This window comes from Schistocerca gregaria, chromosome 7, assembly GCF_023897955.1.
Source record: "Schistocerca gregaria isolate iqSchGreg1 chromosome 7, iqSchGreg1.2, whole genome shotgun sequence".
In the NCBI taxonomy this organism is placed as follows: domain Eukaryota; kingdom Metazoa; phylum Arthropoda; class Insecta; order Orthoptera; family Acrididae; genus Schistocerca; species Schistocerca gregaria.
In genome coordinates, this window is record NC_064926.1 from 104,333,176 (window position 1) to 104,405,264 (window position 72,089).

The window sequence follows — 72,089 nt, forward strand, 5'->3', positions numbered from 1 at the left end:
AGAGACGTATTACAAAAGTGTAGAGTTCAATTATACTGACACGGTGGTATTATGTATCCTCTACCGCGATAAAATAGACTCACTGTTACATATAATTCCTGAGCACGTTTGAGACGAGGGTTCAGAGGAATAAGTTTGCAATTCGGATATTATATGCGGGCAGTTGTTTTATTTGCTTTTAGCTTTGACTGATAATTGGCTGTGCTATGGATTCATGATTCACGCTGTTTGTGGGTCCATACGGCGGAATTTAAAAAAGGTTAGTCAGAAAGTACATCAAGGAATCATTATATTAGTATTATAGGGAATGTTGTTGTTGTTGCGGTCTTCAGTTCTGAGACTGGTTTGATGCAGCTCTCCATGCTACTCTATCCTGTGCAAGCTTCTTCTTATCCTAGTACTTACTGCAACCTACATCCGTCTGAATCTGCTTAACGTATTCATCTCTTGGTCACCCTCTATGATTTTTACCCTCCACGCTGCCCTCCAATGCTAAATTAGTGATCCATTGATGCCTCAGAACATGTCCTACCAACGAGTCCCTTCTTCTTCTCAAGTTGTGCCACAAACTCCTCTTCTCCCCAATTCTATTCAATACCTCCTCATTAGTTATGTGATTACCCATCTAATCTTCAGCATTCCTTTGTAGCACCACATACAACATCTCATATTCTCTTCTTGTCCATACTATTTACCGCCCATGTTTCAATTCCATACATGGCTACACTCCATACAAATACTTTCAGAAATTACTTCCTCACTCTTAAATCTATGCTCAATGTTAACAAATTTCTCTTTTTCAGGAACGCTTTCCTTGCCATTGCCAGTCTACAATTTATATCCTCTCTACTTCGACCATCATCATTTATTTTACTCCCTAAATAGCAAAACTCCTTTACTACTTTAAGTGTCTCATTTCCTACTCTAATTCCCTCAGCATCACCCGACTTAATTCGGCCACATTCTATTATCCTCGTTTTGCTTTTGTGAATGTTCATCTTATACCCTCCTTTTATGACACTGTCCATTCCGTTCAACTGCTCTTCCAAGACCTTTGCTGTCTCTGACAGAATTACAATGTCATCCGTGAACCTCAAACGTTTTATTTCAGGGAATAGTGGGGAGTAAAAATCTTAGGGGGAGACCAAGAGATGAGCACAGCAAGGATGTTCAAGTGGATTTAGTCGCAGTAATTATTCGGAGATGAAGAGATTTGCACAGGATAGAGTAACGTGCGGAGCTGCAAAGTAGTCTTCGAACTGAAGACCACAAGAGCGACGGCCGTTGAGGCCGAGCGGTTGTAGGCGCTTCAGTCCGAGACCGCGCTGCTGCTATGGTCGCAGGTTCGAATCCTGCCTCGGCCATGGATGTGTTTGAAGTCCTTAGGTTAGTGATCAAAGTCAGAAAGAACTTGCAATCCGCGTTTTTAATTTACACAACAACAGTTCAGAATTTGCAATCACATGATTTGCAAACCAGTCCCTCTACTTTCCAATGCACTTGGTCCACCTTTGCTCAGGTTTTACAGTACCCTATGAAAAAAGTTTTCGACAGCCTCTTAAAACATGTTTAAGTGGACTGAGCAAATGGAAATCGGGTGGGGCGAGATAGGACTGTATGCATGGTGCTTCAACATAGAAAAAAACATATTCCGAAGTGTTTCGACGGTGAGTGTGGCAGTATGTGAACGTGCTTGTCATACGAAGAAAAGAAAAAGACAAAATACGCCGAGCTGTAGCGTAACCGCCTCGTAGCGTTTGATTATAAAGTTGCAAGGAAACGTACACTATGAAAGGTGCCTGTTGACTCAACCACCCTTGGTTTTGAACGCATATTTTTCGTATCTAAAACGCTGGACCTGTTTGTTGTTATTATCTGATGTTACGTTGTTCGATTTCAACATTTATCTCTGCTATATGGGAAGTACTTTACTTCTGAACTTTGGAGTGGGCAGCCCGGCCAGTGAATGGCTAGCACGCGGTGAGGCCACGTGAGAAGACACAATTTAAGAAGCGGGAGGAGAGGCAGGTGCCTTGAGTCAGACAGCCTGTTGTGGACAGACGTGGGCAGTCCTGAGTAGTCTCGCCACGTTAATGCCGTGCACTTTATTTTGTGCTAGTCGGCGCAGGGAAGTATTGCGTGTGCAGTGCCTGTTATTGTGAGTTTGTGAGGGCAGGCAGCGCTTAGCCGGAAATGGACGTTCGAAAGTTGTTTGTCCCAGACAAGCTGTAGTCTGATGTTTTTCTGTTGCCATTCAGTTGAACTGGCTCAAATGACTCTGAGCACTATGGGACTTAACTGCTGTGGTCATCAGTCTCCTAGAACTTAGAACTACTTAAACCTAACTAACCTAATGACATCAGACACACCAATGCCTGAGGCAGGATTCGAACCTGCGACCGTAGCGGTCGCGCGGTTCCAGACAGTAGCGCCTAGAACCGCTTGGCCACTTCGGCCGGCTACTCAGTTGACAAGGAATGCATAATATAGGAATTGGTGCTGAAAGTAACTAAACTGTTATGTTTTGAGAGGACGAGTTGCATTTTCTGAATTGATGGAGACAAGCGCATGTCGCTCCTCTCTTTTTATTCCGCTTAGTTATATAAGGTAAGGTATTGTTTTCCCCGCGGTTTTGGTGTGTTACGTAGAGACAGTTCAAATGGTTCAAATGCCTCTGAGCACTATGGGACTTAACATCTGAGATCATCAGTCCCTAGAACTTAGAACTACTTAAACCTAACTAACTTAAGGACAGCACACACGTCCATGCGCGAGGCAGGATTCGAACCTGCGACCGTAGCAGCATCGCGGTTCCGGACTGAAGCGCCTAGAACCGCTAGGCCACCGCGGCCGGCGTAGAGACAGACGAACCGTATATCAGAGTAACGGTTAGACATATACAGCGATTCGATGATGTCCGAGTCCCGCGTTTAACTCGCGATCTGGAGTTGGCAACTCGTCGTTTCATTCACCAAACAGGCTGGTAATATTTCAGAATTCTTTTTAATATTGCCGATTTAAGAATCGAGCATAATGTGGCTGTATTAAGTGTAGCAGATGGTTTGTATTCTATTGTTCTGTGAGGGTTTGCCATAGTAATTATTCTGATAAATCATAAGTTTATTTGAAGTTTACATTTTTATTACCTTAGTCAGACATTGGCTCACATCTCACGCCTTTCTCTTTCTGAAGTAATAAAAATTAGCATTTTGTGATTAATGATAGTCCGGATTTTTAATTATTTCTGCCTAGGTGAGATGTCTGTGAGGAGTCACTGTTGTATAGTTGTATCAATTTTATAAATATACGGTAACTCACGCTGCAGAGCGATAAACTGTCCCTGCCGATCTCTTATGTTGCTCTTCTCAGGGAGTGTGACATGTCAGTCCCCATTTGAATAAACCTACCTAAAATATCGTTTCTTTATTTCATATACTGTGTAAGTGTAGGAATTGGCCGTTACTAACATATAGAGCTTGTTTGTTGGTTGAGCCACCCAAGAATATATTCATAGCCATAATGGACGATACCGCTGCGCGATATATGTATCTTTGTTTGTTTAAAAGAGTCTGGTTATAGTCAGACGAAATTTGACACGATTACTAGACGAGTGTACTTGACATTGCACAACCAGTGCATAAGTTTGCAAATGGTGCCACTTTTACTGTTATGGGATTAGATCCATCAAAAGGAATGGTCAAGTTATTTAATAAGTACTTCTTGTTATGGATACTAGAACATAAGTAAACAATTTTGAGCATCAGCGGGAACTAAAAGTATCTAATTCTCGATTTCGACAGATTAATTGACATGCAGAGCAGTTCTTCTCCTATCGCAAAACAAAATGTAAATTGTATTAAAAAGTCCTAGACAATGCTTGATTCCACGAATTAAAGCGAAACGAATGGCAAAATCCGGATGAGACCGTTATCCAGTAAGGTATGTGCAGTGACTAGTGATAATGGACGTGATGATGATTCCAATCTGTGTTGAGGTTTTTTCGAGGCCCACATGTTACTTGACAGGTTCTTGGATTTTCTTTTCTCCTCCTTGTGCTGGTATTATCAAGGTGACAGTTTTTATCTGGTAGCTACCTGTAACGTAACTGACTTACACACAGTGGCTTTTCGATATTTCTTTCTGCCTTGAATACAACTTCATTTAATTTAAATACTGATTTTGTCATGGACATGATTCTCAGCTTTTCTTATATCCTTTAAAAATGTAGATGTTCATAGCGATGTCAATAAATCTTTTTCACTGTCTTAATGATTTCAATTATTTTCATTATTTTAATCTAATAGGTTCAATAAATCATTGTGTACCAAAATTTGATACAATGAACTAATAAACCTTAAACTCTGCATGATAGACTTTTAATTCAGCTACTATAAAATGGGTTCAATTATTACAAAACTCACTTGTTATTGCCTACACTACTGTTTCAGGCTAGTGGTCCGCAGATCCTGGATAGGGCCCTGTGTTATTTAGAACTAGAGACGAAACAGTGGAGAAGTTGCGGAAGTGCACACTAAGATACCTCAGGACTAGGCAGTTTCGGACTGGAGAGAACGGACATTTACGACGAATATCTGCATAGCGAATGAATCTCTGTTTATCAATTTGATTTTATGGCTAGGTCACGAAAAAAATTCTATGAACTTCGCATTAAAAATTCTATATTAATTAATGCTGTACATTATTTTTCTTGGATGTGGCACTTGTAAGAAATTCGATTCAAATAAAAATGAAGAACGCAATTTTAACGCTGTAAAGGTTATGGCAGAAGAGATCCTGTTTTTATTTTGTTACGTAAAAACAATTTTCGAGCACGTTTGTTGCTCCATCTACTGTCTGATCAATAGCCGGAATATTTCTAGCGTCGGTAGGTCTTGAATGAGGAATTTATAATATGTACTTTGTAAGCTCAATTTGTTTCATAGCAAACAATTATTTGTTGTATCTTTTGTGGCCTTAGACTATGGTCTGTGCTTATTGGCACTATCTCAAAAAATAATACACAGTCTCCTATGATGTCCCTGCGATGGCGTTCTGTGCATAGGGGCATTATCACAAAAAAGGATATACAGTCGCCTGTGATGTTCCTGCGGTGAAGTTTATCTCAATGTTACCTGCATCTACATCATTACTCTGCAGTTCTATTTCTCTGCTGTTCCCCTCTCGAATAGCACGTGCGAAATATGAGCGCCTATATCTCTCTGTGCGATGGCTGATTTCTCTCAGTTTATGATGGTGATCGTTACTCCCTATGTAGGTGAGAATCAACAAAATATTTTATCTTTCTGAGGAGAAAGAGTGTGATTGTAATTTCGAGTCAAGATCTCGTCGAAACAAAAAACGTCTTTTTTAAATTATTACTCCCCCAACTCGTTTATCTCTTCCCCGTATCGCGATAGTACAAAACGAGCTTCCCTTCTTTATACATTTTCAATGTCTTCCGTAAGTCCTGTCTGGTAACTACCACTTACCCCACAGCTACACTCCAGAATGGGGCATACAAAGGCCATGTAGGCAGTCTCTTTAGTACACTTGTAGCGCCTCTAAATAATCTGCCAATAAAACACAATCTTTGGTTCGCCTTCCCACAACATTTTCTCTGTGACGGCTCCAATTCAAGTTGTTTGGATTTATAATATTTAGGTATTTTAGCTGAATCGACAGCCTTTACGTTAATGTGTTCTGTCGAGTAACCGATTTTTAAGGGACCTTTTTACAATATTGGTGCAGAGAACCTCAGACGTTCCATTGGTAAGCGTCAATTGCCATTTCTCGCACCTGGCTACCAGTTACGTAGTATTTCTCGTTACAGGAACTTGGAGCCATGCGTTTAACGTACAGTGCGGCACGGTGCAGTTCCCGAAAAGCTGAATACATGACGAGGAGAAGTTTCGTAGCATGTAACTGGAAGAAATTTACCGACTTGCATAGAAACTCGAGGGGAAACTGGGCCGTTCAAAACAGAGATCCAACCGATCAAAAGTCTCCAGAAAGAATCATTCACACAGTAGAACCGGATGAGATGGTATTGGCTCATATAGACGAAGATTCAGCAATTAGCTCCAGTCAAATCGAACGCTGCCGTAGTAGCGTGTGCAAGGAATAGAGCCAACAGATTATGCTGTGATGCTTGGTCTGGTGCTGGCAGTCTTCATTTTGAACTATTCTTACGAGTTTGACACCGGAACGTGTTATTTATTTGCGTCGATAAATAAATAACACTCATTTCGTAACATTAGCTCTTTATCCTAAAGTACTCGACATCTGTCTTCTGCCACATGTGTATTTTTGCGCCTAAAGGATTAGAACACTGTGACAGACTTCAGAAGATTTAAATTAGTGGGCATCCGTGACATTCAAAGTCCAAAGTTTGCAACGTTGTTTCGACGACTAATGTCTGCAAGCAGACACCACAGTTCTCTGCGGAGGCAGAAAATTAAAAAGGTTGTCTATCTTCCACAGAAACACGTAAAAGATACACAGATAGTCGAGGGATCAGGACCTGGGAGGGGCACTCACGTTGATGTTAAATGAGAACAGGAAATTACATCAAGTGAAGAGCATATATTTCAACATACGGACCATATGGGGTGCTCCTAGGCGAAACTCATGAGGTGTAGGCCAGTCTATAAGATCGAACAAGCTAAAGAAGTGGGCAACATCAGAGGTGGCAGTTCATGTTAAATTCTGCTGCTGCCTGGACATGTAGCAGAACTAGAGACTCTGTCTCCCAGGAAACACATCTGCTTTAGTTGAGGCCTGGACCACAAGAGAGTGAAGCGACTGTGTCCTGATCTCCAGAATGCTCCAGTGTCTACACACGTGACCCGCCTCCATCGTTCGCCTTTGGATAAACCGATGGTTTGAATTCTACAGCAACTTCACTGGAGGGCTGGAGGCGTCTCTTGTCAGCAGCTTTAATCCGACAGAACTCCGTCAGTTTTGAAAGGCAGGCAGCCTCGATCACTTAGCACGGCCGAAGTCACTTTGAGAGAAAAATTGTAAAGACTTGACTAGAGCCTTTGAAATGAATTTTGTTAAACCAATTCCATCAAATATTTCTTGAGAAGCTGCCCCCTTGTACGAAGATCTGAAATTCACGTGCAGTGTAGATCTATACTGATCAGCCAGAACATTATGACCACCTATCTGATAGGCAGCATGTCCATCTTTGGCACGATTAGATAACACACATGTATGCCCGAGGCAGGATTCGAACCTGCGACCGTAGCGGTCGCGCGGTTCCAGACTGAAGCTCTTAGAACTGCTCGGCCACTGCGGCTGGCCCAGACACGTTCCAACTCACTGGCAGCCCGAACTCGTGAACCGAACTCGCTTATGACAGACAACGACCGGGAAGTAATAGGAGCAAAGATACTACCATAGGGGGTATACTGATATGCGCTGCTAGCGCCACTCACGGTCAGGCAAAGCAGCAGCTCAGTGACACCAGTAATTTAAATTAACGTTAAAAACAGGGTGTAGAATACATGATGGCGGGAACATGAGCCACGCACGGCTCGTTTGTGATGCGGCAAACACCCCACTGGCAATAAATTTTTTCCCGTACTCGTTGCCTCCTTGCGTCATGGCATGGAAGCAAGGAGGCCTTGGTAGGTCTCTGGAATCACATTAGCCCACACAAGTCACCTAATTCCCCTAAATTCCGGGGAGCTGGGCGCTGATCTCTGACGGCGCGTTCTATCACATCCCAGATGTGTTTGATCGGCTTCATATCTGCCGAGCTGAGGACCAGAACGTTAATTAAAACTCGCCACTGTGTTCCTCGAATCACTCCCTCGCACTCCTGGCCTTGCGAGATGGCGCATTATCTTCTTGAAACATGCCACTGCCACCCGTCATGAAAGGGTGTACGTGGTCTGCAACCATTGTAGGATACTCCTTCGACGTCATGGTGCCTTGGACGAGCCCCACTGGACCAATGGATGCCCACGTGAATGTTCCCCAGAGCATAATGGAGCTTGTCTTCGTACTGCACTAAAAGTGTCAAGTAGCTGTTCCCCTGGAAGACGGGAGATTCACGCCCTCCCTTCGGTATGACAAAGAAGGTATTGGGGTTCACCAGACCGTGCAACGCTCTGCCACTGCGCCAACGTCCAGCGTCCAGTGCCGATGGTCACGAGCCATTTTTCGTTGTACTTGCCGATGTCATGGTGTTAACCTCGGCACATGCATAGGTCGTCGGCTGCGGAGGCCCAACATTAGGAGTATGCGATGTACTGTGTGTTGAGACACAGCTTTAAAATCTGATGTTAGTTATGTCACAGTTCGCCCCCCTTCCTGTTTTACCAGTCTGTCCAGCCTTTGACGTCCGACATATGTAATGAGGGGTAACCGCCCAACCCCACGACGTCTGGACACGCTTTTACCTTGTTTTCGTCTATTGTACACCTCTCCTCGAACATCCGACGAGTCGTGCAGTTTCCAAAACGCTCCAAGCGTGTCAAAAATATATTGTGGATTTCATTTAGGGCCAGAGTTGTATCTTCTTTTTTTTATGAGTAAAATTTTGACGTCCTGGAAAAAGCTTCAGGCTTATCACGTGGTACCTCGGAAACTTTATAGCTCACTGAAATACTTGTTTGTTATTTGATTTCCAAAATACCTCGTTCGGTAACTGATCTTCCCAAAGTTTTGAAACGCTTTGTGTTTTATATGCATACATGTTCGAAAACGGAGTTTTTTTCCAATTTTGTCAACATTTAATTCATACCAATTATGAACTTTAAAGGAAACAAAAGAAAAATTCGGAGTAGGTATTAAAATCCATGGAGAAAAAATAAAAACTTTGAGGTTCGCCGATGACATTGTAATTCTGTCAGAGACAGCAAAGGACTTGGAAGAGCAGTTGAACGGAATGGATAGCGTCTTGAAAAGAGGATATAAGATGAACATCAACAAAAGCAAAACGAGGATAATGGAATGTAGTCGAATTCAGTCGAGTGATGCTGAGGGAATTAGATTAGGAAATGAGACACTTAAAGTAGTAAAGGAGTTTTGCTATTTGAGGAGTAAAATAACTGATGGTGGTCGAAGTAGAGAGGATATAAAATGTAGATTGGTAATGGCAAGGAAAGCGTTTCTGAATAAGAGAAATTTGTTAACATCGATTATTGATTTAAGTGTCAGGAAGTCGTTTCTGAAAGTATTTGTATGGTGTGTAGCCATGTATGGAAGTGAAACATGGACGATAAATAGTTTGCACAAGAAGAGAATAAAAGCTTCCGAAATGTGGTGGTACAGAAGAATGCTTAAGATTAGATGGGTAGATCGCATAACTAATGAGGAGGTATTGAATAGAATTGGGGAGAGAGGAGTTTGTGGCACATCTTGACAAGAAGAAGGGACCGGTTGGTAGGACATGTTCTGATTCATCAAGGGATCACAAATTTAGCATAGGAGGGCAGCGTGGAGGTTAAATTTTCTTAGAGATGAATACACTAAGCAGATTCAAAAGGATGTAGGTTGCAGTAAGTACTTGCACAGGATAGAGTAGCATGGAGAGCTGCATCAAACCAGTCTCAGGACTAGAGACAACAACAACAACAACAACAACAACAACAACAAAGATTCCTTAGCCATGCCACTGAAAGAACGTCCTTGACACTTCACACACGTGAAAACATATTGTATGGAGGGGACAGAATACCGAGACATGAAATTCGTAAACGTTGTTATAATGATGGCGTAGCGTTACCACACCTGCAACTCGAGGTCACACGTGTTACTCTACTGTCTGTGTGGCTGCGAAGCGTTTGTCGTGTCCTGGTCGTTTGTCACGGCTCACGGACTACTGATTCAGTAGGTGTTAACGGTACAGTGAAAAGCGTTGTGTCGTTAATATCAGATATCTGTGAACGTATGGTTTCTTCATCAAGCCACAGGAAAAGAGGTAGTGGCCCCATCTTACAAAGTGAATGTCGTGAGATCGTGTATAATGTGCGAGGGTGTATTGAAAAGCTATGCAACCATTTTTTTGTGAAAACTCTTAGATATTTTTAAATAGAACAAATGTTATTAACATTCTACATCTTTATTCTTCATGTCGACATATCTGTAGCCCTCTGCCGCTAGAGGGCTCCAAATTGTAGCATATAACACGGCGATGTGTAACGTAACTATGTCGGTGCGTGAGGAACGGCGTGCTGTTATCGAATGCCGAAGAGTTTGTCCGCACACGGAGCACGCTCCCCTCCAACGTGAAAACCGTGGTTCAACAACAAAGTTAGGAAACTACTGCAATAGCAAAGAGAGCTTCACTCCAAGTTTAAACGCAGCCAAAACCTCTCAGACAAACAGAACCTAAACGATGTCAAAGTTAGCGTAAGGAGGGCTATGCGTTGAGCGTTCAGTGAATTCGGAAGTAAAATTCTATGTACCGACTTGACAGAAAATCATAGGAAGTTCTGGTCCTACGTTAAATCAGTAAGTGGCTCGAAACAGCATATCCTGACCCTCCGGGATGCTGATGGCATTGAAACAGAGGATGACACGCGTAAAGCTGAAATACTAAACACGTTTTTCCAAAGCTGTTTCACAGAGGAAGACCGCACTGCAGTTCCTTCTCTAAATCCTCGCACAAACGAAAAAATGCCTGACATCGAAATAAGTGTCCAAGGAATAGAAAAGCAACTGGAATCACTCAACAAACGAAAGTCCACTGGACCTGACGGGATACCAATTCGTTTCTACACAGAGTACGCGAAAGAACTTTCCCCCCTTCTAACAGCCGTGTACCGCAAGTCTATAGAGGAACGGAAGGTTCCAAATGATTGGAAAAGAGCACAGGTAGTCCCAGTCTTCAAGAAGGGTCGTCGAGCAGATGCGCAAAACTATAGACCTATATCTCTGACGTCGATCTGTTGTAGAATTTTAGAACATGTTTTTTGCTCGAGTATCATGTCGTTTTTGGAAACCCAGAATCTACTCTGTAGGAATCAACATGGATTCCGGAAACAGCGATCGTGTGAGACCCAACTCGCTTTATTTGTTCATGAGACCCAGAAAATATTAGATACAGGCTCCCAGGTAGATGCTATTTTCCTTGACTTCCGGAAGGCGTTAGACACAGTTCCGCACTGTCGCCTGATAAACAAAGTAAGAGACTAAGGAATATCAGACCCGCTGTGTGGCTGGATTGAAGAGTTTTTAGCAAACAGAACACAGCATGTTATCAATGGAGAGGCGTCTACAGACGTTAAAGTAACCTCTGGCGTGCTACAGGGGAGTGTTATGGGACCATTGCTTTTCACAATATATATAAATGACCTAGTAGATAGTGTCGGAAGTTCCATGCGGCTTTTCGCGGATGATGCTGTAGTATACAGAGAAATTGCAGCATTAGAAAATTGTAGCGAAATGCAGGAAGATCTGCAGCGGATAGGCACTTGGTGCAGGGAGTGGCAACTGACACTTAACATAGACAAATGTAATGTATTGCGAATACATAGAAAGAAGGATCCTTTATTGTATGATTATATTATAGTGGAACAAACACTGGTAGCAGTTACTTCTGTAAAATATCTGGGAGTATGTGTGCGGAACGATTTGAAGTGGAAAGATAATATAAAATTAATTGTTGGTAAGGCGGGTACCAGGTTGAGATTCATTGGGAGAGTCCTTATAAAATGTAGTCCATCAGCAAAGGAGGTGGCTTACAAAACACTCGTTCGACCTATACTTGAGTATTGCTCATTAGTGTGGGGTCCGCACCAGGTCGGGTTGACAGAGGAGATAGAGAATATCCACAGAAGAGCGGCGCGTTTCGTTACGGGGTTATTTGGTAACCATGATAGCGTTACGGAGATGTTTAGCAAACTCAAGTGACAGACTCTGCAAGAGAGGCGCTCTGCATCACGGTGTAGCTTGCTCGCCAGGTTTCGCGAGGGTGCGTATCTGGATGAGGTATCGAATATATTGCATCCCCCTACTTATACCTCCCGAGGAGATCACGAGTGTAAAATTAGAGAGATTCGAGCGCGCACGGAGGCTTTCAGACAGTCGTTCTTCCCGCGAACCATGCGCGACTGGAACAGAAAAGGGAGGTAGTGACAGTGGCACGTAAAGAGCCCTCCGCGGAGTATAAATGTAGATGTAGAAAACGCCAAACCACACACGAGCCCCGCGACATCTGGAGAAATCAGACGCTCTGGAGTCACTGTCACCGATCATCCTACGGACACTTCAGACTTCACATCGTTCCAATTTTCAGCTGTTTCCAAAACTTAAAGAACACTTTCGACGACTTCACTTTGATAGCGTAAGCAGAGGTGAGGCTCTGGCTCCGTCAATAAAGTCAAAGATTCTACAGTGACGGTATCAACAAACTGGTCTCTCGTTGGGAGTATTGTGTTCGTCGCCAGGAGGAGTAAGTTGAGGAATAAATAAGTAGACCTGAAGGATAGAGATGCCGAACGTTAAGTTTTTTTTATTTAAAAATCTTCAAGAATTCTTACATAATAAATTCGGAGACATTACTTTTCAGCGTGCACTCTTACGATGCTACCTGGAGGAAGAAAGGGGTAGCGGCGGCTCTCTTATACCTTTGTCGAAAGTGAAAGAACGAGTAGCTGCAGCTCTAAAAATTTGTTCGACCTCTATGAAGAAAACGACGAGAGAGAAATGTCCTGGACATCTACAGGAACAAACTGCTGCTCTTTCGACTCCAGCAAAAACCAGAGTGCGTGTTAGAACGACGGAACTCGATTATTTCCAAATGGATGCCACTGAGCGACATATATATGACTATTACGCACGGAAAGAATACCCCACCTTAAACAAGCTGCTTCTCTCATTCCGAGGTAGTGAGTTGTTTTCGGAGGGAAAACAACCTTTCACTAATACGATAGAAGATATGATTGCGATGTAAGACTGTTTCTATGTGTAGAGTTCCGCTTGAACGGCATGGAGTCGTGCCTAGAAATGTGGTTTTCTGAGGAAATACGTAAGGGCAAAGCTCACGAAATCGTTTGGTTGGGCAAAACTTCTTTGAATACTGGTTATTCCAGACTGACTGCCTGCAATGATCCCACTGCACGAGGAACAGTGAACCTCTAGTAGGGGAAGACAGTCGGCTCACGCTTTTAGGTGCCGAACCAGTCTGGGTGAGGGGGGGGGGGGGGGGTTGTTCCAAATGCTTTGTTGTTGTTCACAACGAGGAAATCTGGTGACAGCAACGAAATCTAAAGAGCTGTTCGTACGCCCCTTGATTGCAAACACAGAAAATAACTCTACTAAAACAATCGATTACGCACCATCTCACTCCGTTCAGTGAAGCAAAGTCCCTACACGCAGCAGCAGCAAAACTGCCATAGTGCAAGCCCTACAGAAAAATTAAATACATTCGTTTGATAGGGAATTGAAGAAGGCAGAACGGATGAAAACACTAAAACAGCAGAAATCACGAAATACCATTCACGACGTAGAGCAAATTGCAGGAGAAAACTGTCAGTGTTGTGCCTTCCATACAATACGACTACTACGGAGTCGACAGAAATCATATGTTGCAAATAGAAATGATTTTTTTTTTAAGTTAAAAGACGTCCACTTTGGACTGCATGACACACTGGGCAATATCACTCACACAAAATGGAACAATATTGCCCACCAAATGTCGCACATCTTGGTACAGACATAGCATCGAGAAGCTACACTGGAACAAAGTGTGGAAGAGTCAATAATTAGATTAGAGGATGAGAGCAGCAGTAGTGGATATAGTGACAAGTGAAATAGGAGATGTAGATGGTGACATTTTCTTTGAAGACTATGAATTCTAAGATGCAGGTAAGAGACGCATCTATGATTTAAAATACCTGTTAAAGTACTGAAATACCTTAATCTCTGGGCTGTCGTCGCCACCTTCGTCGACTACAGCCGGCGCACCGCTACGTGGCAGAAACACGGCACCTTTGTATCTCTTGCCGGCACGAAGCGCGCTCCCGTCCTCCCCTTTCTCCATGCAGACACGCCTCCAGGGGACGCAAATCCACTTGACTTATGAACAGTAGTATGAAAGACTGCAGTGAGGAACATTCCATCGAAGTAGCAGGCTGCTACTAAGTACCATTAATATTCAGAGACTTACACACATACTTAAATCAACATTTAAGACTATTCGTTACAATCAAGAACATTACTATCATTTGTATATAACACAGCTTCACAGAAGTGCCTACGGCTTACAGAGCTATGTGTAACTCTAGTATTTAAGCGCGCATAGTGTAAATAATCGTGTTGATGTGTAATCCCACCGGAGATGTCTACTTGTATTTACTGGCCAATACAACAATCTTTACTTTATCTACATCTACATCTACATGACTACTCTGCAATTCACATTTCAGTGCTTGGCAGATGGTTCATCGAACCCCATCATACTATCTCTCTACTATTCCACTCCCGAACAGCGAGCGGGAAAAACGAACACCTAAACCTTTCTGTTCGAGCTCTGATTTCTCTTATTTTATTTTGATGATCATTCCTACCTATGTAGGTTGGGCTCAACAAATATTTTCGCATTCGGAAGAGAAAGTTGGTGACTGAAATTTCGTAAAAAGGTATCGCCGCGACGAAAAACGTCTATGCTGTAATGACATCCATCCCAACTCGAGTATCATATCTGCCACACTCTCTCCCCTATAACGCGATAATACAAAACGAGCTGCCCTTTTTTGCACCCTTTCGATGTCCTCCGTCAATCCCACCTGGTAAGGATCCCACACCGCGCAGCAATATTCTAACAGAGGACGAACGAGTGTAGTGTAAGCTGTCTCTTTAGTGGACTTGTTGCATCTTCTAAGTGTCCTGCCAATGAAACGCAACCTTTGGCTCGCCTTCCCGACAATATTATCTATGTGGTCCTTCCAACTGAAGTTGTTTGTAATTTTAACACCCAGGTACTTAGTTGAATTGACAGCCTTGAGAATTGTACTATTTATCGAGTAATCGAATTCCAACGGATTTCTTTTGGAACTCATGTGGATCATCTCACACTTTTCGTTATTTAGCGTCAACTGCCACCTACCACACCATACAGCAATCTTTTTCTAAACCGCTTTGCAGCTGTTACTGGTCTTCGGATGACCTTACTAGACGGTAAATTACATCATCATCTGCGAACAGTCTAAGAGAACTGCTCAGATTGTCACCCAGGTCATTTATATAGATCAGGAACAGTAGAGGTCCCAGGACGCTTCCCTGGGGAACACCTGATATCACTTCAGTTTTACTCGATGATTTGCCGTCTATTACTACGAACTGCGACCTTCCTGACAGGAAATCACGAATCCAGTCGCACAACTGAGACGATACCCCATAGCTCCGCAGCTTGATTAGAAGTCGCTTGTGAGGAACGGTGTCAAAAGCTTTCCGGAAATCTAGAAATACGGAATCAACTTGAGATCCCCTGTCGATAGCTGCCATTACTTCGTGCGAATAAAGAGCTAGCTGCGTTGCACAAGAGCGATGTTTTCTGAAGCCATGCTGATTACGTGTCAATAGATCGTTCCCTTCGAGGTGATTCATAATGTTTGAATACAGTATATGCTCCAAAACCTTACTGCAAACCGACGTCAATGATATAGGTCTGTAGTTAAATGGATTACTCCTACTACCCTTCTTGAACACTGGTGCGACCTGCGCAATTTTCCAATCTGTAGGTACAGATCTATCGGTGAGCGAGCGGTTATATATGAGTGCTAATTAGGGAGCTATAGTATCAGCGTAATCTGAAAGGAACCTAATCGGTATACAATCTGGACCTGAAGACTTGCCCGTATCAAGCGATTTGAGTTGCTTCGCAACCCCTAAGGTATCTACTTCTAAGAAACTCATGCTAGCAGATGTTCGTGTTTCAAATTCTGGAATATTCCATTCGTCTTCCCTGGTGAAGGAATTTCGGAAAACTGCGTTCAATAACTCCGCTTTAGCGGCACAGTCGTCGGTAACAGTACCATCGGCACTGCGCAGCGAAGGTATTGACTGCGTCTTGCCGCTTGTGTACTTTACATACGACCAGAATTTCTTCGGATTTTCTACCAAATTTCGAGACAATGTTTCGTTGTGGAACCTATTAAAGGCATCTCGCATCGAAGTACGTGCCAAATTTCGCGCGTCTGTAAATTTTAGCCCATCTTCGGGATTTCGCGTTCTTCTGAACTTCGCATGCTTTTTCCGTTGCCTCTGCAACAGCGTTCGGACCTTTCTTGTGTACCACGGGGGATCCGTTCCATCTCTTACCAATTTATGAGGTATGAATATCTCAATTGCTGTTGCTACTATATCTTTGAATTTGAGCCACATCTCTTCTACATTCGCATAGTCAGTTCGGAAGGAATGGAAATTGTCTTTTAGGAAGGCTTCTAGTGGCACTTTATCCGCTTTTTTAAATAAAATTATTTTGCGTTTGTTTCTGATGGATTTGGAAGAAATGGTATTGAGCCTAGCTATAATGACCTTGTGATCACTAATCCCTGTATCAGTAATGATGCTCTCTATCAGCTCTGGATTGTTTGTGGCCAAGAAATCAAGTGTGTTTTCGCAACCATTTACAATTCACGTGGGTTCGTGGACTAACTGCTCGAAATAATTTTCGGAGAATGCATTTAGGACAATCTCGGAAGACGTTTTCTGTCTACCACCGGTTTTGAACAAGTATTTTTGCCAACATACCGAGGGTAGGTTGAAGTCCCCACCAACTATAACCGTATGAGTGGGGTATTTATTTGTTACGAGACTCAAACTTTCTCTGAACTGTTCCGCAACTATATCATCGGAGTCTGGGGGTCGGTAGAAGGAGCCAATTATTAACTTAATTCGGCTGTTAAGTATAACCTCCACCCACACCAATTCGCACGGAGTATCTACTTCGACTACACTACAAGATAAACCACTATTGACAGACACAAACACTCCACCACCAATTCTGCCTAATCTATCTTTCCTGAACACCGTCTGAGACTTCGTAAAAATTTCTGCAGAACTTATTTCAGGCTTTAGCCAGCTTTCTGTACCTATAACGATATCAGCTTCTGTGCTTTCTATTAGCGCTTGAAGCTCAGGGACTTTTCCAGCGCAACTACAACAATTTACAACTATAATTCCGACTGTTCCTTGATCCAAGCACGTCCTGTAATTGCCAAGCACCCTTTGACATTGCAGCCCATCCCGTACTTTCCCGAAGCCTTCTAACCTAAAAAACCGCCCAGTCCACGCCACACAGCCTCCGCTACCCGTGTAGCCGCCAGCTGAGTGTAGTGAACTCCTGACCTATTCAGCGGAACCCGAAACCCCACCACCCTATGGCGCAAGTCAAGGAATCTGCAGCCAATACGGTCGCAAAACCGTCTGAGCCTCCGATTCAGACCCTCCACCCGGCTCTGCACCAAAGGTCCGCAGTCGGTTCTGTCAACGATGCTGCAGATGGTGAGCTCTGCCTTCATCTCGTAAGCAAGACCGGCAGCCTTCACCAAATCAGATAGCCGCTGGAATCCAGAGAGAATTTCCTCAGATCCAAAGCGACACACGTCATTAGTGCCGACATGTGCCACTACCTGCAGCTGGCTGCACCCTGTGCTCTTCATGGCATCCGGAAGGACCCTTTCCACATCAGGAATGACTCCTCCCGGAATGCACACGGAGTGCACACTGGATTTCTTCCCCTCCTTAGCCGCCGTATCCCTAAGGGGCCCCATTACGCGCCTAACATTGGAGCTCCCAACTACCAGTAAGCCCACCCTCTGCGATTGCCCGGACCTTGAAGGCTGAGAATGATCCTCTGAAACAGGGCAGGCAGCTGCATCTGGCTCAGCCAGAGACAGTGCCTGAAACCGGTTTGTCAGACGCACCGGGGGGGCTTTCTTATCAGCCTCCGGGGACGCCTTTCGCTGCCTGCCACGCCTTGGAACGACATGTATTTCCAAACGTCTTCTTCTTAATTACGAAGAGAGTGTGATTCGATCCCGCGAGTTTATTTGCACTTTCTCTCACTTCTGTGGTGCTGCATGGCAACGGCTCTTCAGTTTTCTGGTGAGATATTCGTTGCCGGGCGACTGACATCGTGTAACAATAAAGAGCCATGTAGTGATATTGGCAACATAGCCACGAACTGTCACAGGCTTTCTTTTAGCTCCATGACTATAATGTACAAAAATAAAGTAAAATTTCTTAAATTCATGAATGGTATTTATCTATATCGTGTGTCGCTAATGCCATTACTTCGACAACTGCCATCGCTCATGGTAAGGCAAGCGAAACTAAAGGCTACATCCGTTCTCTAATGCCTCGGCTCACTGAGAAGAGACAGGTATGAAGCTTTGCACAGTGGAAGAGGCTACACAGGGGGACCCAACAGTGCCTGCACGGCTCCCACTGTTGTACAGGTGGAGCGAGCAGACCAGCTCGCTAGCTGACGAATGACAGCTTGTTCGAATCGGACTGGGCATACAGATTACCACTTAGGATCGATTGACCCTAGGCTGTACCTTGAACGAAATCTTCCACAGAAAACTTGCTGACAATGAATCCACAGAAATTAATTTTTGAGCAACATTTGAATTAGCAGCAGATAGCAGCATTTAACGTTTATTTTTTAATCATATAAAATACTACTATAAATTTTCCGATTTAATGAATTGATGACGTTAAAAGCTGTTCTCCTTTTTGTCGATATTAATTTGTATTTTGTTGTGATTCATAATAGTTTACCATACCTTTAAATACATATAAAAAACTCTTATTACAGTAACAGCTATACTCTGCTTCTACGTTGTCGCATTTCACCTACAACAGCCACCACGGCAGTTGTCTATACGATATTGCGGTATGATAGCAGGTACAAACGACGCGTTGGAGTTGTTTTCCATTGGTAGCGGCATAGTCAATATGACAAAGAAAACTATTTTTAGAAAAATACATATTTACGTTCTTAAATACATCTGTTTATTTAACTTTTGAATTTCTGGTATGACTTCACGAGTCATTAAGCTTTGGGTCGGATGATACGGGTCTTAAGACATTGTAGTGTCAGTTGCCCAACTACCCTGACAGTACATTTTTAATATTTTCTTACCCAATTCCTACTAAGAAAATACGAATCGATCTTTTATCTGTCTTAATCCAGAGTGTCTTATCTACATTAATGAAGCTTTTGCATCTTTCGACTTTTCTTTTATCATCAGCGTCAGTTTGTTTTTAGCTTCAGCTAGACAGTAGTCTATAATATCTCTCTCTCTGTCTTGGTAGCGTTGCTTGAAGTTAGATTTATGGTCGAAATGATTAGCTCTCATTGTTGTAATATTAACATTGTCACTGCTGTTACTGCTGAATCGATATGATGTGAAATTATTGTTATTGTATATAAGTCAATTTATGTTTGGATAAAATTAGGTAAACTGCCGACTTCCTGTTTTCATTTGGAATCATAGAACCGCCATTGATCACACTACTAATGTGTTTAAATAAAATAAATTCTGGCATCCCATGCAGACGGGGAGCACTTGCAGTGAGTAAGTCTGATATGGTCCACCAACAGTAAGAAAAAATACAACAGTTATACAATTAAATCCTGATATATTTAAAAATTTATATCTTTTCCATTTATTTTGAATAAAAAATGTTTTTAATTACGAAATATTAGAGTGGCGACCAATGTTCATGACATTGATGTAGTTACAAATGAATTAGGCACAAACAGCGATACAAAAATATTTTTCTGCAAGTGTCGTATTTTTATTTCAAGTAAATGTAGAAACGAGTGTTACACAAATACTAGCTTTCAATGGAAACGGCAAGCCAAGAGTAATGTTAAAATTAAGAAATGCTGGATGTGAGCAGAAATGACGTATCTCGCTGGACACTAAAACAAGTCGGAGATTTTCTCTTTTCCCTCAGTACGTTGGTTTCTGCACAGAGCTGATTACTTTCAGTTAATTCCTTTCCAGATTTATCCACATTCAGTAACTAGTTACATTTATGAGACAACATTTCAATTAAGCAGCAATGATTTTATTAAAGCATCTAATGGCGGACGAAATGCGTATCAAGCTCTTCAAAGCAGAATGCTTTTAAACAGTTTTCATTCAAGCAAGCAGCCATCACAGTTACAGCCAAAATGGCTTAGTGTTCTTGAAATTAACTGTTTAACCTATCCCAGTATTTTAATTATTTTTGTGTGAATTTTTTCATGTAGTAACTGAACGAACCTGACACTCACCAGTCAGAATTTACTGTTGTTGATCATGTCAAAGAAATATTTTCCAAATTAGACACTTTAATTTTTGCTATGTCGATGGTATCGAACTGCATAAATCAGATTTCGAATGTGCGATAACGATTAACAACTTCTCAAGCCTATGCTGATGCTGAGCTTGCAACTAAAATGGAAAGAACAACTCAACACCATCAAAAACTAGAAGATGAGATGGCATAGTAGTCTGAACAAATTATCAACATCGTGAAGGGAAAATTTACGTAGTTCAGGGAGGAGACTGACAAATGCCTTGGTAAAATAATTAACAGAAGATAAACCAACATTGAAAAGGACCAGGACGTCAAAATGGGCAACCAGAATGAAAAGATAGTTGAAGTCAAAAATTCCGTCACGTCAGAAACCAAAGAGGGGTGGGATTTAACACACTGAGAGATTACAATGGTAACGTAACACATAACCAAAATTATGCAGGAAACCGAAACAGAGAGCTCATATGCAAGCTTCAAATTAAGTAATATGTACTACAACCAGGATCTAGCTCACAGTCAAGCCCCAGCCTTGTGTGGTGTGGCCGCTGTTCCTGTGCTGGCCAACACATTTATGGAGGAAAACTTTATCGTACATAGACAATTTGGTCTAGTTATATTTGATAAGAAAACTGCCCACCCTCTCACGTTTATCTGCTCCTACACTGGAATACTGCTTCACTCTTGGAGCAACGTGCAAGAAAATTAGATTTGTCAGCGGATTTATGCAAGGTGGCGCTACACTTTGGGCCATAAAGGCAGCTGAACTATGGGCAACATATGAGGAATTTGAAAAGTATCTCCTCACAAATACTGGTTGCAGGATTCCTCCGCAAAGAGGTATTTGAGGGAAGACGCGACAATGCAGACATGTCCGAAGGAACAGACTTCATACGTATAAAAAATATATGCGCCTCTACAGCAAACAATGATATCTTTAGTGTTTGACCTCTCGCGAGATTGAGGTGAGGCGGTGAGCAATGAGGATAATGGACAGGGCACAATATGTATGTACTGTGTGACATACGGGAATTAGGGTTGGATAGGAAGTGTTGTCGGGTTTTCTAAGCGGTTCAGGCAGCCGCTCACGATAACCGGCGAATCCAGGTTCCAGTCCCGGTCCGGCACAAATTTCCACCAATGGAATAATTTCAGCCCCCGATTGCAGCTGATGGAATTCCTCATTCGTCGAGTGGCAGGGCAGTCTGAGAAAATACTTTGAAAAATACGTGAACGAAACCAAGTATTGGATTGAATCAGTAACAAATTGAGCCATAATTCACTCATTGAAAGCTAAACTGCTTATGTATGTGCCAAATAAACTGGTAAACACAACAGAGAATGACCCTGATGGACTCATGTTAGTATTAGATAATATTGATTTAATAATTCGATATGTGTGTGTGTGTGTCAACCACCCTGATAACAGACACTGACAGCAACGGCATAAGATATGATATTCATCTTCTATGAACACGGCAGCAGCCAGCAACCAACAGGTCAAGATACAATAAGTAAGGATGACCATAATGGAGGTTCTCCCTGAGCAAAAGAGGCTGAATCCGGAATATTAAGACTGACCAGAACGTGCCCCACAGACACAATCAAAGAGGACACCAAAATCATGATGGAGTCAGAACTTGACACGCATGACGCATTAAATGTTGAGCATCAAGATTGTGCCATGAAACTGAGCATGAGGTACAATCTGCCATCAAAGCAACTGTGGCTAGATTACTATTTCTTGTTGTCTTGCACAGTTAAATGCGATCTCAGTGAGTACTTGTGAAAGGATCTGAGAGCTCTGACACTTTCCGTGAGTGGGTCTAAGATAATGAGAGTGGTCTGCCACAGATCGAAACCTGTCAAGATCCAGGCATTACTGAAATCGATTTCCAGAAAATGATATTGGATCACATGTGCCTTGTGGTCAATGGTCTCACAGCTGCATGTATAATTGGCATGGACATATTGAGCAAGAGGGAGACAGTAACTAACCTCTTTGCTGGTCAGCTATGAATGATAACAGATCGTTAAGACTTAACCACTGCTTTAGCTGGTACTGAAGCACGTCATGGGAAATAATGTCCAGAAGTAAAGATTAGATGTGTAGCTGAGCTTGTAGGTGATGGCCAGTCAAAACATCACAGTGACTGCAATGTGCAGAATGCTATTGTCGAGAAGGCTGAAGAATCTGCCTGTCTTGGTGTCATACAGGAATATGAATTAAAACAAGTCCTACAACACCTTGAAACTGTATTCTAAGAGCACCCTGAGTTGGTCGATAGGTTCAACTGTCGATATCTGTCTGCATGTAATATATTGACACCTCTTGTATAGTGTTCTGGGCCAAGAGACCAGTGGTCACCAAGAAAATCCGAAAAATGCTCGACAGGGTCATATGGAACCTTCCAAGACGCCATACAGCAGTCTGTTACTCGCTGTTTAGAAATACGGCGGTAATGTTCGTTTTGTGATAGATGCTAGAGCCATTAACAGAATTCCTGTTCCGATAAGAAATAGGCCAGACAATCACTGAAAATCTAGATTTTGTATGAAGTGATGTATATTAACAGTATTGATCTCAGATATGAGAGTGGCAAATTCTACTGGTGAAAGAGTCACGAAAGTACACTACATATCAGTTTGCAGATCGTAGAGTTCGGTTTGCAGTGTTGCCATTTGGAGTCAATGTAAGCTCTGGAGTTTTCATCTCAGCTCTTGACCTAGTACTGGCGCGAGAATCGTTAGATCAAGTCATTCTATTTGTAGATGACTTGATCATTGCTACCTCCAGCTGGCCTGAGTAAATTATTAAAGAATATTCTCGAAAAATTCAGGAAAGATGGAGATGCAGGAGTCAAAATTTGTCTCAAACAGCATTACATTCTTCGATCATATAATCACTCCTGAAGGTATAAAACGTGAAGGAAGCAAAACTGAGTATAGTAAAGAACTTTCATAACATCAGATCCCAAAACAGGTTAATTTGTGTCTTGAACTAGTACCGTCTATCACAATTTATGTCAAACCAGTTATTATTCAGCATAGCATTCTCTCACATGCTTAAAAAACATGCCCTATGACACTGGTCCAAGAGGTGCCAAAGATACTTTGATAAAATTAACAAAGGGTACTTTGATGCAAAGGTTTTATATTAGCCTGACATGAGTGACGATTTTTATTCTTCAGTTGATGGGTCAAGCACTGGCTTAAGAGTATGTCTGTTTCAAATCCAGAAGATAGATGAAAGACTGTTTGTACTAATGGCTTCGCGAGCAGGTTTTTCACGAACCCTGAACGATCTTTACTGCAGAGCTTGAAGCCCTGACTGTTGTGCATATATTCATACACTTTCATTGTTACTTGTTCGAAAACAACATTAATGTTTACCAGACATTTAGCTCTTGGTGAACTGCAACAATTTGTTGCATGCCAGGGTAGCTAGATGGTAATTAGTATTGCAAAACTATGGCTTCAAAACAATGTTGTGGCCAATGCCTTGTCACACCTGCCAGAAGACTTAGATTTGATTTTTATGTATCATGACCAATAAGTGTAGGTTTCATGAAAAACGACTTAAATCGTGTATACTTTTTGAGCGTATGTAGGAACATAGGTACATTGCGAAACACTGATGTATGGTGACAAAAAATCGAAGAAGAGCTAGTTCAGAATCCCACCAAACAGTTATTGGAGACGCCCAGAATTAGATGCAGACGAAGTCGGATACACGTTAATTTGGTGTACATGTCATATATTGGTGGGGGAGGATGTACCAAAAATCTTGGCAAGTAGGTTCTGTAATTTTACAAACATGTACAAGAAATTATAAAAACTATCAGAGATCTGGGATCTCCATCATGTCAGGTTAGAGGAGGACGTTGAAGAAATTCCGAGGCGGACTGCTACATTTGTTACCGGTAGGCTCAATCAACAAGAAAGTATTACGGAGGTTTCGGTAACTCAAATGGGAAACTCTGGAAGGAAGGTGACGTTGTTTTCGAGGAACACTATTAAGAGAATCTAAGAACTGTCATTTGAAGCTAACTGCAGAACGCTTCTACTACCGCCAACGTACATATCACGTAAGTATCACAATGACAACATATGAGAAGTTGGAGCTAGTAGGAAGGTATAGAGAACTCGTTTTTCACTCGCTCTGTAAGGGAGTGGAATAGGAAATGAAATGACCAGTGGTGATGTAGGGTACCTTCCGCCAGGCACCAGACGGTGACGTGCAATGTACGTAGATGCAGATGTAGACTTGGAACAAGAGTAGTAAGCCGATAAAAATGAATAAAGCGTCCAAAGATGTAAAAAAAAAAGATGTGCAAAGAAAACACAAGTTACCAAAATCCTAATAGTGAAGATACATACCAATACAATCAATGAAGAACCTGAGCACATAATATTTGAAACGTTTTGTTGATTCCGAGAGCGGTGTAACGGTAGCAATCACGAACTAGTTAGGTATTGGTACGTATAAGTATACATGTTTATACTATAAGTACGTGAAATGTCTTTCCGAAGAATCACCAGGCCGACTGCACATATTTGAAATTTTGTTTTTACAGTGTGTACGTGGTGTTAGCGGAAAATATTACCGCTGGAACGTATTTCACGTGACGCCGAATGTCAACAGAGACCCCGGTTTGCTTCCCATTGCAAACAAAAGTTGTTAAATCGGAATTTTGCGTACCCATTCTATAGAGTGCTCCCAAATTAATTTTGTCTGATATTTGTTTTATAGATATGCGTTAACAGGGACAGTAAAAAACGAAGAATAACAAGTACCCCAGCAGCGACTCAAGCAGCGCTGTATGATTGGCGGCAGCAGTCAGCGCGGCCAGGTCAGAACTCGTTTGTTCTTCCTGTGACCTGTCTTACAGCCCCTGTTAACGCATTCGATTAAACGAGTATGGCAGTAGACTAATCTCGAACCGCTGTATGGACTGGGCACGTAAAATTTCGCTTCAAAAATCGTTTTGTTTGTAGCGGGAAACAAATCGACGTTTTCAGCCGACTTTGGGCATCGCATAAAGACGTGATGAGCACAATTTGTTTGAGCTGACTCCAGACAGACAACGCGAAAGCGAAATGGCGTACATCGGGTGAAACGCTAGAGAAAATTCGCTTGGAAGCCTCTTAGGAGAGAACTTTTAACATTGCAGCGCGTCAGGAGAGACGCTCTTTACCTGTGTCACCTCACGTTCAGTAAGGTGCACCGTAATTATAGCACATACCACAGTGATCACTGGTTGTGTAAACTCGTAACTTTAATTGTAGAAAATCTGGTGTGAAATTACACGAATTTAATGTGGGTGCCAGTGACCTCTTATCCTTGACTTTATTTCGTTTTTTGTTAAGTGATGTTCAATGAATGCGAGGTATTGCCTGATTGCTAGCTAGTGTGATTAAGCGAATGCTGTTCAAACACAGTTCTTTACTTTTATGCCGGAACTATTTGTTGGATATGTGAATTTAAGACTGGAAGATTGAATTTTTATTATAGTTAGATTATGAGTGTATGAACAACTTGAGAAAATTATCGATCAGATGATTTCTATCGTTACTGGGAGGGTGCAATGTAGAGTCAAGCGCCCAACTGCCCAGACAGCTGAGTTTAAACAATTTTTATGTAATATATGCTAAAAACACGAATCGATTCTTAATCTGTGATAATGCAGAATATCCTCTCTACATTAATGAACCTTTTACGTCGCTAACCTATTATTTCATCATCAGTGTTAGCTTGTTATCTTAGACTAGACAGAGTCTACATATCTCTCTCTCTCTCTCTCTCTCTCTTCTTGTTACTGTTGCTTGAAGTTAGGTGTATGATTGAACTGATTTGCTCTCATTGTTATGATACTTATTGTTGTGTATTGAGCAAGAGGCAAACGACAAACACGGCGAGGGGCCGCTACCAACCACTAGCAAGTTGCCACTCAGCGCTGTGCAGCAGTCTCCAGATGGCTCTCACAGACACGGTCTCTTCCTGCTTCTGCGTCTCTTCCTCTGGCGCGTCGTATACGTCCGCCGATATAGTGTGGACAGGAGCCATATAGAGCGCTGTCTAGTGCAGGCTACATTGTTTCGACCTCGTACTGCCGGACATGGAAATCCATCCGCTAACAGTCACATACACTCCGTTATGAACCAACATTTAGACAGTTCAGTTTGTTGAGTTTGCCCTCTACAGTACCCTGAAGAGTACCTGTTTGTGGAGCTATTTATGGTTAACAAGGACGATTAACAGTGCCAACACAATCTGACTAGCTCACAGACTGCCAAGAAACAGCAAAGTTACTTAGATATCATTGTATTATGTATAGGACATAAAGAGCTACCCGTTGCACTGTACCAGTTAACTATCACGTTATAACATGCTTTTAATAAAATCATCATCATCATAATCATTTAAGACTGACTATGCCTTTCAGCATTCAGTCTGGAGCATAGCCCCCTTATGAAATTCCTCCATGATCCCCTATTCAGTGCTAACATTGGTGCCTCTTCTGATATTAAACCTATCACTTCAAAATCATTCTTAACCGAAAACAAGGTACCTTCTCATGGTGTGCCCCGACTCCTCCTACCCTCTACTGCTGAACCCATGAGTCTCTTGGGTAACCTTGCTTCTCCCATGCGTGTAACATGACCCCACCATCTAAGCCTCTTCGCCCTGACTGCTACATCTATAGAGTTCATTCCCAGTTTTTCTTTGATTTCCTTATTGTGGACACCCTCCTGCCATTGTTCCCATCTACTAGTACCTGCAATCATCCTAGCTACTTTCATATCCGTAACATCAACCTTGTTGATAAGGTAACCTGAATCCACCCAGCTTTCGCTCCCATACAACAAAGTTGGTCGAAAGATTGAACGGTGCACAGATAACTTAGTCTTGGTACTGACTCCCTTCTTGCAGAAGAGAGTAGATCGTAGCTGAGCGCTCACTGCATTAGCTTTGCTACACCTCGCTTTCAGTTCTTTCACTATGTTGCCATCCTGTGAGAATATGCATCCTAAGTACTTGAAACTGTCCACCTGTTCTAACTTTGTTCCTCCTATTTGGCACTCAATCCGTTTATATTTCTTCCTCACTGACATTACTTTCATTTTGAAGATGCTAATCTCCATACCATAGTCCTTACATTTCTGATCTAGCTCTGAAATATTACTTTGCAAACTTTCAATCGAATCTGCCATCACAACTAAGTCATCCGCATATGCAAGACTGCTTATTTTGTGTTCACATATCTTGATCTCACTCAGCCAGTCTATTGTTTTCAACATATGACCCATAAATAATATGAACAACAGTGGAGACAGGTTGCAGCCTTGTCTTACCCCTGAAACTACTCTGAACCATGAACTCAATTTACCGTCAACTATAACTGGTGCCTGACTATCCATGTAAAGACCTTTAATTGCTTGCAAAAGTTTGCCTCCTATTCCATAATCTCGTAGAACAGACAATAACTTCCTCCTAGGAACCCGATCATATGCCTTTTCTAGATCTATAGAGCATAGATACAATTCCCTGTTCCACTCATAACAATTCTCCATTATTTGCCGTAAGCTAAAGCTCTGGTCCTGACAACCTCTAAGAGGCCTAAACCCACACTGATTTTCATCCAATTGGTCTTCAACTAATACTCGCACTTTCCTTTCAACAATACCTGAGAAGATTTTACCCACAACGCTGATGAAAGAGATACCTCTGTAGTTGTTACAATCTTGTCTGTTTCCATGTTTAAAGATTGGCGTGATTACTGCTTTTGTCCAGTCTGATGGAACCTGTCCCGACTCCCAGGCCATTTCAATTATCCTGTGTAGCGACATTCCACTGTATTTGATGAGTTACGACTAAAATTTCAATCACCCCAGCTGCTTTAATGCACTGCAAGCTATTGACCATTTTCTCCACTTCCTCAAATATGATCCTATTTCCATCATCATTACTATCCCATTGTACCTCGAAATCTGAAACATTACTGATCGTATTTTCACCTACATTGAGCAACTCTTCAAAATATTCCCTCCATCTGCCCAAGGCATCCACAGGATTCACCAGCAGTTTTCCTGACCTGTCTAAAATACTTGTAATTTCCTTCTTACCTCCCTTTCGAAGATTGTTAATTACACTACAGAATGGTTTTCCAGCAGCTTGACCCATAGTGTCCAACCTGTTTCCAAAGTCTTCCGAAGATTTCTTCTTGGATGCTGCAATTATCTGTTTGGCTTTGTTTCTTTCTTCAGCATACCTTCCTCTGTCTACCTGAGTTCTAGTATGTAGCCATTTTTGATACTCTTTCTTTTTCCTTTTACAAGCTGCCTTGACTGTGTCATTCCATCAAGTTGTTTGCTTCATCCTACTTTTACACACTACGGTTCCAAGACATTCTTTAGCCACTTCTAGTACTGTGTCCCTGTACCTTGTCCATTCCTTTTCCAACGACTGTAATTGACTACATTCAACTAACTGGTACTTTTCTGAGATCGCTGTTATGTACTTGTGCCTGATTTCCTTATCCTGAAGTTTCTCTACTCTTATCCTCCTACATATGGATCTGACCTCCTGCACTTTCAGCCTCACAATCTCAATTTCACTGCAGATTAAATAATCATCAGTGTCATCAAAGAATCCCCTGAATACACGTGTGTCCCTAACAGCCTTCCTGAATTCCTGATCTGTTATTATATAGTCAATGACAGATCTGGTTCCCCCGCCTTCCCAAGCATACCGGTGAATGTTCCTATGTTTAAAAAAGGAGTTTGTGATTATTAAGCCCATACTGGCACAGAAATCCAAGAGTTGTTTCCCGTTCCTGTTGGCCTCCATATCCTCTCGAAATTTACCCATAACCTTTTCATACCCTTCTGTTCGATTTCCAATCCTGGCGTTAAAATCACCCATGAGCAGAACACTGTCCTTGTCCTTTACTCTAACAACTACATCACTGAGTGCCTCATAAAAACTATCCATCTTATCTTGATCTGTCCCTTCACAATGCGAATATACTGACACAATCCTAATTTTCTTTCTAGACACTGTCAAATCTATCCACATCAGTCGTTCGTTTACATACGTTATTGCAATTACGCTGGGTTCCATTTCTTTCCTGATGTAAAGCCCTACAACCCATTGTGCTATTCCTGCTTTGACTCCTGACAGGTAGACCTTGTATTGTCCCACTCCCTCTTCTTTCTCACCCCTTACCCGAATGTCACTAACAGCTAAAACGTCCAGCCCCATCTTATCTGCAGCCAGCCTCTGCCAGCTCTACCTCCTTCCCAGAGTAGCCCTCATTGATATTAATAGCTCCCCATCTCATTACCATTTGTTTGCCAAGTCGTATCAGTTAGAGGTGGGACTCCATCGCCTCCAAAGGTCCTAGGCATTTTGCTCTGATTATTGCCAGCATCATATTTAAAGTACCAGGGAAGCAGGTTGCTAGGCTTACTTGCCCCGAGTCCCATTGGGTTTTACCCCTAACGGCTGAGGGACTAACAGGTGGATTTGGTAGTCTTTGCCGTATGAGCACAAAGGTGACCACGACTCAGAATATGTCCGAGATGCCCAGCCTTATTCCCAAGTAAGTGGTATCCCGACTGTCGGGACCACTTACTTGGCCACTGATACGTTGCCCGTGGTTCATGAACTAGGACATGACTACAGGAACCCGCACCATGAACTTTTAATAAAAGTCATTGTTTATTTCTTACTGTATTGCTACTTATCTGTTAGAGTGCCATCCTGTCGAACAACTATTTAATTAGCAAGCAACAGTCGCCCACATTTAAGGAACTATAGCAAGGAAACACTTTTCTGCAACCGTGGATGTTAGGGCTGATAATTCGGCAGCATTCAGTTACTGCATTCGCAGCACTTATATCAACAGGCGAAAGCAGTACCAGTGTCGGCCGACTTGTGGAGCCGATATGATGTGAAAATATCTTTATTGCACGCAAGTTAATTCACATATAAACAAAATATGGTAAATTACTGATTTCCTGTTCTCATTCTTAGTTACTGAACCACCTATCGATGACACTACATGGATGTTAAAAAATATATTCTAGTATGCCATGCAAACGGAGGGAGCTTGCAGGGAGTAATGAGTCTGATACGGTCCACCAACGGTAAACAAAAAGCACAAAAGTCATAGCATGACATCATCTAACTCAAATACGTAAGTTGGAACTTAAATAGTGGCAACTATTTAATTATAGCTCGTACAAAACAGATACGTGTTTCAAAGTTTTACTGACCTTTAAAGTACTCACCAGCACTGTGTATAACCTGAGAACGAAGTCTTTCGCGACAGCACTTATATGTAAAACATTCTCGGTTTTCTTGTCGCGTCAATTCGGGATAAAATCTCGAGCTTTCGACGATAGCTTCCATCGTCATCGTCAGGAGCAAAATCTCGAAAGGTCAAGATTTTATCCTGAACTGACGCGCCAAGAAAACCGAGAATGTTTTACATATTGTATACAGAGTGCTACAAAAAGGTACGGCCAAACTTTCAGGAAAAAGTCCTCACACACAAGGAAAGAAAATATGTTATGTGGCCATGTGCCCGGAAATGCTTACTTTCCATGTTAGAGCTCATTTTATTACTTCTCTTCAAATCACATTAATCATCGAATGGAAACACACAGCAACAGAACGTACCAGCGTGACTTCACTTTGTTACAGGAAATGTTCAACATGTCCTCCGTTAGCGAGGATACATGCATCCACCCTCCGTCGAATGGAATCCCTGATGCGCTGATGCAGCCCTGGAGAATACGAGCACGAAGAGTCTCCACATTTGGTACCGGGGTTGCGTAGACGAGAGCTTCCAAATGCCTCCATAACTGAAAGTCAAGAGGGTTGAGGTCAGGAGAGCGTGGAGGCCATGGAATTGGTCCGCCTCTACAAATCCATCGGTCACCGAATCTATTGTTGAGAAGCGTACGAACACTTCGACTGAAATGTGCAGGAGCTCCATCGTGCATGAACCACATGTTGTGTCGTACTTGTAAAGGCACATGTTCTAGCAGCACAGGTAGAGTATCTCGTATGAAATCATGGCGGTGAATTTAGGAAGTACAGTACATACTGACGAAACTAAAATGAGCCCGAACATGGAAATTAAGCGTTTCCGAGCACATGTCCACATAACATCTTTTCTTTATTCGTGTGTGAGGAATGTTTCCTGAAAGTTTGGCCGTACCTTTTTGTAACAACCTGTATAACCTGTTGCCAACGATGTGGAGGTCGCAGGATACTCTTAGCAGTGCCCGTCCTGTTGACAGTTCGAGAGATGCGGTCTATTGCCCGACGAATTTGTAGCTATGAAGTGTTTCCTTCACTTTAGAAATAGACTTGAACTCACGAGGGCTTAAGTCAGGGGAGTGCAGTAGGTGGTATAGCACCTAGCAGCCCCACCAGTCAAAAAAAATCAGTAACAGATTGCACTGTACGTACTTGAGCATTGTCCTGCAAAATTACGGTCAAGTCCTGCAGAAAGGCTCATCACTTGTGATCTAAGCTGGTCGTAGGTAGTGTTCCAAAAATGAACAGCATAGAGACAGAAATAAATAGTTACCACTATTAAAGTTCCAACCCTCGTATTTAAAAATAAATACATCTATTCATTCATTTTTTACAAAAGGTTCTATTATAGAATATTACAAGATGTTATACGCTTCTCGCAGAATCTCAGCTACTGCAGTTATCAGAAAATGGTAATCCACAGCTTCAAGATCTCGAGAATCTGTGTGTGACAAAAGAAAATAACGAATTTTATGAGTCCTGGTCTGGATGAAGAGAATATAGAATAAATTTGTTGGCACGGAAATGAAACTTTGTTCCAACTAACGAAATCCTGTTAACTGCATTTTTTTAGAACTATTAGTGATTTTGCAAACCTGGGTGTCACATGTTTGTTCAGGTGCCACTGGGAGTTCGACATACGGGAAAATGTTCAAATGTGTGTGAAATCTTATGGGACTTAACTGCTAAGGTCATCAGTCCCTAAGCTTACACACTTCTTAACCTAAATTATCGTAAGGACAAACACACACACCCATGCCCGAGGGAGGACTCGAACCTCCGCCGGGACCAGCCACACAGTCCATGACGTAGCGCCTAGACCGCTCGTCGACATACGGGTTTCAGAGTTGACTTGAAATGAGTGGTTCACTAAAAAATTCCAGAATGCTCCCTCAGAAAAAAAATAGGTCTATGTCTTTTACCATTGTAAGAGGTCTGGCGTTACAGTGTTCAAATGGCTCTGAGTACTATGGGACATAACTTCTAAGGTTATCAGTCCCCCAGAACTTAGAACTACTTAAACCTAACTAAATTAAAGATATCACACACATCCATGCCCGAAGCAGGATTCGAACCTGCGACCGTAGCAGTCGCGCGGTTCCAGACTGTAGCGTCTGGAACCCCGGCCGGCGTTACAGTGTTAAAAGTAATACTTTTTTAATTTAAATATTTGTTGTGCGGACCACTCTGTGGTGGAGGACCCTAAACAGCCCGCAGGGTGGAGACGGCCCTGTACTGTAAATCAAAGTAAGGGACGCGTAGAGGAGTGCGGTAGAGTGCCGACTGGAAAGGCAGGCGGATGAGCGGAGGCTGCGACGGCGCGCTGGCCACCCACCGTTCTGTGTCGGTCTGTACTGCTCGTCGTATAGGTGCCAGACGCGCGCGTGCGCCTTGATCACCGTGTGGGTGGACAGGTAGTCGCCGATGCCCGAGGCGTTCTGCGACGGCGCGAAGCCGATGCTCGCGTAACCATTGGAAAAGTAGGCCGGTTCGTTGAACGTGATCCACCACTTCACCTATGGAGAAAGAGTCACTGTCACTAAAGTAAAAAAAAAGCACTCTAAGAGGAACCAAGACTCACCCTGTCTCCGAAGTTTTCAAACAGTATCCTGGCGTACTCAACAAAGTAGTCGGCCATCAGCGCATTGGGCTAGCCTCCGAGGTACTGCAGCGCTTGAGGGAGGTCCCAGTGGTACATCGTCACCTGCACAATGCGACACACCACACAATCAGATCTCTCTGTATGCTGGTAACAACTGTGCTGTATATACATACAGGATGTAATGTACGGATCAAAATAACAGTAAAATGTTAATCAAAAGTTTTGTCTGAAACTGCTTTATTTCCGAGTTAGGACGCATACTGTCATTTGTGGTAGACATTACATCATGGGACAATACAGGCTTTTGGCATGTCGTGTTCACCTGCATCTCAACTGACGTGTTGCTTTGTGGACGGAGCTCCTGCACATTTCAGTCCAGACTGTAGCGCCTAGAACCGCTCGGCCACTCCAGCCGGCTTCTTTCGGACTCTTTCAGAGAGCTCGTGTGTGGTGTAGCAATTGAGAATGTAGCACAATTATAGCAGCGAACTGAAAATAGCTGTGCAACCGTGCAGACTGAGGATTAATGGAGCCTCTAGCATACCAAGAGCGGAAATAAGTCGAGCACTTCACTGTCTTCGTCTGTATCGGCATCATTTTCAACATGTACTCGGGTAAATATACACTACGTAGTTGTGTTGAATTTCAGGCTCCTTCATGCCCTTGCTTTCTGAATTAATTTTCTTTTCTTCTTGTGATCCCTACTCTATTGCGTAACTCTGAAATGAAGAAATTTCAGACAGAATTTTATTAAACGATTCACTCTTATTTTAATGCATGTATCATGTATTGCATTGTGGGTGTAATACATGCATCTGTCTGACGGGCTCATCTTCGTCCAGCCCAAACCACTATGGAAGAAACTTGGAATTTTGAGAGGGAGTTGTTGACTGTATATTGCAGGCATCGATTAAGAAGGGATTTTTCCAAATTCCACCTCTAAGAAGGTGAAATAGGGGATGAAAGGTTTTCCGAAAATAATGTCGCTATTATGGAAATTTTGAAGTTAGAACTACGAAGATTAGTATTTGTTTTCTCGGTTAGAAATAAAATAATACGTGCTTCAGCATCTTTAGAAATTCGGCTTCTAAGGGAATGAAATAGTGTGTGCATTTTTTTAAAAAAAAAAGATAAGTCACTATTGAACTACTAAAGTATTTTCAAAGCTACGTCTATGAAAATTGGTATTTAACTTCTTAGTCGTAAAGAAAAATAACATGTTTGAGTGTTTCTCGAAAATCAACCCCTAAGGGTTAAAGTAGGGCATAAAAATGGATGAAAATATGTCGTTATGAAACATTCGAAGAAGACCTTGCTTCTATGGCTTTAATCAGCTTGAAACGTGTAGAAGGTGTCAACTAAATCAAAGAAAGCTATTTAACAGTCTTCATGTAAAATTAGTTTTTTTCAGAACTGCATAAAAAAGAAACTGGTCTCTAACAGACTAATTTTACAGTTGTCATAATGTATGTTTAGAAAATTATCTTTGTTGTAATTACTACCCAAACTAATCATCACTGACGAGAAAATACATACCACGTTTGAACTCCATTCCGTGTACATGAATATCCGTTGGAGATGAGAAAATTCTGCAGCGGCTGTAAGACTGGTGCTAATGATTGTAGAACCACTTGTCCGATTTGGCTCTTTCTTTTCTTAATTCGCTACATGAACTGAAATTTAACCAGTTGGAACACTTTAATTATGAAAGCCATATAGAAGGTCATTAACTCATTTGTAGTGTGTAGGTTTACACGTGAGCAGTGGGCATAATAACATACAAATTCGATAATGAAAAAGAAAAAAATTGTGCAAACCATACAGCGTACCAGCGTACGCGGGCGAAGCAGTTGTATTTGGTATCTGCCCCGGGTGGTAATTTCTGGAGCGCCAAATTCATATTCTTGAAGGAAAGAAAGCCTTGTTTCACAAAGCGCCTAGCATCGAGTGCATGTTGGTTATCAATTGTTCATATGATTTTGAAACGCATCCCTGTTCGTTTTTGAAGATTTTAACACATTATAAGTTGATTTCTGAACAGATCATAAATAAATTTTTGAATCTGTTCATAGAGTACGTGACTTCTCTGCCAGGAAAATCCTCGTCGCATTTAGAACTAAAAATATTCCCTGCAGACAAAAGTGGACTGGGCTATACGAGCTGCGTCGAGTAAATTCTACGGGTGAATGCTAATAGCTGTTTCTGTGGTTGATTCGGTGTGTCAGTGATAAGCGTTCTTATAATTCTTAGCGAAATCCATAGATTCAGACTACCAGAATGGAAATAAACGACTGACAGGAATGACAGGTAAGAAAGATTGCATATTATCTGCTCAGTGTATCTTAGAAAACGAAATTTTGACAGAGAATTTTTCCCGGAACGCTACACTACTAATGATCAGCTCTACAGTCCACGGTTAGCATCTGCTTCAGTTCTATTCTCGGAATAGGGCGGTTAACGCGATGTACGAACACGTAGTAACGCCTAAACGGAGAATAAACGAGGAATAACTGAACCGGTGATTCTGGCAGGTTTAAGATTGTTTGTTAGACCGCGGAAGGAGAAGAAACAGGGACATCACACAAATTATATGGAAGAATATGACGATTCCCAATGTATATAAAATTTCGTACTAATACTACTACATTCTACATTTCGATTTCATGCTTGAGGGTCTGGTGCATATGAATGAAATGTGAAACTACTTCTTAATAAAACTTTTTGTTGTTGTAGATCTGATAGGCATTTGATATTGGTATCTTGCAGACAGTTACAAAACAGGCGTAATTAAATCGAGAAACCATACCAGTGTCGGGTATTATTCGTATTAACACCTCTTTTTATATTAGACAACGACATTTTGTTTTTGCATGTAACAAAACGTTTGACGATCTTTGGTGAGGTAATAGGTTCTTTCGCACAAAGGGAAGCACGTCTTGTAAAACTCTAGTAAGGCTAGAGAGAAAAGAATTCTGGGACCTAAGGATTGAAGAAATGTGTACTGCCTCTGGTCTTTACTGCTTTTATGTCATACAAAAGAGAAAGTTATTAGCTAACAGGCATAAAGAGTGCAATTTTCTGAAGAGCTCGTATTCTTCCGGTCACTAGTAATCCGACCCAGTATTAACTGTGAGTTTTTTTGTTTTTTTTGTTTTTTTTTTTTTGCAGTAGGATGTCAAAGTGGCCGACTGACAGTAGGAGAGGCACCACGTTTTAATTTCCACTGTCCTGAATATAGGTTTCATGGCCTCCATTGCAAAACTGAATTGGACAGAACGAAATGTAGTGACGTGCGATAGAAAAGTTCTGTGTGAAGAGGCGTGACACTGCAGTTTGCAACACTTAAGACCAAATAACATCTACATCTACATGGATACTCTGCAAGCCACATTTAATAGTCTGGCAGAGGGTTCATCGAGCCACCTTGACAATTCTCTATTATCCCAATCTCGTATAGCGCGCGGGAAGAATGAACACCTATATCTTTCCGAAAGAGCTCTGATTTCCCTAATTTTATCTTGGTGATCGTTCCTCCCTATGTAAGGCGGTGTCAACAAAATATTTGCGCACTCGGGGGAGAAAGTTGGTAAATGGAATTTCGTGAGAAGATTTCGTGCAACGAAAAACGATTTCTTTTAATGATGTCCAGCCCAAATCCTATATCATTTCTGTAACACTCTCTCCCATATTTCGCGATAATACAAAACGCGATACCTTTCATTGAACTTTCTCAATGTACTCCCATATCGTTTACATAGATAAGGAAAAGCAAAGCGTCTATAACACGACCTTGGGGAACCCCAGAAATCACTTCTGTTTTACTCGATGACTTTCCTTCAGTTACTACGAACTCTGACCTCTCTGACAGAAAATCACAAATCCAGTCACATAACTGAGACCATATTCCATAAGCACGCAATTTCACTACGAGCCGCTTGTGTGGTACATTATCAAAAGCCTTCCGGAAATACAGAAATACGGGATCGATCTGAAATCCCTTGTCAATAGCACTCAACACTTCATGTAAATAAAGAGCTAGTTGTGTTTCACAGGAACGATGTTTCCTAAACCCAAATTGACTGTGTGTCAATAGACAGTTTTCTTCGAGGTAATTCATAATGTTCGAACACAATATATGTTCCAAAATCCTGCTGCATATCGACATTAACGATATGGACCTGTAATTTAGTTGATTACTCCTACTACCTTTCTTGAATATTGGTGTGACCTGCTCAACTCTCCAGTCTTTGGGTATGGATCTTTCGTCGAGGGAACTGTTGTATTTGATTGATAAGTATGGAGCTAATGCATCAGCATACTCTTAAAGGAACATAGTTGGTATACAGTGTGGATCAGAAGACTTGCTTTTATCAAGTGATTTAAGTTGCTTCACTGCTCCGAGATTATTTACCTCTACGTTACTCATGTTGGCAACTGGTCTCGATTAGAATTCCGGAATATTTACTTCGTCTTCTTTTGTGAAGGCATTTCGAAAGGCTGTGTGCTTCTTTGGCAGCATTGTCTTTGATGATACCTCCATTGCTATCACGCAGCGAAGGCATTAATTTTTTCTTGCCACTAACATACTTCACATACGACCAGAATCTCTTTGGATTTTCTGCCAGGTTTCGAGAGAAAGTTTCGATGTGGAAACTGTTATAAGCATCTCGCATTGAAGTCCGCTCTAAATTTCGAGCTTCTGTAAAAGATCACCAATCTTGGAGATTTTGCGGTTGTTTAAATTTGGCATGTTTGTTTCGTTGTTTTTGCAACAGTGTTCTACCCGTTTTGTGTACCAAGGAGGATCATCTCCGTCGTTTGGTAATTTATTTGGTAGAAATCACTCAGTTTCTGCCGATACTATTTCTTTGAATTCAAGCCACATCTAGTCTACACTTACATTATTTGAGAATTAGACTCCTGTAACTGCTGCTCGTTTCGTACACGTCATTGTAATCAATCTTACAAGGAACTGATTGCAGAACTCAAGCACATAATAAGGAGATGTCAATTTAAATGCTCTTGTGCAGCCTTATTTCAAGACAAAATGTCTTTTGATTCGATAATCCAAAACCTTGCTGATCACAGAAAACGGCTGCGATTCTAAACCATCCCAATCCTGGTCTCAGAAACGTGTTTAAAATAATCGAGCTCAGGATGTACAACACTTCGCAGAACTTGGCTTTAATGTGCGTATTATACCAGCAGTGCCATAAATCGGGACACACAAGTGTGCGTGGAAAGGAAACGAAAGGTAAATTCTGTTGCAGAGATATCTCGTCATGAGAAAATAAATATGATCCCTGAATCTGTGTCCTCCTCTCTTGGCAGTCCATCCAGGAAGCGTGGACGAAAGCGATTTAATGGCACAGCTAAACGCTCAGTAAAATCTTGCCTCATTCTAATCAGAATAGACGCACAGCTAAACGCTTCATCTATCACCATTCAGACAAAGATTATCTTCCGCTAGTCAGAGTGGATAGTTACTTCAAAGGACTAATCACAAGCTTTTCATCTCTCTGCAGATTTGCAATCAGTTTCTAGCATATCAGTTAGCTGTTGTTGCTTCAGACAAGCTGACTAATCAACATATTTATGAGCATTTGGGACGCCCTCAACTCCAAACCCGCTCCTCACGTCCTACAACGGCAAAAATGTCTGTTCTTGGAACGTGCAACTCACGAGTAAAATACAGAAATACACTATCAGAAAGAGGGAGGGAAAAAAACTAAAAGAAAGCGACAAAGCACGAAGGAATTATCGTAATAGGACGGAAACCCGTGGATGTGATGTACAGACAAGCAAGGATTACAATTTCAGAAAAAATGGGCTAATTTATTCACGAGAAAGCGCTTCACAAACTGAGCATGTCAATGATGCATTGGTCCACCTCTGGTCATTTTGCAAACAGCTATTCGGTTTAGCATTGATTGATAGAGTTGTTGGTTGTTCTCTTGTCGGATATCGTGCCAAATTCTATCCAATTGACGCATCAGATCGTAAAAATTCCTAGCTGGTTGGGGGGGGGGGGAGGGGGGAAGGCCTGCCCATAATGCCATAACCATTCTCAATTGAGGACAGATCTGGCTCCATTGCTGGCCAAGGTATGATTTGGAAAGCAGCAACAGTGGCAGTAGAAACTCTAGCACGGTCGGACGGGCATTATCTTGCTAAAATGTAAGCCCAGGAGGCATGCCGTGAAGGGCAGCAAAACAGGTCCTGGGATAATGTCGACGTGCCTCTGGGCTGTAAAGGTGCTGCAGATGACAACCGAAGGAGTCCTGCTATGAAAAAAAATGGCTTCCCAGACCATCAGTCCCGGTTGTCGGGCCCTACGGCGGGCGACAGTCAGGTTAAGTAAGGCCAGTATTACACTATCAAATTTCTTTGTCAAAGATTTGATCAAAGATGTCATCCAATATTCCGTCCAATACATTAGACAAAGATCTTTGGCGTAGCGCTAGACGGGGTATTACACTGTCATCAAAGTTTTCGTCAAAGTTCAAGATGGCTGACAAAAACAAACTGTTATTTTTAACCGCAGCAGCGGCTGCTTGTGCGACAATTGCTGTGTGTGCACATGTGATACAGAAGCGGGGGAAAAAAAGGAAACGTACCTGGGTGAAGCCGTGGGTTTCACGACGAGACGAAAAAGTATTCAGCAAAACTTGTTACGTGAGCTAATAGTGGAAGACGTCAAATCATACATCAGTTTCTTGCGAATGGATGAGCATACTTTTCAGTATGTTCTCAGTGAAGTGATTCCTCATAACACAATACTCACCTAAGAACTGCTATATCTGCAGGAGACAGGCTCACTGTAACACTTCAATTCCTTGCTACAGGAGAAAGTTACTCTAGCTTACAGTACAGCACTCGAATTCCACAATGCAAATTAAGTAAAATAATACCTGAAACGTGTGAAGCAATTTATAAAGCGCTAAAGGACCATTGTCTGAAGGTAAATAAATGTTCAATACACTTTATATCCATGAAGATAAAATGTTATTATTTTATTTATCTTTTATTATGTTATTTATTTTATTATCTTATTTATTTACAGGTACCCACAAGCAGAGGAGAGTGGGAGCAAATTGCAGAGGATTTCGAGAAGAAGTGGAACTGTTATAACACTATAGGAGCAATGGACGAAAAGCACATTCGTATCAAATGTACACAAGCTAGTGGATCTCACTTTTTCAATTATAAATCCTTCAACAGTATCATTTTATTTGCCATGGTAGATGCTTCCTACAAATTTTTGTATGTACATGTAGGAACTAATGGGCGTGTTGGTGATGCTGGAGTGTTTTCAAAAAGCAAACTACGTGAGTGTCTCATTGACCGATCTATGCTCAACATTCCTGAAAGCAGGTAGCTTGGGAACACAAACATTACAACTCCAATGGTAGTACTGGCAGATGAAGTTTTTCCTCTCAGTTATAACATTATGAAGCCATACCCCTTAAAAGGGATCACAAAAGAAGTAAAGGTTTTCAATTACCGACTGTCACGAGGGAGAAGATGAGTGGAGAGCAGTTTTGGCATTCTTGCAGGTCGTTTCAGGATTTTTCTTACTACCATTAATCTGCCTCCTGAAAAAGTTACCACTATAACACTGGCTGCCTGCACATTGCACAACTTGTTAACTGAGAGAAGAAAATACTTGTACACTCGTCAGGAAACAGTGTCTGCCATAGTAGGAGACTGCACTTATCTTGAGAAACAAAGCACTGAGGACCTACAGCGAATGGAACCAATAGCTTGCCAAGCTGCTTCTGGACGTTCAGTACATGGGAGAGCAGTTAGGGAATACTTTAAGACATTTTACAATGGCACTGGAAAAGTGCCCTGGCAAGACAATCACATTTAGTAACGTAAAATGTAAACAAATGTACATACCTCAAACATTTCCTCAAACGTCAGTGTGGCACGTTCACTCTCACTTTCCGTGCTCTCTAGATTACACACACTCTCGTCTGCCTCGGTTGCTTGGTTGAGAAATTTGAGCATTTGAAACCAGTACACTTGTGGTGTGTACGCCGCCTGTGCACTGGCTCCACTTTTGCTTTTATGCATCTGCAATATTAGCAATGAAAATAATTTAAACTACTTGTAGGTTACGTAAAAATTATTGTATGCTTTAAGTCGCTGCAGTGAACAAATTAATGCTAATCATTTGTATGACATGTAAACTTTACTTGCATAAATAAATATAAATGAATATGTCAATACTACTTTTGCTTTCTCGTACGAGTAGCTAGTGCGGAGGCCATTTATCTTCCTCTTTATGTCCTTGGCCGTACATCCAGGCCTTATGTCACGGCTAATGATCTCTGCTGTATTTTTATAGCTCTCCAATCTTCGTAATCTGTTTTTGTGATCAGGGTGCCTCACATTGTAAGGAGCCTCATCCGCCTCATACATTTCAATTAATTTTGTGGTAGACGCCACACACCAACTATATTTAGCAGCCATGTTTACATACACAAAAGATGACAGAACGCTCCAGCGATGCTGGCGCTCCGCGTGGTAACATATCGCATTGTAGTGAACAGAAGACGGGCGATTTCTTTGATCAAATATACGGCCTCGCCCTAGATTTGATCAAATATTGGACGACATTTGTCAAAGTTCCTTATTACACTATCAAATATCTTTGACAAAGATATTGGACTAAGAAATTTGATTGTGTAATACCGGCCTAAGGTACACTGTCCAAGACGCGACGGACACTAGCGACTGCGACGGGTCGCTACGTGACGTCAGAAGTTGCCTGCTGGCGCATGCGCAGTTCGAGTTTGGGATGCGACGCGCGTCTGTTGCGGCAGCTGCCGCAGCACTGCACCAGTGAGCAGTGTTGCGACGGAAGTCGGACGACAGAAAGACGTACGGCTGCCAGAAAGATGTCGAGCCAGTCACGGAAAACTGAAATGAGCCACTCACAGGATGTGATGCTCTGTGAGCTGGTCTCGCAACATCCTTGCCTTTACGACTGGAAGAAACCTAAATATAGGGACACTTTGTTCAGAGACAATATGGGAAGAAACTGGTGCACAGTTCAAACTGGCAGGTGAGTGAAATATATATTATTTTCCCATTAATGCAAATTTTTCAGACCTGTTATGAAAATCAGTATAATCCATGCAGATGTAGAATTAGAATGATAAAAATGAACTTGCAGGTCACGTTTCGCACTACGCTTTTTTGTGCCGATAAAAATTGAAAACGGCAGGTACATTATAAAATGAACAATCTAAAGTACAACGAGAAAGTTACATTTTACAATACCTTTACTTTGAAAGTAAACGGTAGGTTGGTGTCTTGATATTAAACTAATTTGAACGATTTTTTGCTCTGTTGAGAAACGTAAATTTTGACATTTGTTGGTTTTGTTAGGACGTCTACTTCTACTTGGGCATCCTTGTCCAGGTTCAGAAGAAAATACAAGAGGTGAGTAATTTATCCCCTTCCCAAGAATGAGAAGAAAATGTATTGAAGGCAGCATGTCTTTACTTTTAAGAAACCTACATTTCGTGGCATTTTAAATGAAATTGTCAAGAGCATATGGCGAAATATAAGTAACTCATACCGGAGAAATATATGACATAAAATGGTTTCATTAGGTCCAAATGTGTCAGCGAAACAAAACAAATGCATTCTCTATCGTGTGATGGCCACATGATTCACGTTGCTCGTCGACAGAACTGGCGGCTAGTCGCGGCGCTCCCGGAGATATGTGAGCCCAAATCTCGGAAACGGAGATCGGTATCATTCTGATCTCAACTTTAAAAATTATTTCGATATGTTAGCTTCTTTTCATCGGCAACGATGTATGACCTAACGTGAACCATACGCAAAGTAGCCAGCGACCACATTTTTCACTGTACACAATTCAAATTTTATGCAGTAGGTTACTTGTAAATTATCGGAATAAATGTGACGAATATCGGAAAAATAGACACCTCATTATCAAGCTGTGATGTGAAACTGTAAGATACGCAAACATCAATTTTTTGTGCCTTGTACTTTCCTCACAATCGATAGAGAAGTAATATACAGCGAAAAAAACACGCAAAACCGGAAGAGATATTCAATTTTTTAAAGTAAAAGGAGAATCTGTATCGTAAAACTAACTCTGGGAGCCGATGTAACTTTGTTCCATTAACATACAGTATTTTTTACAGCAAGAACATCAGAATTCTTATTTTTCTTATGTATTTGAATCCGCCGCCGCCCCCCAGAGCTTGGGAAACAGCGACGATTCCTGTTGTGTTGCGGCCTTGTCGCTGTCTGCCAGGGTGGGAAAAGAGGAGGGGGCAGCGTCGCAGTCGCAGCCAACTGTCGCGTCTTGCACAACGTTACTTCAGTACCCCCCCCCCCCGCTGTCTGGGCCATCTCCAGACATGTCTTCGGCCTGGAATCTCATTGACTTTAGTAGAATTGTTTTCAGTAATGAGTCTCGCTTCGAACTGAGTCCCAGTCACCAGTCAATACATTCGTGGAGACGCCCAAGATTGCGGTGGGATACCAGCTTGACAGTTGTTCGCCGTCCTGCCCGACAACCAGGAGTGGTTATCTGGGGTGCTATTTATCAGTGGCGTAGCGTGAGGGGAGACTTTGAGACTTAGTCTCCCCTGTATTCGAGCTTAAAAAAAGATGCAATAGTAATTCAAAACAAAAATATAAACAACTCTCTACTAAGAGCACTAAATGTGCGAAGACATTAGTTTTGTAGCCTGCGCCGCCGCACCCTGAGTATTGGTGTATCTGCCTGCTCGAGACTCGACTGCTCTCAGTAGTGGTGGGCAGGAAATCGCGTATCTGTTCGAAATCACAGTGATTGAGAAGTCACAGATATCACAGTAACAACTTTACAAAATCTTACTGCGATTTCAGTCACAGTTAGCAGCCGCAAGTAGCATTTCACAATAAACGCCGTGAGCCATGTGTTGGCCGAATTCCATACTGCTTTCTGCGATTTCAGTGACAAATCGCAACTAAGAGTCGCAAGTAGCAACTAAAAAGCGCAGTTAACAGTGCCATCTGTTGGCCAAAGTTTGTACTACGCTCATCTCTGCGACACGCCATCGAGTCTAACTGCGATTTCCGTGACAAGTCGCAACTAAGAGTCGCAAGTAGCAACTAAAAAGCGCAGTTAGCAGTGCCATTTGTTGAGCAAAGCTCATACTATGCTATTCGCTACCGAGTGAAACTGCGATTTCCGTGACAAATCGCAACTAAGAGTCACAAGTAGCAACTAAAAAGCGCAGTTAACATTCTTTTCCTAGTGCCATCTGTTGAACGATGTACGTACTTCGTTATAAGAACCTTGTGCCTCACGAGATCGGTGTGCTGTGTGTACGTATGAAGGACTTATTTCATTAGTGGTACAAGTCCATTTTTGTTCATTTTGAGATACGGAGTCGTAAAGTTAAATGAGCGCTGAAAAATCTACAGTTGAGATACCAGAAATATTCAAGCATATGGCTTCTTGCTAGAAATGAACCTTTATTAATGTTTGTTTGGATCATTAATTTCAGAAACATTATAGACAGAAAAGTGGAGGTAATGGACGTGTACCACTATTGAAATAAGCCCTTCACATTATATGATGACATGCACATTCAGCATCAGTTATGATTGGTCAAACACATCTGTGTCTCTGAATGTATTATATTAATAAGAAGCAACATTGCCTTTTTCTCCTGAAAATATCAAGTAACGTAACAAATGTGATTCTGCTTCCAATATGACAATTTTGGTTAATACTCCACATGCCTACAGGACTTTGCAATGTTAACACAGTAGAACTCAGACATGTGTATAAGTGTAGTGAAATGAAAACAGCATTACTGAGTCATATGAATGCCTCACTTTTATTCCAACACAGTTCAAGACTCGGGATAAAAGTTTTACACCTGGTGTTCTACATGGCAACTTCACACACACGAACTTTTTGCCGACACTACTACCACCTACATAAGTAAGCTTTTCCTGTGTTACTTTCAAGTACTGCACTTAAGCTATTCCTGATTTAACTGGAAGATCTGTACTTCCAACTTTCATATCAACAGCCACAAAATGCATGTTACAGATCAGTGTCACACCAAGATTGTGGAGAAGGGGGGGGGGGGGGGCGGTATGTCACTCTCCAACTAGTGTTTACCAGTAAATAAGTGGCGGAAAATTACGGGTATAGGACGGTTTAAACATGTGGAAAATGCGATTTTCATTATTCACTCACTGTATTTAACATTTATTATTCCTTTAAAATTGCATAACAACTTCAATAAAACACAGTTTAATCACTCATCTGCACAATTGTGTCACTTTTAAACTGCAAATCCTCTAAGAGCTGTCTTGAATCTTCACGAGTCCCTCTCAACAGCCTTGATGTGGATAAATTCGAACAGCAACCAAGTAATCAAGAGTCAGAACTGTGTCTGCAAAATCACAAGGATTATTAAACAATTTTTGCTGTCACTAATTACAAGCAATATAATTGACACAGTAGATTGCTAATATTTGCTGTAATGAAAGCCACTCAATGGGGTGTAGTTCACATTTGCAAGAACGATCTCACTGAAGTAATTAAGTCCATCGAAACACTTAGAAACTAACCTCTCGTCTGACGAAAACGGTCTAAAGACGCAGTGGCAATTTCTCCAGATGTGTTGACAATGATATTTTGAGTTATCAATTTACTGAGTGACTGAAATGTAGTTCGGGTACCTGTGAACATAACAATATGTTAGAATTCATTTTCTAAACGCGAACTATTACGCTACTGTATGGCTACTTACATATTAATTACACTATTAATATTTTCACAGTTGTTTCTTTAATACATAATTAAAACCAACGGAAGAACAAACGTAAAACTTACTTACCAATGGCAGATTTGTTGAGATGCAATTTTCTGTGTGGGCAGATGTAACTTTTCCATACGGTGGTAAGTCGCAGAAGTAGCATAACTCACAGAAATCGCAGAAGTAGCAGAAATCGCAGAAGTAGCATAAGTCACAGAAATCGCGGAAGTAGCAGAAATCGCAGAAATAGCAGTGGCGGAGGGATACGCGACCTACGTTCCTTAACTGCGACTCTTAACTGCGACAAATCACAGTTAAGAATAGCAGATACTGAAAAGTAGCATTCACAGAATCACTGATATCGGAAAATCGCAGTTTATTTAGCCCATCACTATTCGACTGCTCTCAGTCTCCGCCTCCCTTCCCTTACCTGGCTGTGCTAGTGGCATTCTCGGCTCCTCTCCACTTCCCCTCTTCCACGAAGGCCGGTGCGCTGCACTTGCTGGCAGGTATCGAGACTGGTCTCTGCCGCTTCTCTGCTGGCTTTTAACGCGGAAGTCAACAGTCACGCGGTTTGTGTTCGTAGTTACTCTTGTTTGATTTTAGTGTATATTTCCGTTGTGTCGCCAACATGAGTGAGCCAGCAACTGAACACCTTATAGAATGTTTATTAAAAACTCCTTTTTCTACATTAACGAACGAAAAAAGAGGGAATTGAAGGACAAACGACCTATTCCTATACTTAGCGTAGTTTTAAGTGAAGCCAAACAAAAACGCACTTTTCAGACAGCCTCGTACGAAAAGTATGCTAGGTTGACTGCGAATGCAGTTAATAACAGATTATATTGTTATATATGTCTTCTGTTTGATGGTGAGAAGGAATCGTGCAATGAGGGCATTTGTACAATAAAGAATTTTGACAGGAAAGCACAAAAGCATCAGATATCAAAACTTCACCTGCAGAACAAAGAATCATTTCAGTTATTGGGCAAATCTGAATTGAGCACGCCCTTTCTGAAGCCGCTCGTCTGACAGAAATAAAATACAACGAACAAGTTGCATCCAACAGGAGAATATTCGGCTAGTTTTATTCACGCAACTGTATTTCTCTGTAGACAAGAACTAGCCTTTCGCGGCCATCGAGAAGACGAATCCTCCAGCAACAAAGGTAACTATCTGGAATTGTTGGATTTACTACCTCAAGGAGAGCAGTTAATCCGAGACCGTCTGTCATCATCTTCAACCTTTAAAGGAACTTCTCCAGATATACAGAATGGTGTAATAGAAATGATAACTCTGGCATGTAATGAGAAAATAAAATCTGAAATTCAGAACTGCAATTTCATTTCGATTCAGGCTGGTGAAACATTAGACGTGCCATGCAAGAGTCAAATGAGTATAATATTTAGGTACTGTATTGCAGACAAAATTGAGGAAAGATTAGTTGGATTTTTCTGGAGATAAAACTGCTGAAGGTTTGTCAAACGTTTTTCATGCAGTATTGGAAGAATGGAATGTGGAACGAAAAGTGGTTAGTCAAATATATGATGGCGCTTCAGTAATGGCGGGCAGAGAAAAAGAGGATTACAACAATTGGTGAAGCAGTTCTGTCCCTATGCGCTGTTTATTCATTGTTACGCACACCAACTGAATTTGGTACTGTTACATGCCTCCAAAATCATACTAAAAGTACGCGTGTTAGTTAGTTATCTTACTGCATTCCATTCGTTTTTTAGCAAATCATCAAAACGAACTGTATTGCTGACTGAGAAATGATTTAAACTGCCACATGCAAGCAACACTCGCTGGTACTTTCGTTCCAGGGCAGTTTCAAAAACATCTAGTCATTTCTCAGGGCTATATAGTGTTTTTAATTATTTCATGATACAGACTCTCAGTGGGATCCAGAATCTTTGAGCTGTGCTGTGGGAATGAAACGACGGCTGGATGATCCTACGTTTGTATACTTCCTTTGCTTCTACCGAGGGTGTTTTGTTTATGTTGATCATCTCTTTAATGTTTTTTCAGTAAAAACCTGCCAGTATAACTGCTTGCCACGACGAAATAAGAAATGTTTTGAGAAACTTACAACAGTTAAGAACGTAAAAAATTGGTTGATGAATGCATTACATGCAGCTTGTGTTTGAATGGCAACTTATCATTCTGTGACAGTCAAAAGACATCTCTCAGGGCATTAACTTACGAGATACTGGATTTGCAAATTGTTCAGATGGAAAGAAGGTTTCAAAACTTTTCCCAAATTCAGTTCGTTGAACCTTTGAACGAAAAGTATTTCCCAAACTATTAAAAAGAATTTCCAAAGTTGAAACTACTTCAATTATTAGAACAGTACCCTTTTTTCAAACAAGAACAACTTGAAAATGAACTGTGTGACAGAAACGCTGATGAGAAAAAACACTTATCTCCAAGAACTCTCTTCAAGTACATTGTCAACAATGATTTAGACTCTGTTTATGAAGAAACAACGAAGTTCCTGCATTTGGTTTTGACCCTACCCGCAACTAGAGTAAGCAGTGAACGAAGCATGAGTGCTCTTGAACGAGTGAAGAATTATTTAAGGAATTCAATGTCCAACATCCAGCTGTCGTGTTTGAGCACGTTAGCAACAGAAAAGACACTACTTGGAGAGCTATCCAGTGATCAGATCTTTATAGACCGAGTTATAGACGTATTCGTGGCAAGAAAAAGACAGGCGCATTGCACTTTTGTAAAAGAAAATACACTCCTGGAAATGGAAAAAAGAACACATTGACACCGGTGTGTCAAACCCACCATACTTGCTCCGGACACTGCCAGAGGGCTGTACAAGCAATGATCACACGCACGGCACAGCGGACACACCAGGAACCGCGGTGTTGGCCGTCGAATGGCGCTAGCTGCGCAGCATTCGTGCACCGCCGCCGTCAGTGTCAGCCAGTTTGCCGTAGCATACGGAGCTCCATCGCAATCTTTAACACTGGTAGCATGCCGCGACAGCGTGGACGTGAACCGTATGTGCAGTTGGGGACTTTGAGCGAGGGCGTATAGTGGGCATGCGGGAGGCCGGGTGGACGTACCGCCGAATTGCTCAACACGTGGGGCGTGAGGTCTCCACAGTACATCGATGTTGTCGCCAGTGGTGGCGGAAGGTGCACGTGCCCGTCGACCTGGGACCGGACCGCAGCGACGCACGGATGCACGTTAGACCGTAGGATCCTATGCAGTGCCGTAGGGGACCGCACCGCCACTGCCCAGCAAATTAGGGACACTGTTGCTCCTGGGGTATCGGCGAGGATCATTCGCAACCGTCTCCATGAAGCTGGGCTACGGTCCCGCACACCGTTAGGCCGTCTTCCGCTCACGCCCCAACATCGTGCAGCCCGCCTCCAGTGGTGTCGCGACAGGCGTGAATGGAGGGACGAATGGAGACGTGTCGTCTTCAGCGATGAGAGTCGCTTCTGCCTTGGTGCCAATGATGGTCGTATGCGTGTTTGGCGCCGTGCAGGTGAGCGCCACAATCAGGACTGCATACGACCGAGGCACACAGGGCCAACACCCGGCATCATGGTATGGGGAGCGATCTCCTACACTGGCCGTACACCTCTGGTGATCGTCGAGGGGACACTGAATAGTGCACGGTACATCCAAACCGTCAACGAACCCATCGTTCTACCATTCCTCACCGGCAATGGAACTTGCTGTTCCAACAGGACAATGCACGTCCGCATGTATCCCGTGCCACCCAACGTGCTCTAGAAGGTGTAAGTCAACTACCCTGGCCAGCAAGATCTCCGGATCTGTCCCCCATTGAGCATGTTTGGGACTGGATGAAGCGTCGTCTCACGCGGTCTGCATGTCCAACACAAATGCTGGTCCAACTGAGGCACCAGATGGAAATGGCATGGCAAGCCGTTCCACAGGACTACATCCAGCATCTCTACTATCGTCTCCATGGGAGAATAGCAGCCTGCATTGCTGCGAAAGGTGGATATACACTGTACTAGTGCCGACATTGTGCATGCTCTATTGCCTGTGTCTATGTGCCTGTGGTTCTGTCAGTGTGATCATGTGATGTATCTGACCCCAGGAATGTGTCAATTAAGTTTGCCCTTCCTGGGACAATGAATTCACGGTGTTCTTATTTCAATTTCCAGGAGTGTATATCAGCTTCGTGGCGAAGTGCCAATCAACTCGCTAATGACCATTCTTATTTTGACGTACACATTTTAATAAGACACTACGCAAAACTCAAAAAGTTTGCCAAGAAAATTTTGCGTTTGGTGCGTATTACACCGTATGTTGCTGCGTATGAAATTTAGCTAACATGCTGAATTTTTGTTTAGACTTGGAAGGAGATCTCTATCTGCCTCCGATCTCGAGAAAATGGATCCCATGTAGCGCGCTCACTTCCGATCTCACGTCCACGAGAATGAAATAGTCGCAACATCTCTCGTATCTCCTAAACCGCTCGAGACATCGAAGCGAAAGTTTGGTGAATGATAGCACACAGGGGGGAGTGTGTTTTGCCAATTATTAAACACGCGCAACCTTCTTATCTATGGTGATATATCACCACTTATACTTCCTTTTTTATTTATCTCACTCCAGTGACTGCAATTTTTTATCGACAGCTAGCGAAACAAGTGCTTCCTAGTATGAAAATGAACATGAAACTTCTTCTTTTATATTACTGCAAACCGATACTACGAGGTTTTTCGTAAGCTATTGAGCTCTGTGGTTGCCAATTACTTCTTTAATTAGGCCCTCCGTGTCGGAATTCTGTCGCAATAGCTGCTGTGAGATGAGTTTGGCAAATTACATTGTGACAAAGGAAGTACAATTAAACCTGTCACAAAGAAATGTGGCCTTTACTCATAAATGGCGATGCTTCTTCGAATGAGAAAAGGTTAACAATTCACACAAAAACAGATTGGCAATTCTGTTGGAATTTTGGTGGAACCCCGTAACCCATTGTATTTTTAACACTGAGCGACTGGAATGGAAACTTACCAAAGGATTTTATTCCTTCTCTTGATCTGAGCAGTACTAAAATAATGACGAGCGTTCCCTCAGCAGGAATGATAGGCACGTGCTAGATACTGGTTACTCACCCAGGGCTTGCCAAACTGACAATGTGTGATCGCGAATAAAATAGTTGTTATTGAGAAAAATAAACAATTAATCTGTCGCACAACACAAAAGTCAGTGTATTGTCAGCAGCGAAGGACAATGCGCGCGACAGGAATGCACAAGCTAGCCATGTGTGCCTTGTGAGTTGGTGTCCGAAAAACATTGCCATGAAAGATCTGGCTTTGTCAGCAGTACATTTCAACAAATTAAATATATCTAATCAAAACACTCTTTTAGGATATTCCTACTTTCGTAATAACACAATTTTCTTCCTATGTGTAGCCTGTTGTATAATTAGTTTATTAATGCTGATAATGTCCATGCAACAATTGAAATGCTTTTTCTCATTACGGTGAACCAATTAAAACATCGTTATTTGTGACTGCTTTTCGACTGTTTCTAGCTTTCAGTGGATGTTCACATGCATGTAGTGCAGTGTGTCGTATTACATTATTACGTCCATATCAGAGTTAATCACAGTGAGACTTCTATACTACAGATCGTGGACGCATTTTACCAGAAGCACAAAGGGACCACACCTCTGGAGATTATCGCTTTCTAAATTTTTGTAACAGATCGTACAGATACGCCAGCATACTAGGCAGTGAGAAGATAACCTTATTTTACTTTCCTGCCTTGATTCTTAATCACATGATTTTATAATATTCCTTGCTTCCTTATTCACTACCCTCTGTCGCTTCTTGCGATCTGAAAACATCGCGGAGGCGTATGATGCAATTCCAGCGGCCAATGGCTCATCAGTTACTGAAGTACGCATTTTTCTTGACAGAAGAAAAACAGAACAAAACTATACAGATATAAATAACAGAAAAGTAAAACATACTAACGAAGAAAGCTGGAGCGTTTAAATGGCGAAAAACGAAACACTACCCAAAGGCAATAAAATTTAGTACACAGTAAGGTAAAATTTATCGTATGGGCAACACTCAAATGCGCCGTTCCGATGTGAGCATATGGCCGGGCTACTTTTCCGCTCCCCGCCTCAAATTTCCCACGGTGCTAGCGACGCGGGAAACTGTGCCTCAACTACAATGCCGCGCGACCTGGCGCAGGCCGGTGTCGCGTCCCAGTCGCGTCGCGTCGCAATTTGCGCGGTCCCATTTGAACCTGTGGTATTACAAAAACGCGCGCTGCGCTGCGCTGCGACGCGCCACACGCGCTATACGCGTCTCAGTTTGCGCCTAGCCCCTTACAGCACTGCGATACGTCGACTATGTTCTACGCCTCGTTTTATTGCACTTTATGGCAAACCACCCTGGGCTTACATATCAGGAAGATAATGCCTGCCTGCAAACGACAAAAGTTTCTGCTGCTTGTCTTTGTGATTGCCAAACCCTACCTTGGCCAGCAAGGTCACCGGGTCTCTCCCTATTGGAGAACGTTTGCAGCATTATGGGCAGGGCCTCCAACAAGCTCAGGATTTTGACAAGCTAATGGGTCAATTGGACAGAATTTGGCAGGACACTCCTCAGGAAGACATCCAACTATTCTCTCAATCGGTGGAAAACCGAATAACTGCTTGCATAAGGGTCAGAGATGTAGCAACACGGTGTTGTCATGCTAAGTTTCTGAAGCCCTTTCTCTTGAATAAATTATCAAATTTTTCTGCGGGTGTAATCATTTGTTTATACATTTACATTACATCTATCGATTTCCGGCCCGTTCGGGTAATTCCTCGTGGATACGCTAGATTCCAACCTAATCTAACTTCCTTTATTCCGCCCAAAACCGACGAATGACGTGGGAAGCGCTGCGGCCTCGCTGTCGGTCGATGTAACGGGGCGACATCTGGCGACAACATCTGGCGACCGATGTCGGCGCCCACTGTGTGAAAGCAGCCTCTGCCGCTTCCTCTAGCGCTCTGTTCAACGCCTGGCGCTCTCCCACGATTTCTCAACAAGCTCACAGAACGGTGAGTCTTGATTTCTCAAAAACACTCGAGGAGCACAGCATACGGAAGCGCCGTTTGTTACCTCTAAGTACTCATACGTACTGTACCTGTGCTAAAGACGAGCAAAAGCGAGGACCCGTTCGTGGAGGGGGGGTGGGTGTTATTCTCTTACGAGAAGACAAAAGAGCGTTAAAACCGATGCAAATTAATGTTTATTTCTGCGGTGTAAGGCTTTAGAGGATGTCTACTGCAGCATTAATGCTGAAATGAAGACAAAGACACGTAGAAGAAGAAGAAGTAAATTTCTCGCAAAAATTCATATCCAAAATAGCAGGAGAACCTAAACGGAAGTGATGTGTCATGGTGTGATGCACGAACAATTTTCAAACCATTTGCCTTCGAGATTATCCTGTTTGAAATAAAAATAAAGAAAACTGTTTACTGCAACTCACCAGAGGCTGGATTCCGTTGGCGAGCAGCTCGTTGATGAGGTTGTTGTAGTCCTCGATACCCAGCTGGTTGATGACGTCACGGTCCCCAGTTGGAAAGATGCGTGGCCACGAAATCGAGAAGCAGTACACGTTCGCCTGTTTGTTGCAAAACGATGTGTAAATAATGAGTGCGAGTAACATGATAAAGTCTACTTATTTTTTATTTAGTTGATGTTCTTAAAATTTTATCAGTGATAGATACAATTTCCTGCTCGTTATTGTAAAGCCAAGAAAAAGAGCCTCGTCACATAATCAGTATAGTGATCAGCAGGTAGAAAAAAATTGCAACTTCTTCTGAAGACATATTCACTTGATACTGATTCCAGAATCATTGTTATTATTATTATTATTATTATTATTATTATCGTATGCCATTAAAGAGCGTACACATGTAAATACACAATATATTTACAAGTTCGTGTTCAACTCTGGCAACCACTGTGTCACTTCATCAGCTTCTTTCATACTTCCTTCAATAATATGGACACTCCTCCTCCGTCTTTCCCTCCACACAAGAGCCACATGCAACACTTCCACAATAACACCGCTTTCTCAATATGTGGCCGCCTGTCTCTTACCACATTCGAATGCTGTCGAATCCGGATCATTTCCCACGGGGAAGGCGAAGTACTCCTGTGCAGTGTGGGATTCTTACCAGATTGACGGAGTACATCGAGAAAGTTCAGAGAACAACAGCAGATCCTGTATTACCGAAAAATAGGGGAGAGAGTGTCACTGACATGATACAGTATTTAGCGTGGACATCATTGAACAAAGGCGTTTTCCGTTGCGGCAAAATCTTCTGACGAATTTCAATCAGCAACTTTCTCCTCCAAATGCGAAAACATTTTGTTGACGCCGACCTACATAGAGAGAAACGATCATCTTAGTAAAATAAGGGAAATCACAGGTAGCACGGAAAGATATGGGTGTTCGTTTTATTTGCGCGCTTTTCGAGAGGGGAGTAACAGAGAATTAGTGTGAAGGTAGTTCGACGAACCCTCTGCCAGGCACTTAAGTGTGTTTTGTAGGGTAGCCATGTAGATGTAGGTGAAGTTGGCTTGCGTGACTTCAAGCGTGTAGCTGGTGTGTTCTGAAAGGCACTAGTCAGAACTCTTTTGATCACACTCTGTCTGGTTAAAAAATTGTTTATCATCTGATGCAAAGAGGAGCGTTATTCGACAGAACAAGCAACCATCTGACGTTTAGATGCGGCAGGTGGCAGAAACATTTGCTCTCATGAGTGCTCACCAATATCTTGCAATGAAAGGTTTGCACACCTATCACAGTCATCAGGCCTACAACAAAGTCCAGTAATCATCCAGTACGATACGAAATTTCTATTTGCTATTTCAGTCCCGCAACCTCGACGGAAATTTCAACGAGCCCACTGGGACCAGGTTAGGAAAAAATGTTCAAATGCGTGTGAAATCATATGAGACTTAACTGCTAAGGTCACCAGTCCCCAAGCTTACACACTACTTAACCTAAACTATCCTAAGGACAAACACACACGCCCATGCCCGAGGGAGGAGTCGAACCTCCGCCGGAACAAGCCGCACAGTCCATGTCTGCAGCGCCTGAGACCGCTCGGCAAATCCCGCGCGGCCCAGTTTAAGAAGATAGTTGAAGACACTGTTCCTTGCGCTTTCAGAAACTCCAGCCATTGATGATAGATTTATGGGTGCTATAAAACCTAATCCCAGAAAATTCATACCATATGGATGTCGACTTCTGTATGAACCTGCATGGACGCAAGAATGCGACGAATTGCACACGCACTATCAGTAACGACACAGTGACAAAATAGCTGAAGATCTATTGAAGGCTCTCGTTTAAAACAGAAGACAGGAGTAGCAAAAGACCATAGCTGGATTGAATTTTACGCATTTCAGCGGTAAACGCATGGAAGCCTTAATAGGAAACTTGATATACACTTGCGGAAAAAGAATCTTAACACGAAGAAGGAGTTGTGCGACATAAACGAAGATTGGTAGGCGTGTTTCTACATGTGAAAGATGATGTCCGTTCATATTTCGCGCCAGTCGAGTAAGAGCAGTGTTAGTATCGTCACTATGAGGATGCAAATCAGATGTGCTTTAAATGCGCTCTGTAATGATTGTTAACGCTAGTTAGCTCTCAGTTGATATTGGTCAAGAATACCTTTAAGACCACGAAGACGCCATTATCAAAACCTCACTGAGTTTGAACCAGGTCGTGTAGTAAGAATATAAGAAGCTGAATGTTCCTTCTGCGATATTGCAGGAAGACATGGCTGGAATATAGCCACTCTACATGTCTGCAGGCAGCGGTGGTCACGAGAAAGTATGGTCGCAAGAACATCTACATTTATACTTCGCAAGCCACTATTCCAGTCGCGTATGGTTCGCGGGAAGAACGACTGACGGAAAGCCTCCGTGCGCGCTCGAATCTCTCTAATTTTACATCCGTGATCTACTCGGGAGGCTTAAGTAGGGGAGGCAATATATTCGATACCTCATCCAGAAACGCACCCTCTCGAAAACTGGACAGCAAGTACACCGCGATGCAGAGCGCGTCTCTTTCAGTCTGCCACTTGAGTTTGCTAAACATCTCCGTAACGCTATCACGCTTACCAAATAACCCTGTGACGAAACGTGCCGCTCTTCTTTGGATCTTCTCTATCTCCTCTGTCAACCTGACCTGGTACGGATTCCACACTGATGAGCAACACTCAAGTATAGGCCGAACGTGGCTTCCGGACGGCCACGTGACACTACCCAGAGGAAAGACCACCGTGTTCGGCTTATGGCTCTGGCATCACAACTGCATGTGTAGCAGTAATTTGATGAGCATTTGGCACAACGAACTGTCACAAATCGGTTACTTCAAGGGGAGCCCCGAGTCAGACGCCCTGTAGCGTGCGTTCCTCTGACTCCAGACCACAGCCATTTGCGGCTTCAATGGTGTCAAGCGAGAGCTTATTGGAAGGCAGGGTGGAGGTCTGTTGTGTTTTATGATGAAAGCAGGTTCTGCCTCAGTGCTGTTGATGGTCGTGTGTTGGTTAGAAGGAGGCTAGTTGAGAGCCAGCAACTATCCTGCTTGAGTGCTAGACGCACAGGACCTACACCTGGAGCTATGGTCCGGGTTGCGACATCGTATGACAGCAGGGTCATCACGCGCACCCTGACTGCAAATTCGTGTGCCAGTCATGTGATCCGACTTGTGCTCACAGTCTTAAGGGATAACGTCTCCCGCATACCGCTGTTGTAACCCATCATGTTCTGCAGAATACTGAAATGCTGCCTTCACCTGCTCGATCACTAGATCCGTCTCCAGTCGAGCACGTATGGGACATCATCGGACGACAACTCCAGCGACTGCTCTAACCGTACTTATACTGAGCGACCAAGTACAACAACCATGGAACTCCATCCCACAAGCTGACATCCGTGTAAAACATAATGCATGCCCATATACATGCTAGCACCCAACATTCTGGCGGTTACATAGTTTATTAATGTACCAGCATTTCACGTTTGCAATGGCATACTCGCACTTACATTAACCTGTGATCTTGCAATGTTAAACACTTAGATATTTTACCTAGACAGATGTATTCCGGAAATTTCGTTACTCGACATTAATTTTTTTTTCTTTTTGGCTTTGCAATTTTCTCCATCCGTGTAGATGCCAAGAAGCTAAACTGGATAAGACACGTTAAGAAACTGTTTCCCAAAGCAAAACGAACTATTGAATTCTGTATGTACGTCACCAATTGTTGCTGAAACTATCGTAAGGTATAATATTTTTTAGATTGTCAAAGTACGTATTTTGTAGTACCATGTAAACTGATATTCCATCTCTGTAGCGGGAACATCCTTCAGAACAGATGTTGCTATACTTCGTCGTGGTTGTCCACATTTCTTTTATTTTATAAAGGTTGAGGAGGAGAGGAGAAAGACAACATCCCTGCCTTTACTCCCAGAAGTTCTCTCTTAGTCTTCCATTCCTATTGTTTCTTCATGTTTCCCCATATTTGAGTATGACCTGCTTACCTCTACAGCGTATATCTATTTCTCTGAGAATGTCAAACATATATCCCTCCCACCTTGTTTCTTCGCATATATCCCGAACTCCTGGTCGACTCTAAAACTTGATACCGTCTGCCATCATAATCAACACTCATTTCTTCTGCTATCACATCAGCTGACAGATTTTTTCCCTTCCAAACGGCCCCCAACGTTCTCTTGCAGACTGCCATCTCTCTCCTCTGCGTTTAACAATGGAATTCCGCTTGCACTCTTCTTGGCGCATTTGTTTTTGCTTTTTCTGTAAGTTCTTTTGACTGTAGTATGCCATGAACCACTCCTTCCGACGATCATTTCTCATTACACTTGTTCCCATTTTTCCTGCAGCCGCTTAGCTTCAAGTACATTCCACTCTTCTTTTCCTTCATTCTTCGCGGCTATATTTCTTATACTAATATTTTATATCCAACTTCCGTAATAACTCATTTTAGGATTGTCCATTCCTCCTCCATTGAAATACCAACTGTAATATTCGATATGCAGCTTCAGAGAACTTCAAATGCAAAACACCAGTTTTCAGTATTTCAGTGTTCCATTTTCCTTCTCCTTGACTCATCTGTGTGAGTGATACTGTCCAGTATATGCTTTTGAAATCTCTGCCTCACCATTACTCAATCCAGTTCGTATCTTCCCGTGTCTCCTGACCTTTCCGAAGTATACCTCCTCCCTTTACAATGTTTGTTTTTGCTATTACCAGCTGAAAATCCTTGCAGAATTCAAAAGACTTTTTCTTCCCTTATTCCTAATGTGGTGTGCGTATTCTCCGGCACTCTGCCGTTCATTCCCTCCCCTTCTATAGCATTTCAGTCCTCCGAGGTTAATAGATTTTCACCGACCTTAAGATACTGAATTCCGTTTCAATTCCCTCATATAATCCCCCAATTTCTTTATCGTCTGCTTGTGACGTCCACATGTATATCTCCAATATCTTTTTTAGGAAGTGTATCACCAGTTGTATTTAGCTGGGAGAGATTGATACGCAAATGAATTTTAGTTTGCGAGTCGTGAGTCATTGTACTTCTGTTGCCAAAATCGTTAAAGACTTTTCCAGAATAATATACTCACTCTTGTTTTAATATCACCAAATTCAGACATATAGCCTAAGAAATAAATTTTTGATTTCTGTTATTCATACATACATATATGTAAAAGATTGCAAGGAAAAACATATTTATAGAGAACTTTAACATCAGAAAAAACAATAGGAGCTGACAAAGGCCATGAGGCCTCTAGTGGTCGCACAGAACTTTCAAAATGTTAGTAACGTCTAATAGGAATACATAAAAGAGATACCATTCCAAGAAATGAGACATTCACAAATAAAGATGGAATGAGGTGAGCTCTAAAGGCTCACAGGCTGCGATAACTTGAGTAAAGAATAAATGTTGAAAACAATAAACAAGGAAATATTTTAAGGCAGCAGAATAAATTACAACCTCAATACAGATCAAGAGTATGCACTTAGGAGCAAATGAAAAAATTTCCACCAAATGAACCTTAAGAGTATGTTAGTCGCGGCTATAAACCTGCAGTACAAATTATAGTACTATATTTGTTCTAGAAACCTACGCTCTTGGACCTTTAACAATACACAACATCGTGATGCAAAACGTCTCTCTTGCAGCGTCTGACCCTGGAATTGGTCGATCATCTCTGTGACACTGTCGTGCTTACTAAACAAACCCGTAACGAGACGCGTCTCTCTTCTATAGATCTTCCCTATTTAATCTCTCAGTCGTATCTGGTACAGATACCATACTGACGAATAGTATTCAGGTACTAGTCGTACGAGTGTTTACTTTATTTGTTGATGGACGACATTTCCTGAGGATTCTTCCAACTAATACCAGGCTGGCATCTGCCTTACTCGCGATCAATTTTATAAGATCGCTCCATTCCAATTCTCTCTGTACATATTGTCAAACTCCGGGTCGTTGTTACCTTCAAAGTGACCATGTCACCTCTTCACATCTCTTCAAATATACAGGGTGTTCGGAAATACCCGTTACAAACTTGTAGGTCTTGTGGAGGATAGTGAGTACATAATACTTTGAATAGGAACCTATGTTCGGAAACGGGGATGTTTTCCATTGAGATATTTAACTCGTCCACTTCTCCTTAAGGAACTGAAGTAGACATGGTGCAGTACAGTTATTAGGTAACAATTGTTAAGGAAATATAACGAAACATCCATTTGCTTGTATTAAAACTTCAACATTACTGGTCTAAATTATTCTGTAATGAAGAGCCAAAGAAACTGGTACACCTGCCTAATAACGTGTAGGGCCCCCGCGAGCACGCAGAACTGCCGCAGCACGACGTGGCATGGACTCGACTAATATCTAAAGTTGTGCTGGAGGGAACTGACGCCATGAATCCTGCAGGACTGTCCATAAATCCGTAACAGTACGAAAGGGTAGAGATCTCTTCTGAACAGCACGTTGCAAAGCACCTCTTATATGCTCAATACTGTTCATGTCTGGGGAGTTTTGTGGCCAGCGGAAGTGTTTCAGTTCAGAAGAGTGTTCCTGGAGCCACTCTGTAGCAATTCTGGATGTTTGAGGTGTCTCATTGCCCTGCAGGAATTGTCCAAGTCCGTCGGAATGCACAATGGAAATGAATGGATGCAGATGGTCAGACAGGATGGTTACGTACGTGTCACCTGTCAGAGTCGTATCTAGACGTATCAGGGATCGCACACCACTTCAACTGCACACGCCCCACACCATTACAGGGCCTCCACCAACTTCAACATTCCCCTGTTTACATGCAGGGCCCATTGATTCATTAGGTTGTCTCGAAGCCGTGCACGTCCATCCGCTCGATGCAATTTGAAACGACACTCGTGCGACCAGGCAACATTTATCCAGTCATCAACGGTTCAAGGTCGGTGTTGACGGGCCCGGGCGAGGCGTAAAGCTTTGTGTCGTGCAGTCATCAAGTATACGCGAGTGGGCTTTCGGCGCCGAAAGACCATATCGAGGATGTTTCGTTGAATGGTTCGCCTGCTGACACTTTTTGATGGCCAAGCATTGAAATCTGCAGCAATTTGTGACAGGGTTGCAGTTCCGTCCGTTGAACGGTTCTCTTCAGTCGTCGTTGGTCCCGTTCTTGCAGGATCTTTTTCCGGCCGCAGCGGTGTCGAAGGTTTGATGTTTTACCGGATTCCTGATATTCAATGTACACTCGTCAAATTGTCGTATAGGGAAAATCCCCACTTATTCACTACCTGGACACTGTGTCCCATCGTACGTTCGCCGACTGTAACACCACGTTCAAACTCTCTCAAATCTTGATAAACTGCCATCGTAGCAGCAGTAACCGATCTAACAAGTGCGCCAGATACTTGTTGTGTTATACAGGCGTTGCCGACAGCAGTATCGCATTCTGCCTACGTATCTCTGTATTTGAATATGCACGACTTTGCCAGTTTCTTTGGCGCTTCAGTGTAAAATCAAAAAGAACCCCTATTACCGTATGTACAGAACAGCAGAGACGCATTACAATAGCACCTCAATGTAGCAACAAACAATGTTGTCATAGAAATCGTACCTACGGATCATGTTCTGGTACACACTATGCAACCCACTTGGTGTCTCTTCAGTTCCTAGTGCAGCGGCCAGAAATCGTGCCATCAGGTCTTCCTCTGTCTCTACAGAAGTCTCGTATATTAAACTTTGCGTACGACCTCACAAGTAGGAGTCCGCAGGAGTTAAATCCGGCGATCGGTGCGGCCAAGCGGTTGCACCGCCTCCGCGTATCTATCTTTCGCTGTATCGTCTGTTGAGAAGTGAGGTGGTACACCGGAATCCTGAAACCACATTTCCTGACGGACATTCAGTGGTATAGCTTCAAACAATGGGTCCAATACACGCTATCCAGAGACTTTTTCCGTCAGCAGTCGTGGACGTGTTACACATCTGAACTGAAACCATCGTAGAACAGAAATATGTTACCGAACATTGGTTATATTCTGAATGTTATATACTCACTCCCTCTACAAGTGCTGGTATTCGGAAGATAGTACAGTTCTGAAGTGAAACAATAACAGTTGGAAGTTGGAGAATTACAAAGTACGAGAAATATAGCGCTGCTGAGGGACAGTAAAAATTAACAGACAATAGATGATGAAGGAAGACAGGGGACGTAAGGAGTCGGCTGATCGCTTGTAATAGGAAGCAAAATGTAGTGCAGTGATTTGCTTTTGCTAAAGGCGCTTCGATTGAATCTGAAGAACTACGTAATTAAAAAAAGAAGTTGTGGGATTCGTTTTAATTACACAGTTAAATCTGGCGATGTAGTTGACCCATGCTCACTCTGAACTATGAGTTTCCTTGAACTTGGCTGTCGATCTGTGTTTGGTTTCCCGCCGTTGTTGTGGTTATGCCCTGGTTCTTCCTCCTTCTACGTGTGGCAGCAGTGATGTGTATCGATATTTGCGCCGTGTACCATCTTTGGTCTTGTGCATATAGTTTCCGGCTTGGCCCGCTAGGGGGTGTGCGGGCAGTCGGTCGGTTGGTGCGGACCAGGGAGGATATCTCCGTGTGGCTGGATCCGCTGGCAGCCTCTGCGCAGTGTCGGAGCGCGTGTGGAGCTGTCCGATTGCTACCAGCTTCGTAATTCACCGACCCAGGATGTCAAAGTTGAGTGGTGTCTTAAGTACCCGTTGATGTCGTGTCGTTCGTTTCGGTGGTCGCTGTTGGAGAGCCTTTCCTGTGAGCAAACTGAGTGTTTGTAGTGGTGAAATCCATCCGCCTTCTGGTGGAATTAACTATATTGGTTCACTACAATTCGACTGCACCAGCCGAATTATCTGCCTTGTGGCAGTTAGTGTTCCGGTTACCTGCTCTGGCCACTTGCCTAATTTCAGGCAGTGCCCTTTCCTCACCTGTTGTCGCTGTCCAACACCGTGTGTAGTTTTGACAGCTTAATATATATTTCATTGTGGATAATCACGTCCGTAACAGTTTGGTCTTCGAGTTTTCATGTACCGATTGCTGGCTAGCAAGTAGTTTGGTCGGTCGGTCCGTGACTTTGTCTTGGTTGGGTTACTGACAGATCAAGTGTAGTTGGGCCCACCACCTGTCTCACCTAAGTGGACGTTAATGTTTCGAGGGCAGAACCCCCCCCCCCCCCCCCGGAGGCGGCAGAGTGCCGTTTTCTATACTGTCCTTTTCATGGGTGTTTAATGGTCTGTTGCTAACCTGTTATAGCCAATGCTTTAAAGGAAAAATTTTTTTTATTGTGTTTTATGTAAATCAAGGGCCTTCAGCCAGTATAAGTAAGTGTGAATTCTGTCAAGTGGATATTTGCTGAAAGTTACTGTTGTACTGCCTTTTCATTTAGTGTGCTGTCAGCCGCTTAAAACTTAAAGGTTAAGGTATTTTGAATTTTTGGAAAATCAATTGTGGGCCTTCGGCCGCTTAAAGCCTTATTCTTAAATTTAGTTATTGTTGTTGCGCTGCCTTTTCATTTAGTGTCCTTTCGGCCACTTAAAACGTAAAGGTTTAATCTATTTTTTGAATTTTTGGAAAATCAACTGTGGGCCTTCTGCCTCTTAAAGCCTTGTTCTTAAAATGTCCCCTTAAGCGAAAGCATTGCGGCCTTCTGGCTTAAAAGATTATGGTAATATATTTTAAAATTTTGAAATTTAATTGTGGCTGTCAGTCATTGGTATTGCACCTTGCTTATGTTTGTTCTATCCACTTTTACCTTGAGGCTTTCAGCCTAGCTGTGATATATACATAGATATTTCAATTGCTTTATTTTCAATTTTAACTGCGTGTCTTCAGTCACTTGAAATTTATCTTGTTGGTTTTTAAGATTTCTTGTTTGGAGGCCTTCAGCTGTGAAAGAATTGGATTTTGAAACTCATAGTTCTAAAGGTTCGGCTATGTGCCGTTTTGCTTTAAATGTGTTATTAAATTACAATAAATTATAATTTGAAGTGAAACTGACCGCCACCTTATTTGTCCCTTTCCACAATCCTAATCACCTGTTCTACCCTGCGGCTTTAGTATCAGTAGTAAGCATTAGACGATGAACCCTGTGTATGCATTTGCTACACTGGTGAACTCCACCTTACTAAAAGAGTTGGCTGCTATAAGAACTTGAAGATGAGAGATTAGTAGAGGATAATAACAAAAGGAATACCGCATTAAAATAATTTAATGCCGCTAGAGAAGGAAATGCACCACTTTGTGTCTTTTACCGGTTTTTACACGCCATTCATTTAGTAATTTAACTGGGAAAAACGAAGAATTTAGCTGACGGTATTTGATAATGAGAAGGTCTCTGTATTCCTCCTGCTTAGCGTAGTGGATGTGATGTCTTGTTGCAGAAGCTACGTTATGTGCCTCCCGCAACTGTCGGTCCATTTTTTTTTTTTTTTTCGAGAATTTTCTTGTTAGTTTGTGGTGTGCCACACATTCCTCTGATGTGTGTAGAGCTGTCCAATATGAAATCCAATGTATGCTCGTGGAATCGTTTTACTTTTGTGAACGAAGACTACTAATTGCTACATCATCTTCCGTAAATTACTATTCAACCCTGTTATGAGACCGCTTTTCGTAATGGACCCGCAACATAACCAAAATCACGAGATTGGAATTAGACGTCCACCTAATTGATCTTAAAGATGTGCGTGATCATTACTTGCAGGACAACTCGACCGGTGATCCGAACGCTGGGTTGGCCAGCCGCCCCGTTGTGTTTCTTCTGAGGAGGGACCACGAGGTGTGGCACAGCTTCCTCCGACGCTCGGTGGCGGCGCAGTGACAATTCCGCAGCAGAGACAGCTTCCTGTAGCGTCCACTTGAGAGCGAGTTGTATAAGGTGAAGTGTGGAGGAAGTTTAGCAGAAAGCGCTACTGTCTGCCAAATGTAGTCGTGATTTTTGGGATGCACAGTGAAGATCCCCATCGGGCACGTGAAGAAAAAGCCCTAAGTCATTGAAGACCGTACAACGCCGCTAAATGTGAGGCTCTTACACCAAAAACTTCGTTTAGGAACAGAAGAAAGATGTTGGTTCATCTGGAGCTTCTCCCACAGTGACAGAGCACAGTGGTGCTGAAAGAAAGTTCCTTCTTGGCTGAAGAGACATGAAGAAAGACATTGTACATCTACATCTACATACATACTCCGCAACCCACCATACGGTGCGTGGCGGAGGGTACCTCGTACCCCATCCAGCATTTTCTCTCCCTGCTCCACGCCCAAACAGAACGAGGGAAAAATGACTGCGTACATGCCTCTGTACGAGCCCTAATATCTCTTATCTTTGTGGTCTTTCCACGAAGTGTAAGTTGGCGGCAGTAAAACTGCACTGCAGTGAGCCTCAAATGCTGGTTCTCTAAGTTTTCCTCAGTAGCGATTGACGAAAAGATCGCCTCCTTTCCTCTAGAAACTCCCACCCGAGCTCCTGGAGCATTTCCGTAACACTCGCGTTATGATCAAACCTACCAGTAACAAATCTAGCAGCCCACCTCTGAATTGCTTCTATGTCCTCCATCAATCTGACCTGATAGGGATCCCAAACGCTCCAGCAGTACTCAAGAATAGGTCGTATTAGTGTTTTATAAGCTGTCTCCTTTACAGATGAACCACATCTTCCCAAAATTCTACCAATGAACCGAAGACGACTATCCGCCTTCCCCACAACTGCCATTACATGCTTGTCCCACTTCATATCGCTCTGCAATGTTACCCCCAAATATTTAATCGACGTGACTGTGTCAAGCGCTACACTACTCATGGAGTATTCAGACATTACAGGATTCTTTTTCCTATTCATCTGCATTAATTTACATTTTTCTATATTTAGAGTTAGCTGCCATTCTTTACACCAATCACAAATCCTGTCCAAGTCATCTTGTATCCTCCTACAGTCACTCAACTACGACACCTTCCCGTACACCACAGCAACATCAGCAAACAGCCGCACATTTTACCTACGAAGCATGTTGTGGTACACACACTCCATCCCACCTGGTGTCTCTTCAGTTTCTAGTGCAGCGGCCAGAACTCGTGCCAGCAGATCTTCCTCTGTTAGGAAGAATTTCACTGGTTAATCAAGTTAAACATAGCTCAGGGGAGAGGATCTACTCTCTGAGGCTAAAATCAACGGTCGGAGCTCGCAAAAAGCAGAATCCGATCAATCAGGTCTAACTGGTAACGAAAAACACAGTAAAGTGAGGCTTCCTTCACGGACACCACCACACAGTAAATGTACAAATCATCTTACTCTTCTCTCCTCTGGTCTCCTCTCAAGCTTCCCTGCAGGACTTACTTTTCCATCACAGATCTCTAACCTATAAAGGCAACTTAGAAGGTATAAAGCTACTACTTCCGGAGATTTACGTCGCAGTACTTCTTTACACAACAGCTACAGTATGATGACCCCTAACTGCTTCTGGTGAGTTATAGAGAAAGTCTAATCAGTACACAATTTTTAAAATGTTAGAGCTTCGCTCTAACGATTTGTCTTGCAAGTCATGAAATGTTTCGTTGCGAAGTCTGATCACCTGCATGGATTCGTGTCCATTGTGCACTCCGACGGTCTTAGGAAATTCCATTAGGACAGTGCGACACACCAGACGTCCAGAATTGCTACAGAGTGGCTCCAGGAACACTCTTCTAAGTTGAAACAGTTCCGCTGGCCACCAGACTCCCCAGACATGAACGTCACTGAGCATATCTTTGATGCCTTGCAACGTGCTGTTCAGAACAAATCTCCACCCCCTCGTACTCTTATGGATTTATGGACGGCCGTGCAGAATTCATAGTGTGAGTTCCCTCCAGCACCACTTCAGACATTAGTCGAGTGCTACGTCGTGTTGCAAAACTTCTGCGTGCTCGCGGGGGCCCTACACAATATTAGGCAGGAGTACCAGTTTCCTTAGCTCTTCATTGTAACTGTGAACTGTCTATTTTGAAAATTTGTGGTAAGATACTATGGGACAAAATTACTGAGGTCATTGTCTCCTAAGCTTACACACTACTTAATCTAACTTAAACTAATTTATTCCAAGGACAACACACACACATACACCCATGCCCGAGAGGACTCGAACCTCCGACGGGAGGAGCCGCACAAACCGTGACAAGGCGCCTTTAGACCACGCGCCTATCCCGCGCTGCTGAACTGTGTAGATGATAAAAAAGCTAATGAGTAATATATCCAGTTTTATCCAGTTGCACATTTCCAATAAGTAAACCATCTACATCTTCCCCAAACATAAACATAACACGATGGCAGTTCAGATCTGTGGATCCCTTTGATAAAAGTATTTGTCTATTCATTGCTTTTTTATTGTTTATCTTTGGTTAACGTCATGTTCAAAACGACTAATATTCATCAGCCAGAATGTTGAACGGAAATAATTAGTTTGTAACGAACTTATTGTCACGTGATAAAAAGTAACTGTTTGCTAAAGATGGATGTCACTTCACAATTTCGAGTGTTAGGAGAAGCCGCAAACTGCACGTCACGTTTCGGGAAATAAACTCACGTTTATGTTCTTCAGCATCTGCACATCCTCCTTGTACTTGTGGTACGAGTCACAGGCGACATCCCCCGTCATCCCCAGTGTGTATTCCGGGTAGTTGGATGCTTTCACCCTTACCTAGAGAGACATACAAGTCACACTTCTGAAACGTGCATAAGGCAGCCAGGTCGTTATCACAAATAATGGACGGAACAGTGATGGTGGTGTAAACATTGTGTCTAAGGTGACCTATTCGAGTTCAGGGATTGCTCGTGTTACTTGCTACTGCTGCAAGACACATCTCACTCACCATCTTCGTCCCAGCCTCCTTCTATCTGATAGGCAGCCGTGGGAGTCCCCAACAAGAACCCGGCAGGGAATCTGTTAGTGGCGCTCTGTGCTGGACCAGTGCCAACACCGCCGAGACTGCGATTACCAGAGCCAACATTTTCCTTGCCAGTGACCGTATGCGGCTTGCTAACAAGTATATATTCCTTGTTTGTAATTTATTTTTGTGGGCATTTCATACAAAACACTCCAGAAACTGTTATCTGTTGTTGTCGAGTATTCGCCAGGGTAGAGAGACTGATCAGCCGATTTACAAGGGCCTATAGATAGCCACACTTACGAGAGAGAAGAAGGTGTTATCAATACAGGCGTGTTTATCTGCCGGGAGTTGTCCATGTGGAGTAACCATTTCCTGCTTATTTTCTCCAAGTCATTTTGATAAGCTGGCCAACAATATTCATCTAAGGTTATCTTCCTTCTTATAAGTGCTTCAATACGACACTACATCACAGATAGCAAGAACTGTTTGCGATTTTATTTATTTCGCACATGTAAATGTTCATGCTCGATATGAGGTGTTCTTGTATCACGATAACTTAGTATCTCCGCCAGCCATCTTAAAAGAGATGACCACCGATCAATTTTCTCTTTATGTGAAGGACCTGTAGAAGATGGACAAAATAACAGAAACTCTATCGTAGGAACAACTCGTTTCTGTTGCTAAGCTCTTACTGTAAGTAGGCTGTTTAGGTTTTCTTATTGGTAACGCCACATAGCGCTCGGTATGAAAAAATCACTGGCTGTGCCGTGTGCAGTCTGTGTTTAGTCTGCATTGTTGTCTGCCATTGTAGTATTGGGCAGCGGCAGCTGGATGCTAACATCGCGTAGCGTTGCGCAGTTGGAGGTGAGCCGCCAGCAGTGGTGGACGTGGGGAGAGAGATGGCGGAGTTTTGAAATTTGTAAGAATTGGTGTCATGAACTGATATATATATTATGACTATAAAGGTAAATACATTGTTTGTTCCCTATTAAAATCTTTCATTTGCTAACTGTGCCTATCAGTAGTTAGTGACTTCCGTAGTTTGAATCTTTTAGTTAGCTGGCAGTAGTGGTGCTCGCTGTATTGCAGTAGTTCGAGTAAGTTCTTGACCTGTGAAATTTTTTATATGAGACTGCCACTGTAGCGGAAACTGGTGTCGTAAATATTTCGGTAAGACAGTTAAGAGACCACCTGCGCGTAATGCGTCGTGGGCACCCAGATGGGCGACAGCCACCGGGAAACAAGCCATTAGTGTGTGCCTTTCAGAGGCACAGGTGGAGAAAAAAATAAAGAGGCCATTACCCTCGCTATTGAAATTCCTTTGTAGAAAGCATCGCAAAAACGGCACGCTCATTACTTGGAAAGATATTTTCTTACATATGCACACCTGACAATGACAAGCGTCTTACTACGAGAGTTGAGAGAATTTGTACTAACTTATGAAATGTCACATGACTATTGAATGATATTTTTATGCTTTGCCTTTCATAGTTGCTTATTTCATTTGATATCTGGTTTCCAGCTGTGTTGCAGCATTGGTTTTATAAAATTAAATGCATTTGCTAATGTGAACACTTTCTGTCGACAGATCTATTAAATAATTATTTTATGATCCACATTCTTCGAAAAAGGAGCTCTTGGAATGGAAAGAGCAATAAGAAGCGACTAATAACAGTAACTGTATATATAATTTTCTTTTCAAGTACTTGGTAATTTGTTGTGACATTATTTTTGTGGTGCACCACTTTAATTGCATAGACACTAAGATGTGAATATACATTGTCCTTGTCTGCATTCTTGTCTTTAGTGTAACATTTTTTCTGCTTGAGCTTTGTCCTGTTTAGGTATAAGTTATAGCATTTGCTGCTGCTGTTTGCCATGCATAGTGGTACTGAATGTCACTTTGTATTACTAGGTTAAGCCAATTTTATTACTGATTTATTTTTCTTGTTGCTGCACATTGGTTCATATCAGTTGTAATGTTGCATTGCTTGGTAATTTAGATTTACTGTACCTTGCTTCGCCAATTGCCATTTTTTTATCATTGCTGTTTGTGTTAATTGTTTTGTGCTGCTGCATTGCCTCGTCCCTTAGTTTAGCATCTGAGCTCAGTAGGATTAAGTTAGCTTAAGAGGGGGTAGTCTATATAAGAGAATGAGTTGCGATGGATTTGAAGAAATGCACTGAGAGGTTATATGAGAAAAGTACAGAAAGCAGGTATAGATAGGACTTTTTGGAAATAATGAAGAACGTAGGGAGATCTCCGAGAAGTAAAGAAAGTTTTGTTTGCAAAATACTGCAGTAAAACAAACCCTGCCCTTTCCTTGTGTTATCCCACTATGTGTTTGTGTACCCTTGTATATTTATGTTCTTCCTGTCTTTATATGTTTATCTGATAAGACTTATGTTGCAGAATTTTTCTAATACTAAGCTACATTCACCATGATGAGGAATACTGTTATCCTCAAATATAATTTGCATTAATAACATGTTATTTACTTTGTAAAGATGTTTACACATTATTTATTCTGTTTTGTTTTAATGCTCATGTGTGAAGTTGATGTTTCAAAAGTTATTCTGATCTTTTATGTATGTACTTATGTCGTAATTTTTGTAACACTGATGTATTTGCTATTTCGATTCTTTCGTAAAGCCTGTACTACTAAAATGTTATCTGTATTGTTATGCTCTTTAATGATATATTTTGTCCTTTGTTATTGTATTCTTATGTTATAAAATTGTAATTGACACTAGTTCATCAAATTAAGTAACTTGTAAGTTACATTTCACTGCACACGTTTCTGTTGGTCATAGTATATGGACAATATGTGAGAAGTAGGGACTGATAGTGTTTGCACATGTGTTAATAACTCAGCAAGGGACTGGTTAACAGCATTGCTGGTTCTAAGGACAATTCCAAAAACTTTGTGAGTGGACAAGTGGTGGGTTATGGACTTGCTATGTCATCCGCAAGACTCTTCAATGGTGATTGTGCGCCTGCACAGTCAAACAGATGGCTGCTGGCCATCTCTACAAGGACTACAGTGGGTCTACACCTTTGACAACCCACCGGTACCATTATTTCTACAAGGACTGCAATGGGTCTGCACCTCTGGTGGCCCACCAATACCGTAATCTCTACCAGGACTACAATGGGTCTACTCTGTGATGACCTACCTACCAATATTCTTCAAAACTTCGACTGACTCTGCTGTGGGTTTGCTCTGTTGTGGCCCATTACCTGTCTGCATGTCAAGAGTCAGCACTGTCTTTCGTTGGAAGGACAACACTACTTCTTCAAGACTGCTTAGAAATCCACTACCTCCAAGTGCAATTTCTTTTATTGCTCAGACTTTGAAAAAAACACTGCAATTTTACTGTGATGAACGATCAGGACTGTCTTTATGGACTGTGAGAATATTTTAGCTTCTGACCAACATTGTATCAATACGTGTGTGTATTTGATATCTTTGTTATAGTAATTATGAAAAATTTTATCAAATCATTATTGGCCACTGCCCAAAACAATTTGTAAAAATTTTTTGTGGGGAGCATGGGGGCTATGTAAGTAGGCTGTTTAGGTTTTCTTATTGGTAACGCCACATAGCGCTCGGTATGAAAAAATCACTGGCTGTGCCGTGTGCAGTCTGTGTTTAGTCTGCATTGTTGTCTGCCATTGTAGTGTTGGGGAGCGGCAGCTGGATGCTAACAGCGCGTAGCGTTGCGCAGTTGGAGGTGAGCCGCCAGCAGTGGTGGACGTGGGGAGAGAGATGGTGGAGTTTTGAAATTTGTAAGAATTGGTGTCATGAACTGATATATATATATTATGACTATAAAGGTAAATACATTGTTTGTTCCCTATTAAAATCTTTCATTTGCTAACTGTGCCTATCAGTAGTTAGTGACTTCCGTAGTTTGAATCTTTTAGTTAGCTGGCAGTAGTGGTGCTCGCTGTATTGCAGTAGTTCGAGTAACGAAGATTTTTTTTGTGAGGTAAGTGATTTGTGAAAGGTATAGGTTCGTATTAGTCAGGGCCATTCTTTTGTAGGGATTTTTGAAAGTCAGATTGCGTTGCGCTAAAACTATTGTGTGTCAGTTTAAGCACAGTAGTGTATAATTGTTCAAAGAGGACGTTTCACATAGACCAGTCTTATATAATTGTTCTAAGGGGACGTTTCATTACGTCACCACTAAAACTCTCTCGGCACCCTGCACAACCAAATTTTGGAACCACTTAACCAGTCTGTGATCTTCAAATGTGTAACTATGCCTTCATGTCCAAATAACGAGCACAACTTGTCGACCCTTGTTTGATCCCTTCACAATGAAAATATACCCTGTCACACGACGAAAGGGGAATTGAAAGATATGTACTGTATCCTTCCATCTGTGGAGCACAGAAAGGTTTGAGCAGGCGCATCGTGGTTATAATTAGATGCTGATGTGACATTGGAAGGTCAGATGTTTGGTAAGGTCTCTCCAACTATTTTAGGTGACCATTTTCTGTGTACATTTTTATTTACTTGTGGCCTTCAGAGACGAACCACTGATCCAGCTTTGATACATCACATACTACAAATTGTAGTGAGTAACACTTATTTTAACAAATAAAAGACGTATTCAGGGTCTCTCTCTCTCTCTCTCTCTCTCTCTCTC

General features: G+C 42.3%; 1 long non-coding RNA gene across 1 annotated transcript; it reads right to left on the reverse strand.

Moving 5' to 3' along the window:
* Positions 1-45,628: 45,628 nt before the first annotated feature.
* Positions 45,629-46,336, reverse strand: LOC126282129 (uncharacterized). Its single transcript, XR_007551332.1, has 3 exons — positions 46,100-46,336; positions 45,831-45,941; positions 45,629-45,652 (listed from the first exon to the last, which is right to left on the reverse strand). It is a non-coding gene; the product is annotated as an uncharacterized LOC126282129 (long non-coding RNA).
* Between the last annotated feature and the right edge of the window lie 25,753 nt (positions 46,337-72,089).